The following is a 57,783-nucleotide window of genomic DNA, read 5'->3' on the forward strand; positions in this document are numbered from 1 at the left end:
TCGAAAGGCCAACCACAGCTCAACGTCACCTACGTTGAACATGATGATGATAATGCCTAAATAAAGACAAACTCATACCACGTACAACGTCTCCCCCTCTTTCTCTCTCTCTTTAATGCCCCTCCACTCTAACAGCCCCCCGCCCTCCAATAAAAGTACACCATGTTCCCGTAGGGGAACCCTGAGTAGTATGCGAAACAGCCATGGGGTCAACGCAATTTCCCATTTCGTACTTCCGGTAAGTGAAAAGTGTGGTAATTACCATGGAAACCAAACGGTAAATATAACGGTAGCTACTTACCTTAACCTAACGGGAACGATGGACTGAAAACTAATGGGCACTTGAATCGCCCCATGGCTGTTTCGCATACTACTCAGGGTTCCCCTACGGGAAGATGGTGTAATACGCCCGCGTGTACATGATTTCGGCGCACCTTAAAGACCCCCAGGTGGTCAAAATTCATCCGGAGACCTCCACTACGGCGCGCCTCATCGCCTTTGTTGCGTCGGCGCGTTAAAACCTAGAATCAACCAATCAAGATGGTGTAATTTTTTTCGCATGGTCTGCAAAGTCCTTTGATGCCGAAATTCGTGCTAAGGGCACTCTTGACGTTGCTTAAATGAGTGGCTTAACAAGCGCCGTGAACTGTGTCAGCAGACAGCTCTTCCTGGGGTTCTTGCACCGTACTGTGCTAAGTGGAACTCCACTCAAGCATCCCACAATACTGCAGTTTTATTCAAGCGAAGGAATAGAACATGAAAAATCAGGCACGCAATTCGCGTGGTGGCAGGCCTTGAGAAAAAATTCGCCAGGACACCATTCGTTTTCTTTTCGCATGACAGACAGTTTCTAGGAAATCAAAAATGACTGTTAAGAATGCATACAGTAGGGGTAAAAGTTTTAGCATTCGTATATGTAGATTCACCCACAAGAACAGAAAATGTCTTTCTAGTTGCCGCATCACCCGTTCTCTCGGGTTCCTTTGTTGTGTTTCGGTACCTCGTAAATTTCGCAGCTCTTGCCCTTCAACCTGCGCCGACACCTACTGCCCCAAGGCCAAGCATAACTGGTGTTCCTCTTCAAGACCACGAAGAACGGTTAGTACACTTGAAAAGCGAGAATGACTGCTTACCCATAAGAAGAAACATTGTTTTAAAGCAAAGCTTTCTACCTCCACCGGCTTGCGGTTCCTTCGTGGCGTGCGTGAAAAGAAAATCGCAACGCTACTAGGGAGGGGGAGGGCGGTTTTCACTTAGGGAGCACCGTCTCGATGGCGGTGCGAATGCTTGCAGACCATTCCCTGCGCGCAGGTGCCTGCTCACACCGGCGGGCATGTCGGCGAGACGGCGCTGTCTGCTTTAGCGACAGTTCTTTTGGGCCTGTTTTGGCAGAGCTGCGCGTCCATTGCGCGCTTCCTTCGCACGGCTTGATGAACTTGTTCAACAGCACCTCCTGGGTAACCCGTACCCGGCGGAATTAAGTAGTCGTAAGGCAAAGATACGTTAAAGATTGGTTTGCAGGTGGGGAAAACAAAATGTAGAGACCACATACAGACATCTGGCCGCTAGAGAAACGCTACCTTTTGTGCACTGTTTGCCATGAATGGGGCTCAATTCCTAAATTGGTGAATATCAATTCGGTTGCGCTTTAAGAGGTATTAAACAAGGCGAAACCAACAACTGGTTCTGATGAATAGCGAGTATACCTCAGCTTTCTTGCAATTCTCAATCTTACTAAACTAACTAACTGATTGATTGATTGATTGATTGTAGGGTTTAACGCGCCGACGCAACGCAGGCGATGAGGCGCGCCGTAGTGGAGGGCTCCGGATTAATTTTGACCACCTGGGGATCTTTAACGTGCGCCGAAATCTCGTACACGCGGGCATTTTTGCTTTTCGCCTCCATCAGAAAAGCGACCGCCGTGGCCGGGAATCGAGCCCGCGACCTCGTGCTCAGCAGCGCAACGCCTTAGCCACTGAGCCACCGCGGCGGGTTACTAAACTAACTAGCTTAAACCGGTATAAATAGGAATCGCTGAGCTCACATGGCGAATTGTTTCGGTGTTTGCGCTCATGTCGCCCGGTGGTGTATCCCCGAGCTAGCATATCAGGATTGCTATGTTCCGTTGTCTCACCCTTGGGAGACGCTCCTTTCCCCTTTCTGTCTGCCGACGCACGGCCGGGCTTGAATTCACACACATGCCTCTACAAAGAGTGAAACCAGAGATTCTGCTAGGCGTTACCTGTAATTCGCGGGGCAGCGTCGGGAACGCAGCAGCTTAGATCGCGGCCTGGCTACAGCGGTGGCGTCCACCGTCTAGCCTGGCCGCTGTTTACGCTGCTGCGTTCGAGACGCCACCCCGGGGAATTTTACGTAACGGCTGGCAGAATCTCTGGTTTCACTCTTTGTAGAGGCACGTGTGTGAATTCATGGGACGTCGAATGGGCAATTGTTGCTGGTGTCGTTTAAAGCTTTGATTTTCAACGACCTTGGAAGCATTCATTGGAGTCAATTTTTGTTCTCATGCTCGTATCATTTATTGCGAAAATAACGTGAGGCGAAATGAGGAAAGACTGCAAATGTTTATTACAGCTACTCAAAGTAAAAAACCATCCTAGCTACTCCCTTTCCTCTTTATGTAAAATAACCAAACTTTTTATTCAAAGCCAAAGCAGGGAGCCCTATCTTGCAACCAAGAACAACTTGAGCCACATATATGCTTTCATTTTTAGAAAAGAACTTGACGCGAAGCCACAAGCATTGATGAACCCAAAGTGTGTCATCGGAAACACCGTTCACCACTTTACTCCTTATTCCGCAGTCTTTCGATAAGCCTCTTCAGGGGGCGCTCAAGGTTCTTGATCCTATGTTCCAACTCCTGAAAAAGATCATTATAAGAACGTTCATTCAAAACAAGTACACTATGTTCGGTTCTAAATTTCGCCACTCATTTCTCAAGCAGTTTTCAAAGCAATTGGTAAAGGATTGCCTGCATTCATGTTTTAATACATCACTGTTAAAACATTAGAAAATAAATTACACGGAGAGCATAGAAATACAGACAATTTCTGAAGCAGAATTAGGTCGGGGTGATAGAGAGAGGTCGACAAATGTTTGCTGGTGTACTTGGGAAGTTTCACACTGCTTCTGGCTCGTCGTTCTTCAAATGACAATATCGCAATAAAATTTTCTGCTAGGGCTACTTGATTTTTCTAGTGCACGGCTGGGTATGCAGTTGTAAACCCTGGCTAAATCAGGGATTTGGGTAGAAATCAGGAAACAAAAGCTCGAGAAGTACAGGAGGCAGAATACATAAATAAACGTGGCCAATTTTATATCAGTGATATGTCAGTCAGTCAGTTTTTTTACGAATGACTTCGATTTTTATAAACGTTAGTCTTTCTTCGGTTACTTAAACGTGAATATTTTGGTCAGTCCCTGTATACCTGGAGTCAGCCGTCAGGCCAAAGGGTAAAATAATTCTTGTACGACACAATTATATAGGGAAAGTATTTCTAAACTGGAAAATCTGGTGCCAATGTTCAGATTTGTCAACACTGTTGCACAAAAAAGAAAGCAATACTAGGCATTGTTGAGGCAACACATCAGCACAACGAGTATTTGCACTGTTCCTAAAATACAAAATAAATTCTTGCTTTTTTTGCTATAGCAAATTAAATCTTTCTCCTTAAAAAATGTATCGATATTAAAATTCAGAAATTTGGTTGATCCTACTTTCATAGGAAACGGTAAAACACAAAAGACAAATGTACCTTTACAAGAGCATTTGAATGTTTATTATGCATCGATATGAACTGGCACACCGCTATTTATATTTCGTTCGTATGGCACCGTAAGACGCATCAACATTAGACACTTGATTACACGTTCCGGAGCACTGCGTAAATCCGATTGAAACCCCCGGCGCTGGCTAAGCGTGCGAACGAAACCGAGCGGGTGGCCAGGGTGAAGTCACAGTACAGTACGATAGAGCGAAAGGACCACGATTTGCGGGTCGGCAGCAGTCTTGTGGGTGTGCTTGGCGAGCGACGTCCTGCTGGCGGGTCACTTAGGCAAAGGTGCGAGCAAATTAGTCCTGCTGCGTGGCGTGTACGCCAGAGGCTTGCGTTGCGACGAGCTCAGCTGATGGAACGCAGAGCGGCGTTCCTTCACAAGCTGATCGGCGTTCCGCATAGGCGGCGGACGGGTAAACACAGTAGCTTCCGCTGCTACACGCTGCACTATCGAGGAGCCAACTATCGGCGCTCATTAGCGTCATGACGGACTACTTCGCTTGACTTCTGTTAGACGGCAGCACCATCTCATTGGACAAGCTAGAGGAAAGGACATAAGACGCGTTCGTACAGCTAACCGGGTATGACTTCATGGCTCAGTCCGTACAGCATTTCACACCTCCCGTTGCGGCCAGTGTGTTCGTGGGCTAGAAACCTAGCGCCGCCGCGGCCGGCTCCGCGCCGCAGAACAGCGGCCGCCGAGGCCGCCGCTGTTTTATCATGCGTGCCCGAGGGTACTGTACGAATTGTCCCAAAGCCCTATTTGTGTAACTCGGAATGGCATTTCTGTGCCTATACCGATAAGCATCGTTTCCACTTGGGGCTTCGTGAAGTTGCACATATCACCTGACTTCCTCAGGACGCGTCGTTATAGTACACGCTATTCTTCACGCAGGCGCATAGATAATCACGCCTCTGTTTACTCCCTATGCGTATCACTGGACCAGAGCGTGGACGAACATTTTCCGGCCCAGTGGATTTCAGGGAATAGAGACGCGATATAAAACACGCTAAACTATGAATCCGCCATTTTTTATCTGACATGGCGTTCAGCGCTTGAAATAAACATTACCAGTGGTAAGAGAAAAATTCATTTTAGAAAGGCTTCATCCGCTTCCGCAAACCCTTGTGGTTAGTTTGGGCAACGCAGTTCCAGAGTGGGAACAAAGGTAACTTGACTCAGTGCAATGATGCAGAATGCACGCGTGGAAACTTACAAGCTGAGAGTCTTTCCATAACGTTCTTTGTTATTGTACGTAAAAAACGGTAGAAGTAGCGTGCGCTTATAATATGACATACATCAACTCACCTCTACTCTCTTCTTCAGGGCTTCAACGTCGTCTTCAGTCTCCATCGGTTTCTCGTGGCCTTCCTCAGTTTCCTGAAAATACAGTAGGAGGGATGGTGACAGAGCTGTGTATAATTGTGATAATATTAATTTATGGCAGTTTAATAGCCTTACTAACCAAGATTTTGTCATTACCGCAGTACGGATACTCAATCGTTCAAACGTGTTTGTCACAAAAAATTACGGACGGTTTGGCTGGGCCAAACACGAAATATTGCTCCAGGGCAACATTCATGGTGAATATATACCCTTTGTTCTAGTTTTACCGAGATAAATGAACGATAGATTAGTAGTTCAAAACTAAAAATACTCTTTGTGACCGACAAACGCATTGTAGCTGGCTTTCAGGCGACATGATACATCCAAAGTGCTTGCAAGTAAATATTAAGGGAGAAACCAATAAATATACCGCTTCGGTTGATAAGGCAACTGAGCTGGAATGGCGCGTATTATACAAACGTTGATTTATAACTTATAGAAGCTAAGAATGTCTAAATTCAACGAGGTGCAAAGATATTTGAAAATGAATTGAGGGTATCCTATACCTTTCATTTTAGGAAACTAATCTATCACAGTGCAAATGCTGTGGCTTGGACATTGTGCACTTCTGACATGTGGCGTGTAAGTTTCAGAAGTGGTCGCTGCTGTCGGTTGTATTCTTTCCAGCAATAGTATTTTAAAGAGAGAAAGGGGTATTGTGATTGAGAATAGTTTTTAGACGTTATCTAGTAATAAACCTTTTCTTGGCCCTTAAAACATGTAGCATCCACGTTATGCTGCCCAGAAACTGGGGCGAATGCTTGTATGGCGTGTGTCGGAAATAGCTGGCGATTGTTTTCATTGTGACGAATATTGGCTGGCTCCGGCATTCGAGGAAAAAGTATAGCCTATTGTTTGTACCCCTAATGTGGAAATAGTGTCATACGGCGTGTTACCGTTTACCATGGGTGAGGAATAAAGTTTTGAGTTAAGTTGTTATTAGCGTCGAAACCGATGCGGCGTATTTGCGACTTAGTTTATTAGCGGTTATCGGTTGCTGGTAAATTGTAAAGCTGGGCAAAATTTTTCAATTTTCTTTGTTAGGAGTACCGAAGCGCCCATATGGCCATTTTTGTAGGGGCACGAGCATGCAAAAACTATTTGTTTTTGGTTTCTGTAAAGTATTTTTCTGTATTGTGTTTGTGTATTTTAAAATATTTTGTTTTTTGGTTTGTGCAGTCTTTGAACGCAGTGGCACGTACTATCGGTCAATGAAGTAAACAGACGACGGGTTGCATTTTGAGGGGATTTCTCCGCCAGGTGCCTAACCGGCAACCTTTAAGGCACTTTCAAGAGTCACTATAAAATAAAATCGGGCGCACATATAACATTTATGCTGACAGCGGCATATAATAGAAAATGCTCATTTCACGAAGCCGTGGTTCGTATACTTTATTGGCCTATAGTACATAGAGGCGTGTTACTGCTGACGTCCCATCGCCTGCTGAAATCATAATTGCTCACCTTAATGAATCTGGTATCTGGTTTGCTTTCCTGGAACAAGGCATTCACTGGCTTGTGATCATATATCTTTCCGCTTGGTGAATTCAGAGCTTCAACTTGGTCCCGCTGGCAATTTTTTATGTGCTCCTGAACAGAGTCATACAATAGAGTGTTTCTTTTTTGACAGCATCAATATAAACGGAGAATGTGATCCCAAGGTTATGCACAAACAACCCCACATACAGCCACACAGACTTTATAGTGACGTCCACTGCTAAAAGGAACAACGGGATCCATTTCCAGCGGCCGTAACATGCACAGTTCAGGATATGCGATTCCGACTTCAGTTTTTTCGATCATGCCAATGGACAAACTTTGTAGCCGGCTGCGCTGTAAATGACACTGCTTTGTTGTCCTCTATAGTGAACCGCACTGAACTCTCCAAACGAGAACACTGCTCACAGGGTGACAGAAATGACAGAAAGGACGTTATTTTTAGCAAAACTTGTTGCTGAGCTAGTTGGTACATACTTAGAGAAAGAAGAAAACGGGGCGCAAACTGGGCGTGGACAAACGACAAAGAAACGACAGATACAGCCGCCAACTTCCAACTGTTTATTCAAAGGAAAACACACGAATTTATACACGACTTACCTAACAGAAATAACACAGAAGAATAACAACCAAGGTAAAATCATGCTAGCAAGTGTAGAAAGTGGGACAACCGCTGGAAAGAACAAGTTCAACCCTGCTGATGGTATGACAACCTATCTTCTACAACCTAAGCAAAACAAGGCAATGCTAGCACGTGTGCTCGCAATTCCGGGCGCAGACCAAACCGCAAAGAGGGAAGAACAACGGCACTAGCCATTGTCAACCCCTCTACACTTGTTAGCATGATTATACCTTGGTTATTTTTTTGTTGTTTTTGTTTCTAGTTAGGGAAGTCATGTATAAATTCGTGTGGTTTCCTTTGAATAAACAGTTGGACGTTGGCCCCTGTATCTGTCGTTTCTTGTCTCCTTCGCCCACGTCTAGTTTTCGCCACGTTTTCGTCTTTCTTTAGGTAGTTTGAGATGTCTGCTGGATATTTCTTAAATTAGTATTCCGTAGAAAACCCTAATTTTACTGCGGGGATTTCTTTCTTACTCAATAATAAAGAAAAGTCCCCGGAGTTGTTACTTTTTACATGTTTTCCAACACATTTGTACCCTGAAGTAATAACTTTAAGGATATACATCTAGAATTCTCGAAAAGTGCAAGTGGTTGGGAGATTACCTGCAGATCTTTGTTTCCCCACAGAGTCTCACAATAGGGGCATGGGGAAGCTCCTTCTTCGAAGTCGTGTGCTTGAATTTGTGCCCCATAAGATGCTGGTTTGGTTGAAGTTTGATCTTCGCTACCTTCATCCACCTGAAATGCAACACCAGACAAAGCCGAGTCACTAACTCTGGGTGCAATATCTACCGGCCGTACGTTTTCCCCAGTCGACGCTTGAGGTGGCGAGCACACTCCATAACGGTGTACGTAAAATACAGAAAGGTAGCATAATACGGAGATTTCCAAACCTTTCCTGTGGTGCTTCGATCCTCACCCAAGGAAGAATGCTTGTCGAGCATCGACGGATCACAGGCAACCTCATATTTGCGGCGAAGGTTGATTGATTGTAGGGTTTAACGCGTCGACGCAACGCAGGCGATGAGGCGTGCCGTAGTGGAGGGCTGCGGATTAATTTTGACCACCTGGGGATCTTTAACGTACGCCGAAATGTCGAACACACGGGCGTTTTTGCTTTTCGCCTCCATCAGAAAAGCAGCCGCCGCGGCTGTGAATCGAACCGGCGACCTCGTGCTCAGCAGCACGCCATAGCCACTGAGCCATCGCGGTGGGCGTTGCGTCGGGTTTGGCGGTGGAGGTTACGAGTGGCTCTAAGAACGCCTCACTGATTCTCATCGACGTGCAGAGACCGCAAGCTTCCCCATTTTTCGCGACTCCTTGGTACAACCACGGTATAAGTGCACTAAAGCTCTCTTGACATTACCATGCTTTGAGTAATGACGATGTGTAGCAATAATAGTGGTTGAAGCATTTTTGAGTAAAGGAAGGAAAATTTCCCTTAGATAGCACTATTTTCTGTTATTGCATAAATCTAAATTTTCAATTGTTCTGTGCATTTTAGCTGCCTAGAATGCTGTTTTCTATTGGTTCGAGTGGGAATTACAAATGCGTTCATTTATTTTACTTAGCACTGTATTAAAAATAAAGTAGACAGCACCCCAGCATTTTGTAATTCCTGCAACCGTGTTATCTTACTGGTGATAGATCTTACTTCTAAATTTTAGCTCACTTGCCAATCAGCGTGTCTCACAAAAGCTCGAGTAAATAGCCACTGTCATTGCTCAAATTAGTGCAGAAATTTGGGGAATGATAACTACAGGATGTGGGTGACCTATAATTTTGCACTACCATTTTGTCACACCAATGACTACGGAAGTGCGTTCGTCATTTTTCGGGTTATACAATCACATCGTCACTTCTACTGGAAAGGCTGCGCCCATTTCGAGTAAGACACGGTTTCTAAAATTGTTTTACCCCGATTTCAATTACAATGGCACTCGTCTAGCCACACCGTTCTCCTCATTCTGTTTCCCATTTAACTCGGTTGCAACAGCTCTCCGCAGAAATTGTCGCCAATTGCACATCCGATGGACGTCCAGCGTTCATCAGCTAATTTTCCTCAAAATAAATGGGAAGCGATGTGCTGTCCGCGCTTCCGATGCTGGGATGTAATAGGAGGCCAGGGATGTCCCTGGTTGCAGATGTTTGCATTCAGCTCTTCTGCAAGCTGCAGTATAGCCTTAACTATTTTAGCACTTTTCAAGCACTTTGACGCTGTTGTTGTTGGATAGAATTTTTTAGTCTTATTATGGCATGAAACGCCTAAACTGTGAGTACTGCCAGTGAAACAACGTTACCCGAACCCATGATATCTTAATCTCGAAAGCGGCAACCACACAGAGCTAGGAAGAATCACTGCTTTTTCTAACTTTCCCTACCTCCCTCCCGAGTAAGTACAAGCCAGCTTCCCTACGTACAGAAATCATTAATTATATCTGCATCTGTATTTTTTCTCTCCCAACAGTCTTTTTTGAAGTTAATTTTATTCCCGCAGCCGTCACACGCTACTGTAGCAATAAGCCCGACATTATCAGCGAATCTTCCTCAGATTCAAGCAAAAAGCACTGCTCTGGCGCTCTTCGCCCTTAGTCGGCCTTGCGCCATAAAAACCCGACCATCATCATCATCATCAAAAAGCACTGCTCTTGGGCTTTAGAACATACGGTATGTTAGCTGTGCTAGACCAGCCAGATTACATACCTGGGAACTTGTGCAGGTTTGCTTGTTCGCTGGGCACTCATCCTCCAGATGGGTGCCGTAATATTTGGCCACAACACGGTTGTAGCATTTTTCACACACGCGAAGTTCTGGACACTTATCTGCGTGGTCCTGCACAGATGAAAGTGCCATCGATTATGAGATACACTTGACTATTTGGAAAAAAAATGGTCCCCGTATGCAAATGTCGTCGGAGGACTACAGTCGTCTGCCGCCCCTGCCACGTAAATGCCTCTCCACTTCCCGCTCACCTCGTGCTCCGCCCTTCCCGTCCTGCTCCTCGCACGATAAATTCAGTGAAGGTTAGCTCAAGTCAATTGAACATTACTGCGTTTCACTGCTGCTCACGCGCGATCTACTGGAACCTTTCGTTACGTTCGACTTCTTGGAATGCCCCAGAAGGGCTAGTGCCGCGTGTGTGCGGCATTTCTATTTGTGGGTAAAAATATTTTTTTGAAGACATTTTCTAATTTATATCGCAAAAATTGAGTATGCCTGTATTTCTATTGAAAGAGCTTTCCAGGTATCACTTATTCATTGATGTTTTGCTTCAGACATGCTTAATGTTTTCTTTTTGCTCAACAATGTTAAGTATGAACACCACCACCAGATAGTAGTCAAGGAACAGACCGACAGACAGACAGACAGACAGACAGACAGACACAGACAGACAGACAGACATACAAAGTTTTCGCATATAATAAGCCCAAGAAAGACTATTCTCTTTAGAAACATATCGGTAGAAGGAGTTTCCTCCTTTGGGTCGAAACACAGAAGAGTGCTGGCCAAGCCAGCTCGACATGACATTTACTTTCAATATAATAGGTCATATGAACCTGGCAAGCCTCTTGAAAATTATTACTTTCCTATTTCTGCCTGATCTCTGCAAAAAATTAAAAATGAATGTAACTTTGCCTAATGCAAACGTCATGTCGCTTAACTCCCACTACATTAAACATTTATTTTGTGCCATCCAGTTAGGTTTTGATTCACATTTTTGTAACTTGTCGAATTATATTAAGGGCCTTTAATATAAGCAAACATTTATGCCAGGTATATAAACAGCTCAACAGAGGCCTATCTAAAACATCTAAATACTTCCATTGATAGTAATGACTGGCTGTCTGTGACGATTTTATTCGTCTTGCCGACCACCTTTTGCAATCAAATTGTGACGTGCCAAAACTTCAACCAGATAAATGTATGATAACAATATACAATATGACCATTTCAAGTTGTTGGTAACAGGCTACTGATTTATTCCCAACTAAATACTGGAAGAAGTAATTATTCAATATACGTGGGTATATTGACGTGAGCTCAATAACACTGCGCTTGTGCAGTGGTGTGCACAGGGCTTGTTATTTCGACAATCGGTTGTGGCACATCCTTCGAGAAAATTGAGTTTGCGAATCCAGAGGAGAATATGTTCAGAACTAGTTTTCTACGTATCAATACATAGCAGGTACTCATACTTTGCATGGAGAGATTTCAAAAAGCAAATATTTTGTCACACTCCTTCCACGAAGCTGCGGTACACTTTGGACTGATATTAAGAATACCCGTGAGGAGAAGACAGTTGCCTGAAAACTCTTTTCCGCTAAAATCTCCACTGTGAGGACCTACACGAGAAATCAGCACCTTCGGCTGTCAGATACGACGTACTGGCTGCATACGAGGAAGTAGAGTACCAAGACGAAACGGGGTTTTAACCCAAGTAATTATGCAAATAAGGATGATCACCGAAAGTTATAAATAAAATTATCGATGGTTTTTAAATGGTGAAATTAATTTTGCGGTATTATGAACCGCAAACTTCTACTCATCCGGGCAGCAAGGGGACGAGGGCGGTTTTCCTTCTTTCGGGAAGCAGGAACTGGCTGGTCAATGTCGAGTCACTGCTTCCGGCTATTTCCTACAACTTTCGGCAAGGAGCATGCAGAGCCAAAGTGCAGGCATTTGTCTAGCCAAAGTGCAGGCGTTTGTCTCCTTCCCCTTCCCTGGACTGGGTCGTATGAGGGTGAACTCCCCGTTGAGTTCAACAATATCCCCAGGCCTTTTCTCTTCCCTCCTTTGTTAATAAATCACCAGCACCACCACCATTTGTCTCCGCTCGTGGGCTCTCGGGATCTTACGCTGGCAGCGTTATTGAAATTATATCAGTCCATGTCCGCCTGCTTTTCCCGTGCAATAAACACGGCACTTTAAGTGTTGTTCAGGGCTGCGAGCGGAAAATTTATTTTCTCCGTACAGCAAGATCCGCGAAAACTCTACAGAGGGTACCTCTCCGACAAAAAAAAATGTGCAGCGTTCACAAGTTGCGACAGCGGAAGAAACAGCGGAGCTGGCAGTCCCTCTCTCTTCGTCACAGACCTGGATGTTGCATCATCATCACTAGCACCAGCCCTCAAGGTTCACTGCAAGACGAAGATCTCTCCCATCGACTGCCCACCGCTCTTGTCCCGATCCGCTCGAGTCCCTTCTTCGCCTCCGAATTTTTTTATTTCACCCCTCCATCGAGTAATTGGCCTTCCACTTTTTGTAGGCCCGTCTCTGTGTCCACTCAGTCGCCATGCTAGTCCAGTGATAATCATTTCGCCTAATTGCAAGGCCATACCAAGTCCATTTCTTTTTCTTTTTTTGAACTAGGATATCTTCTAATGTAGGTTTTGTTTTCCTCTGAGGGTACCTCTTTGGGCCTGTTGGTAGAACAAGACAATGAATTGAATCGGATCTATCTTGGATCAGAGAAAGCTATCTTCTCTGATCCAAAGAAGATAGCTTCCTGTCTCTAACTCTTACTACGATCATTATTCCTTCTATCTCCCGTTGTGTTCACAGAAGTTTGGTTTCACGTTGTTTAGGAAGGCTCCAAGTTATCGCTTCATATGTCATCACCTCACATTTATTTCTAAACTTGCCGCTGAAAGTTACCCATGCCTGGCAGGCCCGGATCATTTCGTCCGCAGGCTTTCACATTTCTCCCAAAGTGCGCGCGTTAGCACGCGCTATAATCCGCTGCCCAGTTCAAAGCCAAATCCCGCGCTACGAGCCCAAATGAAATGCTGTGCGCCTGGAATGTGTGGATAGCTCAATCGGAAAGACGCCCGTTTTGTAAGGCCAGGCATCGACGTTCGACTCAGACCTTAGGAAACGTTTTTTGTTTCTCTTTCCAATTGGCTGCACTTGTTATTCTTCCCCACCGCCGCTAACCCGTACGATTGGGCTTTAAGCGTGGCGCAATGGTTGTTATTGCCGGTTTCACGGCGTAGACGTCCCGGATTTGTTTCCCGGGACCTCAATAACCACATTTTTTCTTGAGGCTTCGGGGTTTTCTGTCGACGCCATAGTACACATTTGAGTCGGGGTCTACAGTATTGCTGTTGAAAATCTAAGTACAGGCGAGCCACCGCAGTAACCCGAATAAGGCAGTGACAAAGTGCTGTTGTTCGTCAGCATACGAGTGATGCAACACCGGCAAATCTAAAACGTGTAGAACGTGTAAAACGTGTAGCGGTAGTGTTCGTATTTTTGTTAATGCTTTCTTACAAGAATTCGTGTTTTCACTCTTCGCTACGGTTATCCAGTGGGGAGCCCAATGACTGCCTGTGCATTTTCGCGGGCAGCACCAATATCTGGTCACCGCAACCTGGGCGAGTACTAGTGCTCGCTGCAGGACACATCTTTTCTTGTGAGAAGAAAGTAAACGGCTCTTTTTGACGTCTCGAGAGCAAAAGCGAGCTTGCAGGAAATCTGCGAACACGTCTGTTTCCTAAGAGTTGTGACTGCAAAATCATTAATGTCCAGTTGAACGCCGCAGATTATTCCTTGGAGTTTCGCCCTGCAAGTAAGGCTTTCAAAGTGAAGCCTTCTGTGCATCACTGATGGCGTTCTACGTCGCTACTTTCCGCACTACAGAAAAGCGCAATTTACACAATAGTTTTTACAAAAGAATGATGGTAATAAGGATAGGCCCATCAGGCACACCAGGAAGAAAGCACTTTTCATTGCCGGAATTGGGCCTGGCCACCTGGTGTCGTAAAGGTGACGTGTATCCTATTACGCCATTTTGATAGGGTGGAAGCTGTGTATTTTTCACCGTCTCCAAGGATGCATGGTAGAAGATTCGCGTTTTAACCGTCTCTTTCTTAAGAAGATTTGATTTTTCAAGTTCTGCGATTGCGCAAAGCGAGGTATTTTAAAGCATTTGCAAATAAAAATTCACAGGAAATATGTTGACAATTTTCCTAATAATTATACTGCCACGAAGAGCGCCCTGTCTCGCTAAGTGTCGGTTCTACCACTGGGTGAAGCCAGCGCGGAGCGGGCTTCATGCACTCTCCGCTATTCAGATCACCCTGCGCATCCGCAGGCGTTGGGGTGAAGCGTCGCCATTTTTTTGCCTTTATATTTCGTGGACGCTAAAGAATTACAAATTTTGGGGGGGTTATACTCACCGAAGCGGCGACTGAGCTTTTAGTCTGGCGTAGTGGACGTCTAGGGATTAATTTGTACCACATGGTGATCTTTACCGTGCAGTGAAATTGTGATGCAAAGGAGTTTTCGCTTTTCGACTGCATCATAAAGGCGGCCACCGCGGCCGGGAACCGAACCCCCCTCGTTGGGCTCAGGAGGAGCAGAACGCCTTTACTACCGAGACACCGCGCTGGGTAGCACCCGCTACAGAATTTATCCTTATGGCGTGAAGCAAGAAGCGGCTGCCGAAGCAAAGAGCAGGAAATGTTTTCGGAAACATAAAACAATACCTAGGTATGTCACAAAATATTACAGAATCAGGCAAATCACCCTGATGGTTCTGTATCAGCGGCAAGGATGTCGTTAATGGTGCCACCGGCGGTGGGTTCTGTTAGCCATGCGAAAAAAAAAACATACTTTTCGCGTTCTCATATTTTTCCCTATTCCATCAACTGCCGAAAGATAAGCGCAATGAATTTATAACTATATTCATTAGCAGGTGCGCACCACCGGAGCAGCTACAGCCAACAGAACATCTACTGCCAGAGTGATGCTTCTTCAGCACATTTTTGTGCTTTGAATTGGAGACGAGAAGACCGTTTTCTCTGAATTTCACTCGTTTTTAGTTAGAGCTTCCCGTTACACGTAGATGCGTACTGTTGGGCTGATACGTTTATACCACAGTTGTAGTTCAACCATAACGAAGGTTTTTCTTGGAGGATTTTCTTTCGCTGGGGGTTTTTTAGCGGTGCAGCTGTGAAGTGTTTTCAAGGCAACAAAATAAATCTTTACGAGAAAGGACGGTCTGGAAGAAAGTATTTCCAAGATTTTTCGAAAAAGGTTGTCACAGGCGCAAAAACGTCAATGTCTGTCTCAGTGCGCACCCTGGTGCTATCGGCGTCAAATGAAACGCGAACACTAAAATAGGAACCAGAGCGTGCGAAATTGAAAAATACTGTTCGTATAGTTCATAAAATGGCTTGCTATTGGTATGTTTGGAAATACACTTTTCCCAACTTTGTTTTTGTAAGTAATCCACGCGTCATTTTGGCTTGCATGGTAAGAAATCGTGCTATTTGTGTGCTCAGGTTCATATTTTTGTGTTCGCGTTTCATTTGAAGCTGATAGTACATATTTATTAGCAAAGCTGAGGTCGTTTTTTCATCAAATTTAGTTATGGTTCCTGAACGACGTGGTGAAAAACGCTGACTTTTCTTCAATACATCCTATCATTCGTCCCACCCAAAATGGCACTCAAAGCAAATCAAGACGTACCACAACGAGTGCAAAGGGTGGCTTACCGCAACGTCCTCGAGTTTCAACAGGACAAAGCAATTCGGACATTGGTCAGTATCTTCTGCGTCATGCTCAGTTATGCCATGAGGCGAAGTGGCTCGTGTCTTAAAGAAATGACCATTTTCCGTCTGTGAATAAAAAATAAAGCGTCGAGATAAATGTATTGGTAGACCATAGGATGACAGTGCGCACTCGTAAAGTATGGGATCAGGATCAGGAGTGGAATTCTACAAAAAAGGGGCGTCATCTTGAACCAACGCGGTAATGACATAAAAGCCATTTATGCTTTGTCTCGGTCGTCGCTTTTAGGGGCAGGAGTCTGGAGAACACACTTTGGGTACACCTCCGGCACAGCGGATGCTGAAACCTCCAAAGCGACGATCACTCTAGCCTCCCTCTCTCGGGGGGGGGGGGGGGGGGGGGGGCACCACCTCTTTTGGAGAATTGCGCCCCAGGTGAACTGCTTTGGCCACCTAGTTTTTCTCAGAAACGATGTGTTAAGTTACATAAAAGAAAGTCGACCGAGAAAAAAATTTGTCACGATACCAACTCACGACATGGTTCAATAGGAACCGCACTAAGCAAACAAAATACAAATATTGCTCAAATATATACTGAAAACACTCAATTTTTTAGATAAGCACCGGTTGCTACAATCTTAACTGTGATCTTTACGGTTAGCCTATGTGCTGCAAGTCTAGTCTACCCCAATAGAAGAACCCGCAGCCTGCTTGGCAGGTGTAGTTTTATCTCAGCCACCGGATACAGGTATCGACACCGGTGCCACGAGGACATACCACTTTACCCAACATCATCACCCAAATGTTTTGAGAAACTTCTCCCACGCAGGCCAAAATACTTGCATCTCTTATGACACCTGTGTGTTTCCGGTTACACCATGGGTACAAAAGTATCCCTTGAAGCACGCTACCAGAAGAAAAGCTCACAGGTTACCTGCTGCCACTAGACTGTTGTGTATCCAATGCAAGTTCTTGAAGTAGCATTTGGTTTAGACAGTCCAATGACCAAGCCAACAATCTCTGCATTCTTTAGTAGCTGTTCTTTCTTAAATGTGGTGTCAAAGAAGTGCCTGATACGTGATTGTTCAAATAGGGACGACTGCAAGGCGCAAGCAGAATGCGGCTCTCTTGCAATTTCCATGCTTTATTGAGAAGTTTTAAATGCGGGTACGGGAATAAAAAAAACATGCCAAAACTGTACCGCACGTCCAGAAATAATTTTACGGGCCAAATCAGATGGCTAGTTAGCTACTAAAATAAAATCTCACTTCACGTGACATGTGACCCCCCTTTGCGATTCAGAAATTTTTAATGCGCATCTGTTAGCGTAAGTAGAAGGTCTCAGGAACTTTCCATTGATGTTTTATGACAACTAGCGTGTGAACGTGGCATAATGTGTGTAGCCTTAGCTAATTATCTGAAACAGCTCTGGTCCCAGTTACGCTTACTTTGGGTTCTCTTAGCGTTTTACTCTTCAAATTTACCATCATTTTGTGAAGCATAGCGCACAAAAAATGAGAAAAAACAAGATTCACTAGAACAGAAGAAAATACATCCTGTCATCCCTTTTCAGCGCGGAAAAAGCGGGTGACGTGTTCACCCGCTTGGAGGCAGTTACAATTAATTGTGCAAGAATGTCAAGGCGGGCCAGTTCGTGCGTATAGCAGTGTGAAAAACAGCGCATGGACGTGAATGTAGCAACTGGTCATGCAGTGGGCAACCTACTGAATGTCTGGTGCTTATAGGGTTTATATACACACATAGTGCATCGTAACATACCGGGGTTCAACTGAATTGGTTCGAGGCCTTCAAAGGAAGCTGATAACGGAAAAACGGAGCGGAAGAACATGAGCAGGCAGACAGGACTTGTCTTTGCCTTTTCGCGGCCGAGACTTTGACTCTCCTTTTTGTGTTGATATTTGCATGACGGACATAACATAAACGATGTGAAAAAGAAATAAAGAAGGCCCAGCTGAAGGAGGGGTAATTATGGTTGGGATACTTTAACACTCCCTAAATCAAGTCAAACATACGAGCGACAACAATGGTGGAGCTAGAACTTCTCTAAAAGAGAGGTGAAGTGTGTATTGACGACAAACGTTTCCGCCATCCTCGGCACACACTTTCAGTCCTTCTTTCTAAATGGGTCTCTGTTGTTACCTAGTATGTGTGTATTCCCCCTCCACATTTATACATTAAACAATCTGCTGGTACTCAGCGCAATGTGTTTTCATGGCTTTGTAATTCCTGTCAGTGCCTCGTCTCTCCTTCAGGCGGTATCAGTGTTGAATTGCAACAAAAAAGGAATTCCGGATACCGAAATGCTTTACTCTGCCTCGGGTTCACTTTAATGGCATCAGTTCAGAAAGAGTTTAAAAATGCAAGAAACTTGTTCTTGATCGACGTACGCTTGCACCCTTGAAGATTCAGGAAGAACGAAGCTCACCTCGGGAATTCCGGTGGTTTTCTTGTTTTCGGGACACCCATTACTGGAATGCTCTCGGCGGTATTTATCTACAACTCGACTGACGAATTTGCTGCATTTGGCGGAAAACTTCGCGCAAACGCCGATGTGCTCCTGTTCGGAGGTAAACATTAATGAACAGTAAACTTAGTACAGGAAAGCTGCCTATTATATGCAAAAGCTAATTTTTCCTTCAAGGAAGTTACTGTGCAGTAAACATTTGTGCGTGAAAAATGTACACACGATAATGCGGCACAGCTTCTATTTAATATGTTCCATATAGTATAATAAATAGGTAGATGTCATTTTTGGTGCCTCCGTCCAAATGCTAGTTAACTACAGTTCTTATATAAACAGAGTATTACAGAAGGAGTTCCCATAGAAAAAATACAACAGAGGGACGTCCTGTTCCATAAACGAAAATAAATATATCATTAGGGAGCCAGTTTACATAATGAGAACAATGAAACACAACGGGACAAATTCCCACAAAGAGTTTTACATCGGTAGTAAATCCGAATACTGCACATTCATCCAGTGGGCAGTTGAAAATGGTGTGTAGACTTTTTTTCCGTTAAACATGAGGTCCAGTCTAAAAATGAACTTGAGCGGGACAAGAAACAGGCTCTCAAAGTTTGATTATAGGAGTGTACCAAGTACGGTTAAGAATACAGGCTTGCTTTGAAACTCTCTAACAGGTACATTTATATAATGATGCAGTAAATTATTATATCTCATATTTGAAGGTTACCTTAGCCGAAACCTGGCATCACCCCTTTAATTTTAATCAATTGCTGTGTACATGTACAAAGTTTGAGTGTGTATGGTGTGCTTCTCTGTTTGACCTTCAATGACAAAGAATTTTTTTTTGTGGCCTGGCGAGCTGGCGTTAGAAATCGGGAGAAAGTACAACACCAGCGACGTCGTCAAAAGTCGACTTAACTGAAGCCCAACTTGATAGATACACATTTCACGAACATGCGTTGACAAGGGCTCTATATATGATAGTTTACTTTTATTTATACGGAGCGCAAGTAATATGTTCTTCGAGACGGTTACTTTACGAATATTAGAACCAACGCCAATGCAAACTGTAGAAAAATGAAGAGCAATAGGTTTACTTAAAAGCTTCTAATGTCAAGCGCATCAAGTTGCGTAACGGACCTATTATGCGTCATGACCACGGGGCCGTTTAATTATAAAAAAAACTTGTTATTCAGAAGCAATAATGTACACTTACCTGAAAAAATGAACTGCCTGGTGTGCTTGCACCACACTCCTCGCCATAATGTCCTCGGGAGTAGTTGTATGTCATGAGAATGAATGACCTCTTCGATTCCAGGTCCAATACGGGACATGTGTACATGTGCCCCTGGTAAAGCAAGCCAATTTTTTGTTTTGCATTGTTATCAGTATGTGCTTTTAAAAATGTTACAATAGATAACTTATATAAACAAATTACAAACACTCCAGTGATGTTCTGGCCTCCAAAGTTGTGAGTGCGCAATACTCTTGCACAAATGTAGAATGGAGTCGCATTAAATTCAAATATGGCATCCAACTCACAGGAAGGCACAAGCGAATTCAGTAAACTTGTCCGGCGATATCGCCCCTACCTGCTCATGAAGTGCGAACTCTTTATGCTTAGTATACATTCTTTGATGTAACCTTTCCAGAACGCGCCCAATGTTGGTTTATTCATGTTTAATGCCGCATTAAGGTCTCAACTGTTTTGCATAAAAATACGCAAATAATGAGTCTTTCCAATGACTCAGCAGGTGATATCGCAGGTACGAAACAAATCGGTAGCCGCTGTTTGTGACATTAATTTATCTTAAAAACGGGGTAAGACGCCCGAGAAACGTATTCGTAACACGGGCTGAAATTATATTTATGCAAATCATTTCATCGTGTCTTTTTTTAATACTTTTGCAGCTCCTTCATGATACTTACCTGCTATGTCCGACCATTAAGTTTACTCATTTTTATGTTGACAATCTTATGTGCCCGTAGTTTAGGAAGTTTTCTTTTATAACTTGTTGTAACATTTCATTATTACCTATTAGATCAATTACGCGGCTTAGCCTTGGGGGGCGGTACACAATTCCGGCACTTAACAGCTGCAGCAACGCAAAGAACCAATTATTCATAAAATGCTCATATTTACACAACCTTCCGCGAAAGCTCCTGTAGCCAAACAAAACTAATTCAGTTTTAAAAGAGATGCACTAAGCTTAGATCTTGGTCAGAGATCTACCAAGAGCCTCTGGAGTGTGATACGAACGCACTATCCAACACAATGGCCACTCGATGGCTTGACTAAACTTTGACTAGTAAAATTGTGGTGGCTTTGACATTGAAACGTTTCTTAGATACAAGTACTTTATTCCTACATGATTAATTCAACAAATTAGTTAAACAACCAACAATTACGTGCGCAGGAAAGTACGCTTTGAATACACATCCTTTTACTTTTGCGCACTGTAGCGCCAATTTAGCGCAAAGGTAGCGCCATCGACCACAATCCACTTATATAGGCGACCTTGCAATGATTCCAAAATGGAATGCGCGCGTTCGGTATCAAATATGAATCATGCGAAAGTAGCACTTGGCATCACTTGCTCCAACGATTATATCAATGCTGTTTCTACGCGATGCGTTCTGAAGTGTCTACATCAGAGGCAGCTGTGAGAGCTGGTCGCATACGGCAAAATAGAGGCAGAGATCGCTGGGAGTAACACAGAGCCGTGATGAGACAAACGAATGACAAACGCAGCGGCAAACGTAGCAAAATTAAGGTCTTTAGCAACATGATCACAATTTATGCGTCGAAAGCTTCTTAAAACTTGATCAGGGGTCTACTTTACCCATTGCGCATACGTGTGGCCATCATCTTTTTTAACACTAAATGCATTGGGAGATAGAACAACCGGCTTATACGTGCACTTAATTCTTAGAGCACTAAAAGAAACAGATCTCTTTTCTGAAAAAAATTTGTTATTCTTGAGCTGTCTTCGCTATCTTCTTTTAGCAAACATTTCATCTGAATGGCGTAGGAAATTGTAATACTTACTAAAGATTTTGAGTGCCAGTCCAGCTCAGTTTCTTGGCAGTCGTGGAAGACTTTATTGACGATCAATTCTTTCCACTGAATAAACAAATTGAAGCAGTACTCCAAATGTTCCTGCACAGATCGAACAAAGTAAACAGGAACGACTTACACGAGCCATGAAGACAAAACACAAAACTGATACATTAAAAACTCTACTTGATCCAGATAACAACGGTTGCAATTTTCTTGCAAAATTTTGACAAATAACCGCGATAACAACGGAAACGAGAAGCAGTGACGCCCTCTAGCCACTTTGTATGCTGTATGACTTCACAGGATGTGTGTGCAATCGGCGGCCTCCGACCAAACACACCGCCAAGAACATTGAATGGGCGATTGTAGTGGGCCCTATAATTTCGTGGGATTGTTGACTACACGTTCACGCTGAAGCGATACACAACTGATATATGTGCATTTGTGCTTGCCCTAATTACGCGTCTCTCATCCGCATTACGTCACTGCAGTGCAAAATTTCAAAGTTTTCCAGAATTGCTCGCCTTTTTTGTTTAAACGAATGCCTTTCATGGCTGGAATGGAGCTGAGTGGGTTAACAAATGCTGTTTTTTTTTAACTTAGAAAGGTGGTGTTTCTTAAAGGCCCCTTTAAAGCAGCAGTGGCGCTTTTGTGAATAATATTTACTTTTTAAACGTTGACTGCCCATAACTGGTTTGTACAGGATGTAGATTTCGATATTGATAACACTGCAGCAGAGTGGCCAACTCTGCAGCCTCGAATAAAAGGTACGCGCCAAAACATTTGTATTGTTTTATTATGCTGAGCGAACAAGCAAGCTAAGAAAACGGGGCAGGAAAGGTGGCAGAATGAGTTTCGTCAACTTAGATCTCTTTGTAAATGTCTGGTTAGGCGCGATAGGTCGAATTACATTGCCGCGGCTGAGGCTGATGCAACACGCAATGCAAAAGCTTTCTAGGGCCACGTCCGTTCTCAAACATGTAAAAATTCACCTGGGAACATTAACCTCATCGATGAACGAGGAGAGAGCATATCGGACGTTGCCAATGCCTTTGCGTGACAATTCCGTTCCACTTATGGCAACAACAGTGCAGCTTGCCCCCCTCCACAATATCTAGGTTACTGTAAAAACTGTTGGCTTCGGAAAGTCATTTTGAAAGCTTTGAAACAATTGAAATCGTCATTTTCATGCGGCCCTGACGGCATTCCTTCTGCAGTACTGAAAGCGTTTGGTGATATCCTAGTTCCAGTATTGACGTGTATATTTCAAACTTCTCTCAAGTCTGGCAAGTTCCCCGCTCGTTGGAAGAATGCAAGGGTTGTTCCTGTATTTAAGACAGGTTCAAAATTGGACCCCACGAACAACCGACCGATATCTATTCTATGTGCTGCTTCTAAATTGTTTGAGTCAATACTGCATAAACTACTCACACTCAGTATAAACACCACATTAATACCTGAACAGCATGGTTTTTTCGCGGGCCGATCGACCACTACCAATCTCGTCAACTTCATGCTGCATGCTTCGGAAGCTGTGCAAGGGAGAGGTCAACTTGATGTAGTCTACTTTGATTTAAGCAAGGCTTTTGATGTCGTCTGCTACGAGCTATTAGCCAAAAAACTATCTGAGCTTGATATACAACCATCCCTGATATCTCTTATATGCAATTATCTATGTGATAGGTCATGTTTCGTGCATGTAAATGGACAGTCTTCTCTTTCCTATGAGGTCACCAGTGGTGTCCCTCAGGGCTCAGTTCTCGGGCCACTTCTCTTCTGAATCTTTATAAATGATGTCGCGACAATATTTAATGATTGTAATGTTCTTTTATATGCCGATGATGTAAAAATATTTAAATCTGTTTCCAACTCTGCCAGCTGTTCCGCTCTCCAGAGAGCAATCTTGTCCTTCTCGCATTGGTGCTCATGCAACAAACTCCTCATTAATACATCTAAAACTAAGGTAATGACATACACAAGAAAGACTGACAACATCTTGTTTCCCTAAAACATCAACGCTGAATTACTCCCATGTGTGGTAGAGGTTAATGACCTAGGCGTCACTTTTGACAGTAAACTGAGCTTCTCTCCACATATTCAGGTAATTACTCGTAGACCTCTTCGATCGCTTGGCGTTGTCTGTCGCGTGTCTAAGGAGTTCAAGGAGCCGATTTCTCTTCTCAAGCTCTACACAACTATATGTCGTCCTCAGCTTGAATATGCACCTGTTGTCTGGAACAGCACCAGCAAAGCAAACCGTAAGCTTGTAGAAAGGGTCCAAAATAAGTTCATATCTCTCTTCAACCATCGCTTTGGCGATAGTAGTAATTATAACCCTGGATCGCCCTCTTCATTGACGCTATCATGCTTAACTTCCACGCGGAACAAGGCTGATATTCTCTTCCTCTTTAAAATTATGCACGGCATAGTGTCTTGTGGTGAGCTGCTACAACATGTTCGTCTTTATGTGCCGCAAAAGTTGACCAGGAAACATGATACCTTTTGCAACCCCAATTGTCTGCGTGTCTTGTGCCCTGTGTTCCGACTGCAATGCACGTACAATCGGTACTCGGATTACCTTGATATATTTAATGATTGCCCTACTCTGTTTCGCAAACATGTCTGTGAGTTTGTATTGGCGTAACTGCCAGCTTTTCTTATTCTGCATTTGTCTTTTATCCTTGAGTTCATGCACTTAAATGACTTTTATTCCGTAACTTCAACATAAGTTATCCTTTCGTTTTTTTTTTGTATTTTGTATTTTATTTTGTATTTGAGAGATGTGTACATTATGTTTCGTGTGTTTCTGTTTCCGTGCGCCAGCACAAAGGCCCCCCCCGGCTGTTCCTGGGCACGCAAATAAATGGTTGATTGATTGATTGATTGATTGATTGATTGATTGATTGATTGATTGATTGATTGAAATACAACGACGTAATCTTCAAGTCCAGGTGTCGTTACAAAAGCAGCTGCACTTGGCGCACTTAGATATCTATATTTTATCAATAGGGGTGTAGGCGTTGGAAAAATGGTTTCTTGAATTTAAAATGACCTCTTTGAGAGCTGAAATTCCCTATGTGCATCGAAGCATGCCTGTGAAAGTACCGTGATGTGCGTACGGCCCATGAAAGTGTGTCTGCATCACCGCCACTGAAGTAGCTAATGGGGGTCACTCGATGTAGGTTTAATGTGGGTTTAAGGTGAGGGGGTGGTTCTGTGCTAATAAAGTCGCCATTGAAAATATGACAGAATTAATGATCTGATAAAAGAATAAAATACGCCCATTTGGTGCATACAGTAGATTGAAATTTCAAAAGACGATAGTTCGGAAATTACTGGGGGAGTCCTTGCTTGTGCACTGGAATCGAGTCAGCTATAGATTGCGGTCATTATTTATTACGCAGCTTAACGTTTTACAAATTCAAAACAAATCTTCTGCCAAGGTAATGTAACCTTTTTGTTCCGACTTCGTAAATAGGTATTCGTTGCAAGCACAGCATGAATTCCACGATCGAATGAAAATAACACCTATCAATTTCCGCGTTTTCGGTATTCCTGAGGTAAAAGCGGCTGGCTGAAACACCTTGTGCCGCACTCAACTAATCCTCCCATAAAAACTAGTTTGTGGCACCAAGGAGGCTGTTACTTCAGTGTTTGCGCATTGTTGATAGTGTACTGCGATTTCTGGCGTGCTGCTGGGACCGATAGTAGTTCAATTCTTTCGTAGGATGTTCCCTCCATTCAATGGCTGAGAACAGGAAAATGGTACTAGTAATAGAGGTTTGTAGTTTGAATGCTTTCTGGCTGAAGAGGCTCACTCGTTCCGATCTATCGATTTCATCCTTCCATCCACTCCAGAGGTGCATATTTACACGCAATTAAAATATTTTCCGGTTATTTGTGCTACATTTGAATGGAATATTTATCGAAACGTGTGTTGACATAGAGCTATAATACCAGGATTTCTTTAAAAACTGCAGTTCAGATATCTGCAGCAGTGTGAAAGGAAAAGCGAAGAATTCAATTGGAAATGTTAATCTTTTTAATGATTTTTTAGTAGTTTAGCGTAAACAGTGCGGAATTCCACTGGATAAGACGCATCCGTGCCCACACATCAATGTTAGCAGTAGTCGTTAATGTAGGATTAAGATCCTTTCACTTTTTGCTGCGCGGTTTATGAAAAATCATGCAGCTCCCAACGGCACAATACGATAAGCGCCTTAAGCAAATAAACAGTACATATCACCAATGGCAGCAGTCATCCAATGAGTGAATAAAAAATAGTGTTTGAGTGATGGCTACATCAGACAAGCTTTGCAAAGTGGAATGCCGAAGTTTCAGACTGAATGCAACAACAGCTCTGAGGAGAGCCAAGAATTATTTAGGGGTGATGCTGCATGGGTTGTATTTCCGTAATCCAGCTAAAAGACGAACTTGGAAAAATGATGGTGAATGAAGCAAAAAACGTTTCAAGGCAGTCGCCATAAAACAGTCTTGAATCGATACCCAGAGACCGCGGAATACTAAAGTGACATTTATGTTTCCGTCTTCATGCGGAGGCTGCGAATTATGAGTGAGGTCTAATATATTTACGAAAAAATTGCCTTTACCTTTCTTTGATCATCTTTAAGAAAAACTGTACAGTATACGCAAGGCATCCCGGTTGTGTAGTGCTTTTCTCCTTTCAAAATTTCGTCACCAGCTGGTTGATCCGCTGCTTCAAATGCTTCTTCCGTCTCCTGCAAAAATTCTGAGCATAAGTACTAAGTTTTATTCCTTCTGTTGAAATCAGCGGCAGCCTTACTCAAGAGAATGGTAAATTAGAGGATAAGGGAACGCAGGGGATGAATAAACATTTGTTACCCCAACAAAAAGCCTCACACAATGTAAATAAAGGTTAAGAAAGGTAGTCGGACCCGGACACACAATGTATTTTGTCCTCCGTCCCCCCAAAAAACTGCGCGTTGTGGTGGATGGGGCTTTTGGTGAATGCTGTTTTACGAGATGCAGAAAATGTTTAGTGGAAAACTTGATTACCCAGTAACCTCCACTTGTGGTTCTAATCAATCATTTGAATAACACGTGCAAATAGCCTTGCTAATTGTCTACAGGGTTCAGGAAATAGGTGTTGATCATCATATAGAAAGTATGGAACAATAGCACTATACCTATGCAGCAGCGGTTCCTGTACCTAAAAGACACTAATTACTTCCCCCTTGCAATTAGGAACACGGGCGAGATAGGAACAGAATGTAATCAAACATCTTGATTCTGCTATTTTCTGGTTAATTTCGAAGAATTAAATATAGAAAGTACATTGCATTTTTAGAAATTACACTGTGGTCCTAACAGTTTTTACTACGTCATACTAGTAGTCTGTGAGAGCTATAGCTTCGATGTTCACTAAAACGGTAAGCGGTTTTATTGCGTTATAGACAACCGTGTTATTTTGATAGATTTTAGCCAGCCATTTAAGCGTCCCGCTGTTGCTCCTGCTTTGATTGATTGATTTCAGGGATTTAACGCGCCTACGCTACGCAGGCGATGAGGCGCGCTGCACTGGAGGGCTCGAGATTAATCTTGACCAGCTGGGGATTCTTAACGCCTGCCGAAATCTTGAACACACGGGCGTGTTCGCTTTTAGTCTCCATCATAAAGCGGCCGCCGAAGCCGGGAGCCGAACCCGCATGGTCAGGTTCAGCAGCTCCTGCTTTCATGTTATTTGCCTCATATCAGTTGTTGCCCTTGCATATTATGGCATTAGCTAAGTATCTAGAATGTGTCTGAGATGTAGAACGCAAGTCATTGCTCAAGGAAGATGCCGCCCAGGATATTACCTTGGCGAGGCGGATGCTTACAACCACAAAATCAACTGCGTTTAGGTGGAGAATGTGCATTTAAGAACCTCTTCCGCATTATACTGCCGAGCTTTCTCGTTGCGCCACCAGAAATTTTAAATCGACATTTTAAGGTCATTTGTCAAGCCTTTTGTTGTGAAGCTGGAAACAGGGTGCACAGCACCTTCAACGTCGATTTGCCAGGTGATTTGCCAGGTCGATTTGCCCTTTCTGGTTCGAAGACCAGACACGAAGAAAAGTACACACCGGCCAAAGACTACTCGAACTAAGGGAAAAAAAACACAGGGAGATGATGTAATGCACGTGCTGCCAATGCCGTAAACTGCAGGCGAAGTCGAATAATTGGAAGTGAGAAAAGTGACGTCGGGTGTGAATTCTGAGCGGGTTGAAAGAGCCTGAACCGCGTCTCTGCGCCCCTGAAGTCATCCGGAATGAAAACTGAAAGCCTCCCCTTTGTAGGACGGTCGTCGAGCATCGCCAGCTGCGCTACCAAGGGAGCTATGACCTCGACGGGGGCGAAGACCAGACGTGCTGCACGGACTGAACACACCACGTTAAAGTTAGGGACTTCGCCCTTTTCTATTACTCTGGAATTTACACTTTTTTCCCTATCAGAACTCTATCATCACCTTTGCCTTTTATCGCATTTCGGCCCTCGTTTTTTCAGTTTTCGGGTTTCTGGTAATAAAAACGCAGGGCATCGCTCACTAAGTTTCTTGTGTTGTCTTGAGCGAATCTGACACCCTTGCCCGCCCTTCCACTAGTTCCCATTCTCTCCACTATGCCAACTTTTTCCGAGGTCACTGGATATCCAATGAATACTGTCGTCTTTGATTGCGTTCCCTGATAACTTACCGCCGAATAATTACAAGCGACGCGCCACTGAGTGACAGTTGGCCCAAAGAGGCGCCTGTCGTGGCCAGACGCAGTCATTGCCAGACCAAAACCCACCCGTCCTTCGCTGTTTGGTTGTGCGAAGTATTCCTGCGCTATTCACCAGTGTCTGGTGACTCGTGGTTCGTCTGTGGTGCGTCATCAACGTTGGGGGACCACAAGAGATAACCAACGGTGGGAGTCACTCATTGGCCACTTCTGGTGACCCCAGTTATCCACAGACGCCACTTAACCCTTAAACTGCCTATTGTGTTCTAGCCCACGGTGCAGAGTGTAAGGAAGTGGGAAGTATATATGCGGCGACGTTGCCTTGCATATGCGGCACCTCTGGCCATCCACGTTGAATGTTTTTTTTAGTTCAGAGCAGTTTCGGGCCTCAACTTTACCTCGTAGCTCGCTCACTGGACCCATGTAGAGCCACACGGCGTTCCGTCGTAGCGGCTGTCGTCGGGGCGTAGCCCAGAAGCTCCGAAGGCCTAGCGGTTTATATAATCATAAACGTTCGAAACTCGTAAAGCGCTGGCGCTTGTCATACATCTACCCGTCGTTAAGCACAACGAAAACTTAGGTAGACTTGAGGCAAAATGTACGTAATTAGCGGGCAGCGCACACGTTCATTTAGTTAGGAATACTTGATGGGTTGGTGTTTACAATAGTAAGCGAAAAAAGTGACAGTGCAATGCCGGCAGGTGCGGTAGGAAAAGCAAGCACAAAAATAACAGCACTAGCGCGGGCGCAGTTTCAGGCAGGGGGAGCTCGAGCACTGCGAAGGCGGGACATTTGAATTGAACTGGGTGGTAGCAGTGAGCGAACAACGGCGCGAGAGCCCATTATGGCGTATCACTGCTCTGCACTTCCGACAGCTTTCAGATTGAGGTGGAACGGCTTTAATTTTTTTGAACCCCTGGCGGCTGTTAATACCTGTTTATGGCATGTAACGTGTTGGCATTCCTGTATGACAGTAGAAACAAAAATATTTTAACTCTCTGACATGGTTATTTTGCCGAGTAGGCGCTAAAAAGTGGCCTACACTTTATCATTGCACTTACCATAGCCTCATCCCGCGTACCAAGGGACGCTAATTCAGCACTCTCAGGTACTTGTGGCCGAGCACATTGCTCGTAGCCCCCTGGATAAGCCTTTGCTTCTGGAGACAACAGTCCTCTGCCCTAAAGCAAAGTATGAATGCAGCGTAATAAATAGAGCAAAATGATTTAAGAGCTCGCTAGCATTTGCTGCCGCGTGTGCTTTAATGCCTTCTCTAGGAATACGATCTGTTACTCTTAATTGCCAATGGCTATCTTGCCTGAGCATTACATGCCCTGCCCCCAGCCATTTCTTAATTTTTGCTTACCACGCGTTTGTTGCCTGACCCACTCCGCTCTCTTCTTCTCCCTTAAAGTTACAGCTATCAACTTCTGTTCCATGTCTCGCTGAGTCGTCCATAATGTAAGCTGAACCCTTTTAGTGAGCCTTCAACTTTCTGACCCGTAGGTGAGTACCGGAAAGATGGAGGCGTCATACACTTTCTTCGCCAGGGACAAAGGTAGGCTGCCATTCATTATCTGAGAACGCCTGCCGAATGCATTCACCGCATTTTAGATTTCCTAATTATCTCTGCCTCACGGTTGGCATTCGAGGTCACTACTTGGCCTACGTAGATATATTCGCTTACTACTTCCACTGCCTCGCCTGCTATCTCACAGCGCTGGGCTCTTGCGAGGTTATTGAGCATTACTTTAGTTTTCTGCATATTAATTCTCAGGAGCCTAGTGGATCCCTAAAGAAGGTAAGCTTGGAAGGGGGCGACAGAAGGTTAGATGGGCAGATGAGATAAAGAAGTTTGCGGGGACTAATTGGTCACGTTTAGCACAGGACCGGGATAATTGGAGATTTAAGGGTGAGGTGTTTGCCCTGCAGTGGGCGTAGATTGGCTGATAATGATGATGGTGGTTTAACCTTTTCTGTTCCAGTGATTCCAAATAGAATCACATTTCTGTAGTCACTGTAGTGCATAGAGAACCTAACCAAAACTGCTAGGTTTTTAGAGTTGTCCTTCAAGGATGAGTTTTGCTATATACATTACCACTGTAGCGTTTTTGCGGAGCCGGAAGCTACAGAGAAGAAAAGCTCCAGTGAACGAGAACTTATGACGTTGACGCTTTAAGAACCAGAGGTTATAGTTGTATTCCCAAACTTCTATATCTGTAAATATTTGCACTGCGGAGCTCATCTTTTGTTTTCAGACTCATGTTGTCATAATATTTAGAAAAACAGGGACGTTTTTTTCCGCTCAAAATAACATTTTAATTGCTATATGTATTCAATTATTTGAAAAAAGTTGATTTCAGCGTGAACGCCTCATCTCCATACACAACAAAAACAGCAGCCTAACGTGCGCACTTACCCTTCCGCCTGGCGAGACGTGGTCTCCAAATCCTGGTGGTGGTCTCGTTGCTCTAGGTCTTTTCGGCAGCTGTAATAGAAGAAAAACCGCCAACGTTTTGTTCTTAAGAAATCTTAGCTGAATTCTCAGTTTTACTGGCACACCCAGTTTTTGAATTCAGCCATGTATGCTGGTGCACGCGTAAACCCTTCAATAAAGGGACAATAAAGTGCTTACGTTTTTAGTGACCATAAAGGCAAATTAGTGTAAAATTAGCAATGTTAGTATTCCACTAAGATAATATTTATGATTAAAGAAGCCCTCTCCTTCGCTCAAATTTAACTTGAGACGTACGAAAATTGGGGAAATATCGAGTCGTATATAGCCGTTTCAACATCTATGCTTAAGAGGAGCCATAGCAAGAGCGATATGTAAGGAGCTTGTCTGTCACCTTGTTTTCTTGGGTTGACGGATGCATCTTCTGCATATCCGGGTGATCTGTTTTCAAGTGCTCCTGAAAACATCAACGTTGCTTTTGAGTCCTCGTTTTAGACACATTTCCTAATGTTAAGGTGCAATATTCTAAAACCTCGGACTCAATACAACAGGAAAACATTGAAGGAAAATTTTACCGCGCTTACTAGAACTATATTGCGAAACAAAAAATGATCTTGAATACCGGTATTGTTGCCCTAGTGATCTGCTCTTAAAACAAAAATTTTAAGTGCAACTTCTTGGCAAGGCAGCCGATGAGAGCCACTGAAGTTTTAAAAAACAATTGCAGGAGGGACACGATCAATAGCTAGTATTAGGCTAACACTTTGCTCTGGATAACAATGATTATCCTGTTCTACAAAACGTCACTAGCTACACTCCTCGTAAATTATATATAGTATTCATTAGTGTAGTAGCACGGCATGTGCATTTCGTATTGGGGAATATAAGCTGAGAGGCTGCTTGAAATGTGCTTTACCCATAACCTGCCGGGATGAATTAGTACACGGAAATAAAAACGGTTGGCAACAACAAGAGATGTTTTCGAGACTTCGAAGGAAAACAATTTAAACATGGTAATACACAACGGACAGATTCTGCCCTGAACTGATAGATGGCCCTTTGGGGAAATACTGAAAACGCGTAATTTAATATTACCTACTAGAGGTTGTATGTGGCGGTGCTTGGTTCGGCGAATATACCAATGGATTTATTCACATTCAGGTACTTTCATGTTTTTCCAGGTATTATTCTTAGTTGTTTTAAGTTTTACGAGCCAATTAGAGCCATTTGCACGAATATGACAATACAATTTGTTAACTTATTCAGTTTACCACTTCTGTGCATTTGAAGAACGATACATGGTCGGTTCCTCGGGCTAGAGCGGCAAAGGTAGAACAGCAAAGAACTTTGACAACATAACAATTAATAAAAGAATGTTATCAGGCTCAGTGTCAGCATCATTCGATTAGATGCATCTGAGTTGAAGAAATCGGTAACAGCAGCGAATAAAATAGCAAGAGATCTTTTCTGTGGCAATACTGGAGCTGTCACAAAAAATGAAGTACGCCTACACTAACCCGGAATATACGAAGGTAGCGAAGCTGGACGCAACCTGCACAACTATCAGGAAGGTTTAAGTCCCCTCTTGCAGCCTATTTGCGTCTTCGCTGCCGCAGCGACCTTTACTCCATCATTGTTGCTGTAAGTGTGAGCTTCCATTATTTTTAGGGGCGAAGCTCCTTAAGGCGTGGGTCTGTCCATCCTCGACGTATGTATGTAGCCACCTCTAGTTTAGTTCTTGGATTGTTTACTAGATGGCGGTACTTGTATATGATGAAAAGATGCGCTTGGATTGTTTACTAGATGGCGTGGCTACCTCTAGTTTAGTTCTTGGATTGTTTACTAGATGGCGGGGAGCGTTGTAATAAAATCCGTTCGCTGTTGGCGCGCGCTCGGAGTCGCCCGATGGATAAGGCTGCAGATGTGCGAGCCCGCGAGGCAGAAGCGCTCCGTGAAGCTGCGCGACGCCGCCGCCAAGATCCTGCCGTACGAGAGCGGGAGGCCGAAGCGTGTCGTCTGGCTGCGCGACGACGCCGCCAAGATCCCAGCGTTCGAGAACGAGAGGCCCAAGCGTCACGGCAACGGCGCGAGGACCCTGCCGTACGCGAAGCGGAGCGGCTGCGGCGCGAAGAGGATCTCCAAAACGTCAGAGAACGGGAAGCGGCGAGAAAGTGCGCGTATCGGCAGACAGACCCCGATGCAGTGAGAGCTCGTGAGGCGTCTGCAAAACGCATCAGGCGAGCTCAGCCCCAAGGTGCCGACGCGCGGTTTAAGCGAGACTTTCTAGACGTTACGTTCGGACACAGATGTAGTGGGCGAACTTTCACTGAAGAGTCACGGTTTTACCGATGATTTCCCCTCAGGAGCTTCGCCCACTCATCATCATTCACCCCGTGGATATGCTGTGAATTTTTTTTTCGAAGTGATAATTATTGGTCATCACCTCGAAGGGGCCTAGGCTTCACGTGTCTTTCTCCTTACGAGCACGTGTGGCCGTAATTAAGGCAAACGCACGAGTCTTTCTCGTTCTGGCAAAGTGTGGCCAAAATCGCGGTGAACGCTGAGGGATTTTTTTTTCCCAATCTTGGACAATCTCCATAGCGGGTATGCTGGGCTCGAAACATGAGCCGGGGACGATGGGCGGTCGTCGCGAGGCACGCACACACGATATTTGGCATTTCGTTGGTTTTGTTACTGTCGGGAGGTCGGTCGTCGTGGGGCCCACGCCCACGTAAGCGCGCTCGGCAATTCTTTAGTAGTTCTAATGCGAACACGAAAAATTACGATTTCCTAAACAGCGTCGTTGTTGAAAACCCTCAACATGCGAACACCGGTACACATACCGTTGTAAGGTGTGTAAGGTTCATTCATATAAAACGCTTTGTCAAAAAAAAAAATGGCGCAGCTTGTACTAGTTGTGCAATGCTGAAGAAACCGCAGAGCTGGCGGCCCCTCTCCCTTCGTCCGGGACCCGGCTGTTGCACCTCACAATTATTTAAAAACTTGCCGGTGAACGTTCTGCATGACTGGCAGGCCCGGAATATTTATTCAGCAGGCTTTCACATCTCTTCCAATGTGTACCGCGCTAGCACGTGCTAGAACCAGAGGCCAAGACCAAAGTCGACGCCCGCGCTACGAACCCGAAGGAGATGCTCTGCGCCCTGAATGCGATGATAGCACAGTCCGATAGACGCCGGTTTCATGCCGCGATAGAACCGGGTTCTATTTCGACAACTGAAAGCTTTTTTTTTTCTTTCCATTGTTTCGCGCCGCTGCGAAACAGGTGTTTCACGGGTGGCCCGTGGATATGTTGCCGCTTTCAAGGTGCTAAAGTCCCAACCTCCCTAGCCACGTTGTTTCTTGGGGCTTCGAGTAATTTTGGTTCCACCGACAAAACAGGCTCGCGCAAAACAGGTCGGTTCTTAAAAAGAGCGATTATTTTTCTTACCAAAGCTGTAGACACATCTTGATGTTGGTTGTATTTTTATGGCGCAGGGGCGGGTGGAGCAAAGAGCGCCAAGAAGTGAGTAGCTAATACGGGTAAAAGGGTAACTACTATAACCGGTAAGCAAGAAAAACTGGTACATATTTTAACAAGCAATGAATATAGCTCGTTTAGAGGTGTAGTTTTTGCTTATGCCTGAAATGAAATCAGCGGTGGAGCTTTGACCTGGGACAAGTACTTAGAAACCCGGTTAAAATATACCATGGGATCATCAGAGAAAAAAGTCTGGGTTGAGTGGGTTATGTTGTCTGTAGATTTGATTGATCGCGGGGTTCAACGCACCGACGCTACACAGCGATAAGGCGCGCCGCAGCGAAGGGCTCCGAAATAATTTTGACCACCTGGGGATATTTAACGCGTGCCAAATTTCGAACTCATAGGCGCTTATCTCTAGAGTTGGGCGTAGTGTTTGTGCCGTGTTGTGTCAAGTGCCTTATATAAACTGAATTAAAATGTGGATTGCGAGTAGGTGCAGTCCGAAGCCGCTGCACAAAGGTGGCGAAGAACCAGTAAGCTGTTGTGAGTTTGTTACGTGTGTGTGGTCTACGGTTAACCTTGCTAACAGTAGACACATTTAAATTAATGAAAACCGGGAATCTGAAAGGAACATTTTACAAAAACCAACACAGTGACATAAGGCATAAAACAAATGCGGAGACTGTGCCGTCAACTAGCTGTCATATATAAGTATCTATGCAGAATGCTTTATATACCAGCGCTAACAGTCACCCTGAAATGCGGTGTAAATTGGAAGGAACAATGCGGAAAGAACAATGACAGATTGTACCAAAGAATACGGAAAGTAAAACTCCGTTTACTTTATTGAAAACTAGATTTTGTTAATTTATTCAATTCGTTTTCAGACCGGATAGGATCGCTTCTTACAAAATAGCTCAGAAATATTGAAAATGTGTGGCAGTACGCGACGTCCGAAGTCACGTGTTAGTGTGAATACAAAAATATATATATCTGTGGGTTAAATGCACGTTAGCATTCAAGTGATCCGGTGATAACCTCAGAAAAAAACTTCAATTTCACATTAGTATTTTCAATTGTGGATTTGGTTCGCAGGTGCCAGTTGTGCAAAAAAATTTTGGTATGCATTGTAGACCTATAAAAAAGCGACCAGTGATTCGCAACTGCTCATGAGCTTTCCCAATATTTTGCTAGTTTGGAAGTTTTCAGTAAAATTGGTGTCATGCTTTATGACCAATGCAGACTTTGCGAAAAATAAAGCTATAGATTTCTAATGGTTTTAGAACTTAGTTGCAGAGAGATGGTTTTAGGAGAATTGACGTGTAAGGGGCTATAACTGTCGTTGAGCTGATGCTCTAGCAATGGTTGTGCTTAGTCTAATACGTGCGCGATTCGTTGTGAAAGCAATGAATGACCAATTGTCCGGAAATCGCGGCGTGATCTATTGCGTGAAAATGGTGCTTCAATTTTCATTGGCTGAGAAAATGGGTATGTGACGCCCTTAAGCTTCTGATACCCAACGCTGCTCCCGAGCAACAACCACATCGTTATTATTTCTTATCCCTAGCTTAATAGTTCGTTCGACATTTAACGCCATGTGTTGACAGACGAAGGTATTCGGACCTTCAAAAGACAAAAGAGAGAGAAGCATGTATTTTGTGCGCTAAAAAAACAGTTGTTTATGCGCGTGAACGCCCCGAGCCCGCAGGCCGCATGTACTTGTGACCGATTGGAGGAATTCGGCAATTCGCAAATCATAATACAAACTTAAGGCTTATAGTCTCGACATGTACCATAAAGCGAGCGTGTGGGTGCTGATGAAGTTGGAATTTTTCATTAGCTGATTTCTGGAGCAGCAAGTTTCCAGTGTTGCTCCCCTCATTGTGTTCGTACTACTAAACCTAATTTTTTTTCCGCCATCATATTTGTTATGCCTGGTATCATTTTGTATCAAAAAATTTTCCGCAATCCTAAGCAAAAAATATAGTTTCAGGTATCAAAGCGTTAATAACCATTAGGTGACCGGTAAGGTGGCTGCAATCTCGAATATCAGCTCAAACTACGCAGCCGCACGACATCGCTTGATTTCATTCACTATTAGGTTTAACGCGCCGATGCTACACGGGTGATGAGGCACGCTGTACTGGAGGACTAAGGAATAATGTTTCATCACCTGGGGCCTTTAACGTGCACCGAAATCGCGAACACGCGGGAATTTTTGCTTAAGGCATCCATCTCGAAAGCTGCTGCCGCGGCCGGGAATCAAGCTCGCGTCCTCGTGACGCACGCTAGCGCTTTCACGTGCTAAGCTGCGCAAGCGTAGATGCACTTCTTGTGTTGCATATACGGCGCCAATGTTCCTCCAAGTGCCATGAGTTTGGAATGCTCGGCGGGCGTATTTAGCTCTTAACACGACTGCATTACGACGGTTATTCAGCGATACTCTCTGGGCACTCGCTCGCAGATACCGTTCTCCGCAGCCGTGTTTATTCGGCAGACCCACAAAAGTCAGCGCAAACAAACGACGATAGACGCAGCCAGAACAGGGAGTGCATATGACCGGGTACGGCGACAAGTGGGATGTGCAATACGGCAAACGCGTGCCTGTAGGATAGACGGCAATGAGTATGCGCACCGGCTGCGCAGCAGGGTTAGTTTTCCAACAGCTGGTGCTCACGCCTGAGTCACTGTTCAGTGCTCCACGGAACACCAAAACGTTGCTGCTAGTCTTGCCCTCTTCGCTCACTTTCAGGGCACGTATGATGGTTATATGGGTGATATAACAGTAGCTTCTTTTTTAAAAGGCACTCTACTGCAATCTAGGACTAGAGCTTCTCAAATGTTAACGCCTACGCGTGCATGTCCCGTCACGCATTTGCTTAGTCGTTTAATGGTTGGTAGTGGGTATACTTGTGTAGATGGGAAGATATTACGGCCAGAAGACGCTCTTTGAAACAATGTTTCCTTTAGACAACACTATAAAACCAATGAAAAATTTTATTCGTTAAAATGCCGTGAAACTGGACGTCAAACGCTTGAGAAAGTGGACGTAGTTAAAGCTTGAACTCAGCGGTATTTGCATGGACCCAGGGCTTTTACAAAGACTTTGAGTATGTGTGTTGTTCAATATAAAACCGTCTATAAATTAAGCAGCCCCACAATGCTGTGTGCGCAGCATTCTGAAATGCTACAAATTACAGTGGGTGGAAGCGCGGCGCGAACAAGTATGAAGCAACCCCTTCTGGAATTTGCGAAATATTTACCCAATGCCTTCAATATGTCTACTTGGTACTACACACTGGGTTTGATGCACAACGTAATTAAAGGTGGTAAGTTTTCAAGATAATAAAGTCTATAAAACAGTACTCACACAAGAAAAGGTAGAGTACCTGCACAAAAGTTATGAATGTTCAGTACAGTCGATTGTGTTCACTACCTTGTGGAATCAGCTATGTAGCAGCTAGGTAGAAGCTATAGTAGGTATAAAAACTGCTGTACCTCTAATTTCAAGTACTTGAGGACGGTGCAACATAATGGACATTCCAGGGTTGTCTTGATCAAACCACTGTTAAAAGTAGACAAGGTAGTGGCCTGGAAAATCAAAACCGCAAGAAATGCTCACAATTTGCACAAAAATACAATTCATGTTCTTTGCACATACGTTCCGTCAGCAAACTACATCCTTTAATCTTTCTTGAGGGCGGGAGCTTCAAAATCGTGAAGCTCTATTGGTATTTAGCTGTACAAAACTCCCTATCAGCTGTAAGAGGTGTGGCTTGGAGGAGAAGGTGCGAACACTGTAAAAAATGTTTAGTCAAAATTTACGTGGTGTACGTTGTGATGAAACGCGTACAAAACTACACAGAAGACAAGATTGTATCTACATTTATTGCTGGTGGCGCATATTCAAGGCTATATGAATGCTTGCGTGGAATGCAGCAACATTTCGCTGCTTTCAGCAATCGAAATGATGCTGCTGTATGCCACCTGGTGATCCGCACAAAATACCCCAATTTGTTGGGGCAGTACTAGTTCTTTTACGCACAAAACATGTGCTCAAAGAAAAAAAAACGCTGTTCACCCAAGTGACTTGATATAAATTGGATGGTCATGCTCGCAACCCTGGGAAGATTTCATTGTCGAAGCTTCTAAAAGGTTGGCCCACCAACCGCTGATGAATGACATAGAAATGCCAGATAAACGATCCAGGCGTGCTTTACTTCGAAATATTAAACCCACTTGCCCTATCGCAGCGACCGCGATGTACCAGCTTCAAAAGCCCAGAAGTTGGCCTGGGGTTTTGCCTAACGGCCATGACAGGCAACCCCATATATTTTATTATCTTCAGTACAATCAAACATGCATTACCTCACCGGCATGTGCCTCGAGGCAGATGCGTCTCAGAGGATGCATGTCAGAGACCGCCGATTCAGGCAGGTGGCCTTTAAATATGCTTCTCGTTTGCGTTACGGTCACCTCAAAATGGGCGTAGTTGCAATGCTCGCAATGTCCAGTGTAAAATAGATATCCTAAACCTAACGACTGCGCAAAAACCACAACACAAGAAGACGAGAAGGCCCAAGCATGGCGCTGTGTTTTGAGGAATAATGTACCAATTTGGCAACTAGTACGTTCTTGCTTTTTCGGACATTATTTGATACCTTTTTCCAGGAAAACGACCGTTTAGTGATAGCTTAGATGGAGGTGGTCTCAGTTCACAAAAACAGCGTCTTTTACTTCTTCACTACTTATTCCGTATTTGAATAGGTTGACGGACTGAAGGGTAGTTGAAAAACTGCAACACTGCATGTGACTCGAGAAACAGCATGGCAGAATGCAGCACGAAATCAGTTTAAACACTGCAATCATATCGACACCACAATTAATATAAAAGGTGAGGTACCTTAGGTACGCAGCCATTTTTTTGGTTCCGAAAGAATACTGTGGGTGTCACAGAATAAGAAAAAAATTACCTTGTATTGTTCACTCCTAGTATTGTCCATTGGACAAATGTAACAAGCTTCTTTGTAGAAGCACGCCCGGCATAGCTTGTGGCAGCATTGAAGGTTGTAAAGCGTGCTTGGTACCAGGCTGCAATTAATGCAAACTTTGATTTCGCCGGGAGCCCATTTTATCAGCCTGCACTCCATCTGCCTGCCATCTTGCAATGAAATGCTGGCAAAATACCTGCAACATAAAAAAATCACCTATGGCAGGCTCGTGTACTATAATTTTCTAGGGCAAAGATTGCCATCAAACCTGTTACTGATAAGCTTCTAATTCAAAGACACCGCTTTCTCCTAGTCAGTGTTCGAAGATGAACAAAACGACAACTCCACTTTCCTGCAAGACTAAATGCAGTACGCAACTACTTCTGTTCATTCATTTCATTGCTGAAATGTCATCTACCTTCGTGAACGTCTTTCTGGGGATAGGCTCCACTAGTTGCCCGCCCACGGCACTACAGAGCACAGAATGGCGTCACGAGCGAGTATAAAACCTAGGGCTTTGCTACCGCATTTTGCATCAAAGGCATCACGCCACATCCCCATTAACAGTTTTCTGACTTACGTTGCCTCGTAGCACACCTTAATGCCACCTGATTACCCAAAGATTTACGAAGCTTTCATTATGAGGCGTAACGGGCCGACGCTACAAGGGGGCTGAGGCGCGCCGTAGTGGAGGATAAATTTTGTACACTTGGGGATATTTAGCGTGCGGCGAAAGCTCGTACACACGGGTGTTCTCGATTTTTGCCTACACCAGAAAAGCTACCGCGGCGGCCGCGAATCGAATCCGCGTCCTTAGCTCAGAAGCACCGTGCCTTAGCCACTGAGCCAACGAGGTCTACCATGCCTATTTAGGCATGCAAAGATACGTGTCAGTTATTAGCTTGAATCAACTACCATCGCAGTCTTTGGTTTAAAATTACCTTCCACTGCTGTAGTGGCGTTGTTTAAATGCGATTCCAGTGTGGGAAACACGGCGAGGAAAATCGAACAGTCCCATACCAGTCTTATGGGAAACATGGTTGCACAGTGACATCACCAACGAATTCCCTCAACCTGATTAGTACCGATTATTCCCTGGCGATCGCTCCCCTGGAAGAAATCCCCTCATTAAACATAAAAAATAAAAAGAAACAGTAAAAATTTCTCTCAGCCACTCCTCTTTCTCAGGCTGGCGGTGACGTAAGCTTCTTTCTAGAGCCACAAGTCTTAGATTTTCTATAGTACAAAAGGCCCCCATTTTTGCAAGATTTTGACATTTTTTGGATTAGATAATAGCAACCACCCTCGGAAAGGTTGTTATAATGGTGGGTTGCATTTTTTTATGAACATATTGAACAGACGACGACGCGTTCCAACCTCTGAACAACCTCTTCCTTGAAATGACGATGGCTTTGGACTTGTAGGAAGAACTACGGGGGTAACCCGTCCAGCCTGCGATAATGACACAACGCTGAATCTGGCTTTTATGAGCAAGGCTACATTCTTCAAGGAAACATACATAAAAGATAAAGTACCAGATCACGTACATGCCCATTTTTGTGACTTCTAATAAAAACTGTACTCAAAACGCAAAGCCTGGAGCACAAGTGGTAAATGACGTCACCCGCACTTACGACTAGGCAACCACTGTTGACGTGTAGACATTATCTGAGAACAGGTAGAAAATATAACCTTAGCGATTCACTTGACGGAGACTAATAATTTACTATACCGCGAATTTTAAATATTTCTGGATTGTGATCTTGTGTATATACGTTGAAGTAAAATTAAAAATAAGGCCAGTCTCTGATTATCTCATTTCAAGAGTCTCATTTTAAGGTTACACTGAAACGCGTCATGAAAACAAGATCACTCAGCCCTGAATTCCATAAGGCTTTTAACACACGTATTGCGCCTTGCCTATCTACCACCCCCCAAAAATAGGTTTTGATTACCTTTCCCAATGTTTTAAAAACACTGGAAAGATTTTGGCGCTTTCTTGGGAAAAGGGCAAAACATGCTTAGGAAAATGCGACAGAACAATGTCCGTATAACAAAACTAGAAAATATTTCATATATAATGAACGAGCACATTCATCCGGTCTTCTCTCCCCAAACGTAAAACAGCATGGAAGTCTCTGATTGGAGTGATAATAAACTTGGTTTTATTTTGCGAAGGCGTTCTTGAATTGCGGTTAAGTTTAAAAGAAAAGTAAGAAGAGGAATCAAACTAAATACCAAATTATTTCCTGTGCAATTATGGCACGCTGACCTCTATCATATTAACGCTCAGGCGAGATTCGGGGAGGCAATTGTTGCGGCCATCAATAAAAAGAAAACTTTTAGGTTGTAAAAATATATTTCGTAGGCCCTTGTATTTTGTGATGGCGTAATGGGTCGATACTTCTACATTTTAGTAGGGCCTGATGTCTTCTTAAACCTTGTTCAAAGGTTTCATTGGAGCACTGTACGATTTGCTAATCTTGCTGTTGTATTCTGTTCGCATGTTACCATTCAACTCCATTGTGGTCACTCGTGTTTTTGTGCCTCTCGTGCTTGGCCGTTTCCAAATGCGAAAAATGTTGTACATAAAATAAAAGGAAAAGTTATATTGATTTGATTGATTGACTGTAAGGTTGAACGCGCCAACGCAACGCAGGCGATGAGGCGCGCCGTAGTGGAGGGCTCCGGATTAATTTTGACCACCTGGGGATCTTTGACGTTCGCAGAAATCTCGTACACACGGGCGTTTTTGCTTTTCGCCTCCATCAGAAAAGTTGCTGCCGCGGCTGGGAATCGAACCCGCGGCCTCTAGATCAGCAGCGCAACGCCTTAGCTACAGCGGGTAAAATAAAGTAAAATATAGTATTTACCTCAGGGTGGGGGAAGCACTTATAAAAAAAACGCCGACGACAAAATAGAAGGTGCAAAAAAACAAAAAGGCAGAACCAAAAAGTCGAAACAAACAGTACATAATATTAAAGAGCTTTGGGATGAGGGACGCATAATTTTGACCTACGGATTGACCTTTTTATTTCTTCCGACTTCAACGACATTCCATAACGTATCCCTATACTGACATGACAGCCAACACCGCAGAATCGTAAAGCTGGGGCTTTGCGTGCGAAAGAAAAAGTATACAAAATGTGCCGATGTAATTGAAAGCCTCGTTCATACATCCGCCTCCCTCGTGGCACAGTAGTTATCTCAGGATAAAGTAAACCGAAGAGTTATTCCACGCCGTGAAGCCGTATTTTGCGTGGGAGTGGAGTCGATTATGCCTGCACCCCGTCGGTACGACGCCGTTTGGAAACACTATTTCTGGGCTGGCATGAGGAAGCGTGTGATTGTAAGAAAGCGTTTCATTCCGTACTCACCTCAGCCGTGCTAGAAACATTAAAAGACCAGGGAATAGAGTAGACCTGCAGAATACGTTTATAAGACATACATAATGAATTTACCGGCAGAATAACCCTCCACAAGCAACGCGATTATTTCCCGATTCAAAAGGGAGTAGGACCAGGAGATACCATCTCGCCAAACTCTTCACAGCATGTGTGGAGGGAAGATTTGGAAAGCTTGAATGGGAAACACAAGATTAAAGATAAATGGGGAGTACATGAGCCCTTTCTGGCTTGAAAATGACTGTCTTGTTGAGCGAGACTGCAGAACACATGCAAACAGTGCATCGGAACTACAAACAGTAAGCACGGCCGTGGGAATAAAAATGAATGTGATTAAGAGACCTAAGTAATGAGGAATGCGCATGCCAAGAACATCATCTTCCTGTTAGCAAACGGAACGCTATAAGACGTAACAGAAGATGCCGACCTCGGACAGATTGTTCGTGCTGACGCCAAACACGAGGGGAAAGTCGGGCGCTCAATAGGTGTGGGATGGGAAGCACTAGGCGAGCACTACCAAATTATGACGCGTAAGCTACCTCTGTCCCTGAAAAGAAAAATCTACTGCCAATGCAAACTGGCGGTTATTATGTATGGAGCTGAAATTTGGCGCCTTACTAAACAACTAGAAGGCAAACTCAGGTTAACGGGCCATGGAACAAATAAAGTAAGAGTAACACTCGGGGAGAGACAACGAGCTACCTGGATCCCATAACAGACTAGAGTAGAAAATATCACAGTTGCAATAAAGAAAAAGAAATGGGCTTGCGCTGGCCACGTAATAAGAACCGACCACCGGTGGACAATTAGGGTAACAGCGTGTATACCAAGGGATGGATGTAGAAGAAGGGCCATGCCAATAACCAGATGAAGGGATGAAAAAAAAGAAATTCGGGTGGAACCTGCGGACTCCTGCAGTGCACGACAGGAGTGGTTGGAGGTCAATGGGAGGGGCTTTTCGTCCTACAGTGGACCTGAGTAGGCTGCTGTTGCTGCTGATAATGATGACAGACGCGCATGAATGGCTTGAAACATCGGAATTTAAATTTCCCGGTGAAACACTCCCTTGATTGGCAGGCTTAATATAGACTCGACTCCAGATAGTGGGCTAACACCTAAAATGGGAACGGCACGGTAGCTGTGCCATCAACGTATTCAGGCTCCTCAGAGTTGCGCATCAGGTGTGATCCGCTCTGATTGATCACCCTGGTGCTAATCTTTTGGCGACTGAACACTCAGCAGAAGCATTGCAGGTGCTGTTACGGCGTTAATTTTACTGCAACGCGCCCACAGCGGCAACGACCACCCAAATGCAGCGATAGCTCGACTTCCATTTGTTTCAGCTGGCAGATCGTGACGTATTGTAACGTTTGCTTTCGCGTTCAGTCTGAGCCCAGTGGAGAAATAAAAAGGGCGGGTTTATGATACACTTGTCAGGTAGCAGCTGAAAAAAAGCAATATCACCGGGCAGAATTCATGATCTCACCCTTGTGGGCACACGATTTCGAACTTCAGCAAACCGCTGTTTATCGCCGTCTGTCAGTCGGGCGCAGTGAACCCTTGCGTTTACCAGAAGACACTACCTGCCAAGGTACGGCATTTTAATGTTGGACAACTCCTTACAATCAGCCATAGCCTAGTGTTCATAGGCGACTAGCTCTCGGCAAATTAATGGCAGCATTTCAAGCAAAGGACGAAATTGGCATTAGTGGGTGCCGTGTACTCAATATACCAGAAACAGTGATAGTTTGGTCCTTTCGTACCGCGACCGAAATCACCTTCGCTGTCAAGAAAGTTCGCATGGATGGCCTTGCACTGACAGGGCGTTTCCAGTTTGTCTTTCGGTTTTTTTACGAAAACGGCGTTTCAGTATCATAGCTAAAATCGGTGAAATCAAGCTTTTACTCTCCTACTACCTAAGAGTAAAAATTCAGCACTTGGGCAGCGCGCTTAGTGATGCGAACAGAAAACGGGGGAGTATTACGTGTTGAAACAAGATACCGTCCACTTGCGCCTAATAAAGGTTGGATTGATTAACTCAAAAGCACTTCGTACGATCAGAAAACGTTCGAGCGTCGTCGAAACGGTGCTTCGAAAAGGTGAAGCGAAATTTTGGCGTGCGTAGGAAGGTACCGAACCCAGAAGAAAAGTCCAATGGCAATAAGGAGCTTAACTGCTGTGAAATAAGGGCAAGTGCAGAGTAGCTACACACATGTGCAGTACACTAAAACAGTTTTAAAGAAGCTACGAACCCTTTGAGTGTGTCCGTTTGCTTGCGAGCCATCTTGCACAGCCGGCGACAGGGTACCGCGCCCAGCTATCTTCCTATTTCTGTGACAGTTGGGGCAAGCAAGTATACGTGCACACGTTTTTTCGTATAAGAGAGCCGCCTGTCGGCGTTCTCGATAACTTCGCACGCACGCGCAGTCTATTTCCGTGACGAAGCTTATCGCACCTGATATGCCGGCAATACGTTCGCCTGTCGCCTGATCTGTGCGCTTTGATTGCGTGAGGGAAGCACTCAGCCATGGAGCAAGATATAAAGACGAGCGCTGACTGTGGCCCAGAAAAAATCTTTTGCTCGGGCCAATAATGTCCACGTGCCGCCGGCCGCCCAGCTTTGCCTTTGCTCTCTTCCTCCTTCGTTCGCCCTCTCGTCGTTGTGCCTCTGTACATGGCTCTTCCCTTCTTCGCTCTCCCCAGAGGCGTCTTGTCTTGCGCAGCGACGTCTGTCTTCTGCCTGTCCTACTATGCAGGAGGCATGCGTGCACACGCGGAATTTAAACACCCGTGCGCGGCCGCAATAGACGGCCCAGATAACCGCACGCCACCGCACACATGGCGATCGCTTATTCCCTATCAGGGAATGTTTATTCTGACATTATGAAGACCCACTAAAAATATTGTACTAACCCAGCAGATGTAAGATGCAACTGAACGACGACGACTTCAGAAGCACCAAAGAATGAGCAAAAGTAATATGGAACGCCACACAATACAGTCTGGCGTGGTTCTGCTTACGACGATTCAATGCAGCGCAAAGATTACCCTCTGGTGTTAGCCCGCCCCCCGCCCGCGTGCTTAATTATTTATGCTGCTTCTGCGCACGAACAACGCTTACAAGGGTCGCCCGGAGTCTCCATCGGCAAACGGCAATGATGCACATTTCTGTGCCAATGACTGAATTGGACGGCTGCCCTTTTGTATCAAGTATACAAAAACACCGTCAGTTTGATTATCAACCCAAGAGTATCAAACGCAATCTTCATTGTAACTCATGCCGCAACTTACCGCCCGGTGTTCACTTTCGCTCTACGGTCGTGTTATCTCGTCCATAACACCGCGGACTCGAAATAAAATGCTGCGATTTGCACGGCTGCAATTTTTAGGCCTACCAGGGTTCCCGGCGTTTTTTTGTTTTCTTTAGGCGGCTGACCAGCAAAACATCCGGCTCGTTAAACCTTTTCTTTCGGCGAGTCATCACCACAGAGATATAGGGTCCGGACGAATTGAAATATCGCGAAATGAAGGCTTGTGAAAAGACCGCACTGTCAGGGACTTGATCTTGAGCAGATTGCTACGCCGCGGGAAGTCGCCGGTGATTTTATCGCATTTCTGTTCTTTTCTGATGACCGTGTAAGCGTGTAAGCGTGATGAGCGTGTCTGTTTTTGACGTAAGTTGGAGAACTGCGAGAAAGCTGAGGGAACTTTTATAACCACTAGTGATCAGAACGAGTTGCTCCTTTCGCCTTTTGTAAAACCTGTTAAAACACAGCAAAATTGGTATTCACAAATTTACAAAACGGAGCCACATTTTCGGCAAGCACTGCGCAAAAGGTAGTGTTTGTATAGCAGCCATATGTTTGTATGTGGTCTCTACATTTTGTTTTCCCGCCATCCAAACCAATCCTTAACGTATTTTTGCCGTACGGCCACTCAATTCCTTCGGGTCCGGGTTACCCAGAAGGTGCTGCCGAACAAGTTAAACAACTGTGCGAAGGAGGCGCGCAATAAACGCGAGGCGGCGCCGAAGCAGGCCCAAAGCAGTCCGTGCCCAAAACTACCGTCGCCGAAGCAGACGACAGAGCCGACGGAATGCGTTCCGCTAACGCGCCCGCCGGCGCACAGGGAACGCCAGCCGCTTAGCCGGCGGCCCAATCGCTGCGTTATCTACATTGTGCTCCGCGAGTTGCCGCCGGAGAGAGCGAAGTCGGCGCTTCTATTTATCTTGCTCCGTGCACTCAGCTCTGTTCTACACCACTGCTAGCGCGCGGTGCTTTGAGCATTCCTTTATTCCAATGCAAGAAATAGTTTCGGCAATTCATGTGTCGTTAAAAAAATGAGCTGCGTTTCAGCTTGCTTTACTGAAATTTCCGCGAAGATGAATTAGTCTTCCGTTATGACAGTGCTTATGTTGTATAACATTTCAGTTCGTGTATGCTATACAGTATTCACAGTTAAGACGGAAGCAGCGCTGAGAGTGAGTTAGTAACCTGAAGTCCCACACCAAAACGGTTTCTAACATCCCTATCTCAAAGCACGTCATGTGCCTCGGCCACCCACCTCGCAAATACACGGTCGCCGTGCTAAAATAGAAGTTTAGACCCACCACGAGAGAGATATATTGCAATTATTCCTAACTTACGAATTGGACACTGTGGCCGTCTAAATAAATGACACAAAGCGCAAGTATTTTTCCCCTCATAAAATGCATAACCGCTACCTTTTTCACGATGCATAGACCATAACATAAGGTTCGTAGTGGTGATGTATAAACATCTGCTCATTGTGTTTATCCACTGACATTTTGTAACTATGCGGATTTGCCTGTATACATGTACAGTCGGCAAAAGGCTTGTCTACAACGCGCGAGCGGCTTGCTCCGGTCTGTGCCAGAGGCATCTAGTGATAACGCCTGGTTTAATACCGGTAGAATTTGAGCATGCGCAAGCGGCATCAGCTCGATGGCTGTTTCCCTTGTCGCTGTGCCCGTCGCCTTTGCTTCCGTATCTTCTTTCGCAATGAGAAGCGCTGCCTGCGCTGCCGGGCAGTAAAAAAAAAGCGGAAATTAGCTATTGTTAGTACAGCATTGGCTATGTTTGATTACGGGCTACGCTTAATTTTTGTGGCGCCCTACGCAACTATGACCGGAGTTTTCTTTCTGTGTGCGTGAAAACGAACAACAATCGATGAAAACGCATCGCTGCCTGTGTTCTACCGCGGCTCGATATCGGTCCGTGATCGCTTGCACAGTGCATTAGGTATTGTGCCATTAGCCCGTCAGCAGTGACGTGCAAAGCCGAGCACAGAAACCGCATAAAGGTGCACCTGGTGCTGACGCAGCGTGTTGGCAGAGCGCTGACGCAATGAACAGCTGTGCGCTAAAGCTAATGCAACAAAAACCTCGCTTAGCACGCGCTAAGGCGGGTAACCTCCGCTTTTATTTCCCGGCCCGGGAGCGCAGGCATGAAGCGTTTATTAAGGTAAAAAAAGGTGTGAAAGCCAAGGCGACGGACAGAGCGCGGAGGAACACCGCCATCGTGCTGATACGGGCCGCGCATGCTCATATTCTACCTGTCTCAAACCAGGCGTTATCACTAGGTATCTCCCCCGCAGTCCGGAGCACGCTGCTCGAGCGTTAAAGACAAGCCTTTTCCGGACTGAACCTGTATATGTGCATAATGTTCCTTATGTGTGATTATAATGACGCCAATAATAATGCTTTCTGTTGGCCCATACATCCCGCAAAAAAGTTGTCATGTCACTGTTGATATCCCTTCTTTTACAAGCCAGTGTGTTCTGGTGTCTTCTTAATTAGGTTTTCCGTGTCACCTGTCATTTTACTTCGCATCACAGTCACTTGAATGGCATTTGCGTGCGTTTTTGTTTGTTTGCTTTGCTCTTATCTTTTAAGCGCAATAGCGTTATTAGGTTCATTTTTCGATTTTCCCATGGCTGCAGCCGTCCGCCACCCTCCATGCTCATCAAGCGTCCACACAAGTACGTCATCGCTGCCACCCGGAAGCTACGACTGAGGGAGACAGATGCGAAGGCTCGCCATAATATGGAAACATGCGTGGCAAGGAGCGCAATGATGCCACGGTGGAGACGAAAGAAACGATACGCTTTTTCAGCAGGTGTCGCGCCTCGCAGTGCCGTTGTTCGACGGCACTTGGAGCAGACATGGTCTCCAGCCGTACTCGTACCTGACGCCATCACCCCAAAATACCTCCTCCAGTAGGCTTTAAAAAGTTTACTTTCTGAAACTTACGGGCCGGACCAATAAATGCGATAAGAGGCGCGTCATAGTAAAGGGCTCCGAAATAATTTCGACACTTCAACGTGCGCCCAAATCTCGACACCCGGGACTTTTGTTCCCTGCTTTCATCATAAAAACAGCCGCCGCAGATGGGAATCGAACCCACGGCATTGGGGTCAGCAGCGCAATGCCTTACCCATTCAGCCACTGCGGCATTTTTTGCACTGGAACTGTTGTCGGCACCAAGAATTGGTCACCAATGAATACACGAGGCAAACCAGCAACACAAGTACCTCACAAATCAAGGAAGGCATATCATCATCACCAGCCTATCTACCTATCTACGCTCACTGCAGGGCAAAGGCATCTCCCATTATTCTCCAATTATCCCGGTCCTGTGCTAACTGCGACCAATTCATCCCCGCGAACTTCTTGATCTCATCTGCCCATCTAACTTTATGCCGCCCCCTGCCACGCTTGCCTTCTCTAGGGATCCACCCTGTTACTCATTAAATGACCAATGGTTCCCTTCCCTCGCATTACATGACCTGCCCACGTCCATTTCTTCTTAATGTTTACTAATACGACCTTAACACGCGTTTCTCCTCTGACCCACTCCGCCCTCTTCTTGTCCCTCAACGTTACAGCTATCATCCTCCGTTCCATTGCTCGCTGAGTCGTGCTCAATTTAAGTTGAACCCTTTTAGTCAGCCTCCAAGTTTCTGCCCCGTTGGTGAGTAACGGTAAGATGCAGCTGTCATACACTTTCTTCTTCAGGGACAATGGTAAGCAGCCATTCATTATCTGAGAATACCTGCCAAATGCAAAGTTATCTACTAGTCGCAGATAACGTTCACTGGCATTCCTCAGCCCAGGAGCCGTCAGTCCGTGATTAGGTGTGCCCGAAGTTTTTACCTTTTGGCCCATACAAAGTTTTCCAAGACATCTATATCACACCAAAGTTTCACGGTTATCAAAAGTTACCAGCGTTTGTCGTACGATGCATTCCCCCTGGTTTTATTTCTTTCCGTTTTATCCGTGTTAGCATGTTTATCCCAAGCCCCGACAGGGCATGGTAGATTCCCGTTTTATTTTTTAAGATTCAGTATAACACAGGCATCTACATGCAAGTGTAGCAAGGATATAGAGAAATTTGATCATTATCTAACAGAATGCCCACTCTTAATAAATGAAAGGAAAAGACTCGTTAAAAAACTAAGAGAGCACTTAGAGAACAGAAAACCGGAAATAATTAAGAGGAAACAAGATTAATTTTAGAAGAGATGGTTTTAAAAATAACGAATTCATTGTTCAAGCATAAGAATATACCAAACATAACAGAACACCAACACGATCAATCACGACAATATAAAAGATGGGATATGATACGGGGATGGAGCAGAAACGCCATGTTGGTGAGGCTTGCTACGCCCGCATCTCCAGTCATTCCCTTCTTACACCATAACAACACAAGGAAACCAAGCAGAACACCAACAACACATAATCACAAACCATCAGGCGTAACAGATCTATATACCCGGTCAAGTCAGGTCACGAACAAATCATGAAGAACAAGATCAACAAACCAAGATCAAAGAATCAAGGATCAAGTAAAGTTCAAGAACAAGAGCAAACAAGACGTCTACCAAGGATCCAAGTCGACAGTGAAGATCAATTTTTAGAACGAAGTATTCTTAAGGTTTAGTGTTTGTTATTTGTCTTTTAATACTTGTAAAGTTTTCTGATTTTCGTTTCAAACAAGGAAATTTTCCTTTCATGTTCAAAAAAAAAAACCCTGTGATAGTTTTCCCGTTCCCGGGCGGTGGTCGCTGATCTGTCTTCTCTTCCCCATTACCCCTTCCTGTTCCTGCCTCAACCACCTTTGTACCACTACCTCAACCCATATTTCTACCCCCTCCCCTTCCCTTTCTCTCCCTGCGATACATATGTGGTGCAGGCTGGGAACCTCTTCCCCTCTCAGTCAACTCACCTCACCCACTCTACATTTCTTCACAGCAACAGACGCTGAATCAGGTCCTGCGGCGAGGTTCATATGCACCCGAGTCGTAATAAATATAAAAAGCTATACTACTTTTAGGCGAGCCGAAACGGCCGCAAATATATGATTCTCTAAGTTAGGATAGCAGATCAGGGCGTTTAAATTGAACAGTTAACGACACACCGGCAATAAATACTTATGGCCAATTTAAACCAACTGAGCTTAAGTTCACTCACGAAGCTAAAGTTGACGTTGAAGTTGATATTTATTCGTATGAAGTAAATACATGATGCTGGAGGTACGCAGAAAAAGCCGACTAGATGCCAGCTTGACGGAGCCGCAGACCCCCCCCCCCCTTTCCCCCACTGGCCGCTTGAACAGCATTTGGAAACGTTGTCGGAAAATCAAACAATACTGTTCGTTACAGCTATCGCGTTTGTAGGAAATCATTAAAATATAGTGACACAGGAACATCATTAAAATACAGCATAAATGTTATTAAAATACAGTAGGAAATCACTAAAATACAGTGACACAGGGAAAACAACCACAGAAAGTGTGGGCTCGAAGATTGCCATAAAAAGAGCATTAAACACAACGTAAAGACATATTTGCCGCTTTCGTCAGTGGCAACCTAAGAACATAAAATGCAAGGAACCTCTACAAGGAGAAAAAAAAACAATCATGCACACATCAAAATACACCACCAAACAACATTCTCAGGAGGAGATGAAGAAATTGCGCTGATTCCTAAAGGTGATACCTTCTAATGCTGTGTTTCTAGAAAGAAATGTGTTGAGCATTCTTGGTAGTCGGTTTTCGAGCATTTGTTGTCCGTAAGATGCCCTGTATGTCAATGTTCTGTGTGTCGCGTGTTGTACACAATATCATTTTGTTTTAGTTTTGCCAGGTGTTTAAGGAAAGATCTGCCCATTTTTAATGCCCATAGCCACAAGCTCGCCTAAAAAAGCTTCGAACAATACGACGTGGTTTAGTGTTGAGGCTATAGGGTAGCAGGTGCAGCCCTCCTATAGGCGTGTTGCACTGGACAGAGGCCACTGTGAACGCAGAACGTTTCATACTAACGTTGTCTGTAGCGCACAAAATGCATTGGTAAATGGAGCAGCGATTCTTCGACCCCTTATCACCGACTGCCTGCAGCATGCCGCACCAACGATCTATGGGTTTGACACTGATACACGGTGTAAAGAAAGACGGCCTTGATGAATGCATCGGTTACTCCCTGCCATTTGTATTATCTGCAATCTGACTGGTCGGCTACAATAGAACATCCAACGTATTTCCGTCTGCGTCAGTGTTCGTTCTTCTCGAACTTCTTATCATGACGTTACCTTAGATGCACTGTTTGTGTGAACACCCGTGCGTGACTCGTGATAATCACGGGTGCTGCTGTCTAGGACAGGGCGCCGACACTTACGTAATATGAATGCTACGAACCGAGGCCATGATATGCGTGGCATCTTTCCTAAAAGAAATGATCCTCCGAACCACCAGGATGTAGAAAACTGCGCCCCTGCCTGAGAGGCAAACATCAGCGCAACCTGTCTATAGAGTGAGCTGCGTGGGCAAGCATTTGCCTTCTAGAGGATAGCACAGTCAGGTCGATATTCGAACTAGCAGACGAATTCAGGTCGTATGCAGTCTTATGCTTTTTATTTTACTGAAATATTATTCAAAGGCGCTGTTTTGCCGGTGAATTTCAGCATTTTGGATTTTTCTTTCACTCAAAACTGATGCTCCGTCCCAAAGCAGAGCGCGATCGCTACTACGACTGTCTTTCTCGGTTGGGGCGGCTAACACCATTCCATTGCTCTGAATTTGCTGAAATGCGTCAGCTGCGTTTTTCGCCCTGGTTTAACTGCGACTGCCGGCATAAAACGCAGCGGCCGTACCAACCAATCATTTTTGACCATACAAACTTGTTTTATAGCAGCAACCATTACGCACTGGTTTGCCAGGCTCTGAACTATAGGTACAGTCGAAAGCATTATAACAGTAAACACGGGATCGCATGGCGCTCACTACATGCAGAGCGATCCACCCCTGGCAACGGTTAATTGCGCTGTGGTCTGCTGCGGTAGCTGCGTTGTATATCTGGAAACGATTCGAGAGAACACATGTGCCGATGAAGGGGTTTTGGTCAAGCGCGGACCCGAGCGAACGCATTAAAACGTGCCATTCGCGGCCCGACTGCGTGATAAAACGTGTGTTATCCTCCGCGACGTAACTAATCCAGCAGAGAGCACCGCGATAAAGCGCTTTCAGGGAGTGCGGCCGGCTACCTCACAAACAGCGAGAGCACGCCAGCCCCTCACCAGAGCGCTCGGCATGTAATCAGCGGCACGCGCTCCCGCGTTTACTGTCATAAAACTTTCGTCTGTACACTAACACCAGTTAATGCAAAAGACCTAAGCCCATATTGTATCCATGAGGCCTACCATAAGTGTTTTGAAGCATTTCCGTTCATTCATACCTGAACAAGTTACATTAGCCGTTTTTCGGTTACCCTTTTTTTTGCGTGAAGCAATATGCAAAAAATCACAGAAAGAACCTCGGCAATTTGGGTATAAGCGGCTCCGGTGGGCCCATTTTGCTGCGAAAGCTATTAATACTCCACAGAGAGAGGAAGCCAGCGTCCGGCGTCCGTAACAGAAAAATAGCTCCTGGGGAAATGTTCAAAGGGACCCGGCGTGTCAGAATGCAAAGCAATATAGCCAGAGCTGAAATTTCAACCGACCTAGTTAACCTATGCTTTTTGATTAATATTGTGGAAGCACAACGAAGAGAACAATTTAGGAGGCGGCATAATATCACGCGGCCAACCGTCACCAGCTAATTGCCCTTGACAACACTCTCCGTCTTACACTCGTTTCCGGATGCGGCAGTTCTCAGCCTAGGGCGTGGCCCTGGTACTTTGACAATGGCAGCTTTGTAGCTGCGGATGTATGGCGAAGTGAATTCACTTAAGAATAAGTTCCCTTAAATTGAGTATAGTTCTTCCGACTCGGCTACAGTCTTACCTCGGAATACCATCGTCTCATCGTTCTACGTTCCATGCCGCAATCTTGTGAAGCATGGCCTATTGTCTCCGAGTTTAAATACGAACAGTTACCACCATGTCACGTGTTCAAAATCTTTAAGTCCAGATAGATTACTCCCCTTCACTTGTTCGCGAACACTTCCGTAACCACCAAGTACTTTACGCCTCAAAACCTACAATATTCGGCACACCTTAAACATCCCCAGGTGGTCAAAATTCTGATTCTGATTGTAGGGTTTAACGCGCCGACGCAACGCAGGCGATGAAGCGCGCCGTAGTGGAGGGCTACGGATTACTTTTGACCACCTGGGGATCTTTAACGTGCGCCGAAAGCTCGTACACACGGGCGTTTTTGCTTTTCGCCTCCATCAGAAAAGCGGCCGCCGCGGCCGAGAATCGAACCCGCGACCTCGTGCTCAGCAGCGCAACGCCTTAGCCACTGAGCCACCGCGGCGGGTCAGGTGGTCAAAATTATTCCGTAGACCTCCACTACGGCGCGCCCCATTACCTATGTTGTGTCGGTGCGTTAAACCCTGCAATCAATCAAAAACTACGACACGCAGAATCGGCCTAGTACGTTTGAATACAGGCGCACTTGTTCCGAACAACACGTGAAGTTGATATCTTGCACTACGAAGCGCTGCATCTTACCAAAATTCGTAGCGACACCACGCTTTGGCATACGAAGTCAACAGTGGTAACAGAAAAGAGTCTGCATGCATCTCAGTGGTTTTGTATGACCCAATTGTTAGCATTTAAGACAGAGCAAACATCAATATTCTGATGCTTGGCATCAAGTGTAGCTACACTTCGAAATGGTCTCAAAAACGGAACGAACCTTTCGGGATCATGGGTTTGCTTGCGCGCCATCCTGCTCAACCACCGACGGAAATACCGTCTCCTCTACCTGCCGCCGAATAAATGCTTGGCTTAGTGTCGTGTGCACAACCTCGATAATGCGACACTGTTGTTTGATTCGTATTTTTTACAGGCTCCGCCGCTCGCTATACCAGAGTTCAATGATTAAGGCGAATGATAATTCCCTGCTGTTCCGGTTTTTTACCGGCAAGAAAAGAAAGCGAGAAGAGAAGAACGGAGCTTACAGTCATAGTGCTAGAACGCACACCCGCCTGCAAAAGAAGCCCGCGCACGCGATCGCGTTGCAAAATTCACCGCTGCGACATCTGACGTTGCAATTCTGCTGTCCAGATAACGGTGTTTGCGCGTGCGCATGCTACCCTTATATATTACCCTGTCCTCTCTTTCGCTTCAAATTACAAAGCTGGTAGCACTGAGCGCTTGGCGCAAGGGGTCACATTTTGTGCTCAACCCAAGTTTTTTACTCACTCCCCTCTGGCGCACGCTTCTGCGACGAACGGCGAGGGTAAAGCGTGGTGAAACTAAGGCGAGCGCGATGTATAACGGCGGTCCATGACGACAGCACGAATTGCCGGCAATTCGCCATGCTCTCCATGCAGGCAATTCGCCATGTTTTTTTTTTTTGCGTAAGCACGACGTAAGTAATCAGTTACGTACTGCAGCTATAGCTATAACGACATGCAGTGTAATTTGACGAGTCACTCATAAAGATCGCAACCAAGGTATCAAATCTTGTGCAAAAATGATATAAACACACCTGACGTGTACTATAAAAATTAAGACGGTAGCTGAGGCTGACAAGAAAAACACAATTCTGGCGGTCAAATTTGGCGTCAACACCACAAGGCGATCGAGTAACGTTGATCCGAAAGCGAGCGAAAGGCGGATGTCGAGCTAAAGAACATCACACAATTTTTTTACCGTATCTATTTATTCCTTTCAATCGCTTTTAGTAACATAGATGGGCTATCTGCTTCAATGCAAGCTTTGTTGCGTTACCACCTTCCCTGCCGGCACCGCCGCCACGCCATGGTCTGCTGCTATGTTACATGTTTATGGCGCGATCACAGAAAAAGACGGCCGTGACCATCATTTCCATGACACATAAGAGCAGCGAAGCGCTACGCCTGGTAACCTCGGAGCACACCGATCTCGCCGATTCACTCATTCGTCAAGCTCTACTTGAATCAGCGCTGTAATGAACCAAAGAGTCACTTTTCTTTGTTATTTTTCTCTTGAGTTCGATCATGTTACCCAACAGCTTACTAGGACGAGTATGGACAAATGCCATGCATTGGGTTCTCTTTGTCATGGAGAGGTTTGTACTGCATTTTTATGTTGCAGTTACGCAAAAAAAATAATTTTTATTTTATTGCAAACATAAAAGGAAAATACTTCACGTTATTTGTATGCTTCATGATCGCTGACTTGGAACCAAAAGAAACTATAATTTGTTTCGTTAGGAAACTTGTTTTAAACAGCGCGCGTGCGAAACCGCGCCTGCTGCAAATTGCCGCACATTTCGCGGCTCCGTAAGACGGGGCAATTTTTTGCCGTATTTTGCTTGTATTTTGCGACAAAAACAACCGCCATTTTCAAGCTGTTACGTAGCATTACGTACCTTTTACGCAGGCTGAAGTTTCCAATGCATGGCGTAATCATTCCCGCCAACTGTTTAAACTACGTCACGCCTTCTCAGCAAATCACAGAGGGGGGTGTGTATTACAAGCAGTATTGTTGTTGAACAGAAAGACAGGCTTACGTTGTCATGTCCGCTGCATTTAGTCTGGTTTTCATTGCCGGCCAAGAATTATGCGCCTTTAGTAACGAGAAATAAGGCAAACTTCAGAACCTGGGTCGAATTCTCTAAAAAAAATTCCCCCGCATTTCCCCGAGGGGGAGAATGTGAAAGTGCGAATGCACGGTTGTCGGCCCGCTTGCGGCGCTTGCGCTCGGCCCCCGCAGCCCACCGCCTCGCCGCCTTCTCTTCCATCTCTTCCATCGGGTTTGTAGTATCACGTGTACACCACGCAGTTATCAAGCCGCTATAACGCCGCTGAGTCGCCAACGCACGCCGCTGACGACGTAGTTTGAATGCGTTAAAGATATAAGGCGCGTTCTGACACCGATATCAGCGTCGCCTCCGTGGCTTATTCGGTAGAGCGTCGGGCTGCGGCCCGCAAAGTCCTCGGCTCGAAACCTGGCGCCGGATGCTGTTTCTTTCTTAAATATAGAGGAGCACTGCGGACGCCGACGCCGGCGGTGGATGGTTTGGGGTCGCTTATAAAGTGCAACTTAAAAAAAAAAATTACGCCCATCTTTCCGTGAGGGAACCCTGGTCTGATGCGACGCATCGGGGGGTTAAATTGGTGTTTCCCTTGGGTTGATTTTCTAAATCGCGTGAAACGTGTTGTAAACGCGTATGATGCATTTCCATCACATGCGGGTGTTCCTATACGCGGGACGATGGGCGTAATTGTTGTGTCACACTACTCACTGAAGAGACCGTCGCTTCCATCACGTCTTCATCGGAAGAATAAAGTCAAGCACGAAATAGTCAAAGCAAGATCACGCCAGTGCGAGAGCGAACGCTTGACTTGAGGAGAGTATGTCGTGGCTCCAAGAGGTAATGGGTGTTGACATGGCTGTGCTGCCCTTACAGGGGCCTCCTCTCTTGCGGAGGCAGGAGTGTGAAGAATATTAAACAAAAAGTACCGCCTTCCACTTAATGGGAAGGCTGTCGGAAGTGCACAGCAGTGATTCGTTATATGCGCTGTAGTGCCGTTATCCGGTCAGTGCTACCACCCAATGACATTCTAATTTCCCGCCTTCGCAGTGCTCGCGCGCCCCCTGCCTATAACTGCGCCAGAAAAAGTTATGTTCTTACTGCGCTTGCTTTTTCTCCCGCATGATTCGACATTGGACTGCCACTTTTGCTCGCTTACTATCGTAATATCCAACCCAAAGAGCGTTTCCAACTAAATGAATGGGGAAGCTGCCGGTTAATCATGTATATTTTGCCTTAAATCTTCGTACAGGTTTCTTTCGGCTAAACAACGGGGAGATGTATGACAAGCGTCAGCGGTTCACGATTTTCGAACGCTTATGACTGTATAAACCACTTAAATTTCGAAGCCTACGGGTCACGCC

The 57,783-nt window shown here is 45.0% G+C and overlaps 1 protein-coding gene and 1 non-coding gene across 10 annotated transcripts; both read right to left on the minus strand.

Annotated features, from left to right (window-relative positions):
• Window positions 1–2,585: 2,585 nt before the first annotated feature.
• LOC144142797 (uncharacterized) lies at window positions 2,586–54,635 on the minus strand. 9 transcript variants are annotated; one of them, XM_077674535.1, is made up of 16 exons: window positions 44,688–44,853; window positions 39,014–39,131; window positions 37,539–37,631; window positions 30,954–31,016; window positions 30,524–30,592; window positions 29,166–29,285; window positions 25,975–26,103; window positions 21,353–21,463; window positions 19,520–19,651; window positions 18,262–18,393; window positions 15,801–15,923; window positions 10,006–10,134; window positions 7,906–8,040; window positions 6,649–6,774; window positions 5,107–5,178; window positions 2,586–2,881 (listed from the first exon to the last, which is right to left on the minus strand). In XM_077674535.1, the coding sequence occupies exons 1-16, from the start codon at window positions 44,717–44,719 to the stop codon at window positions 2,807–2,809; spliced, it is 1,659 nt and encodes a 552-aa protein (XP_077530661.1). In that variant the 5' UTR covers window positions 44,720–44,853; the 3' UTR covers window positions 2,586–2,806. The 9 variants fall into 9 exon arrangements, with proteins under 9 accessions (XP_077530661.1, XP_077530658.1, XP_077530663.1 ...); XM_077674532.1 differs by having other exon boundaries at window positions 39,014–39,227; XM_077674537.1 differs by lacking the exon at window positions 18,262–18,393 and having other exon boundaries at window positions 39,014–39,227; window positions 44,688–44,854.
• Trnas-gcu (transfer RNA serine (anticodon GCU)) lies at window positions 48,836–48,908 on the minus strand. Its single transcript has one exon. It is a non-coding gene; the product is annotated as a tRNA-Ser (tRNA).
• Window positions 54,636–57,783: the final 3,148 nt, after the last annotated feature.

The sequence above is a fragment of the Haemaphysalis longicornis genome, unplaced genomic scaffold (genome assembly GCF_048455015.1).
Source record: "Haemaphysalis longicornis isolate Haplotype H1 unplaced genomic scaffold, Haemaphysalis longicornis Haplotype H1 scaffold_6, whole genome shotgun sequence".
Taxonomy (NCBI): domain Eukaryota; kingdom Metazoa; phylum Arthropoda; class Arachnida; order Ixodida; family Ixodidae; genus Haemaphysalis; species Haemaphysalis longicornis.

Bases quoted from the DNA above. Each gene is read 5' to 3' on its own strand.
- LOC144142797 (XM_077674532.1), bottom strand. From the start codon at position 44,719: ATGGCTCGCAAGCAAACGGACACACTCAAAGG. The intron at 19,652-21,352 runs GTAAGTATTACA...TTGCTTTACCAG, and splicing joins ACTGGCACTCAAAATCTTTA to GGGCACATGTACACATGTCC. The intron at 2,882-5,106 runs GTGAGTTGATGT...GATCTTTTTCAG, and splicing joins CCCTGAAGAAGAGAGTAGAG to GAGTTGGAACATAGGATCAA.